General features: G+C 44.3%; 1 protein-coding gene across 2 annotated transcripts; it reads left to right on the plus strand.

The window, feature by feature from the left end:
• The first annotated feature begins 13,621 nt into the window (after nucleotides 1–13,621).
• DHX9 (DExH-box helicase 9) lies at nucleotides 13,622–59,457 on the plus strand. Of its 2 annotated transcripts, XM_088447203.1 has the most exons (28): nucleotides 13,622–13,773; nucleotides 14,952–15,087; nucleotides 25,463–25,603; nucleotides 25,755–25,866; nucleotides 27,497–27,612; nucleotides 27,753–27,901; nucleotides 29,628–29,674; nucleotides 30,704–30,840; nucleotides 30,958–31,047; nucleotides 32,800–32,961; nucleotides 39,982–40,059; nucleotides 40,351–40,542; nucleotides 40,624–40,765; nucleotides 40,870–40,952; nucleotides 41,050–41,206; nucleotides 42,379–42,479; nucleotides 42,952–43,165; nucleotides 48,839–48,933; nucleotides 49,173–49,246; nucleotides 49,456–49,608; nucleotides 49,757–49,917; nucleotides 50,578–50,689; nucleotides 50,768–50,929; nucleotides 51,027–51,154; nucleotides 51,265–51,494; nucleotides 52,104–52,219; nucleotides 52,772–52,972; nucleotides 58,903–59,457. In XM_088447203.1, exons 2-28 carry the CDS (start codon nucleotides 14,977–14,979, stop codon nucleotides 59,252–59,254), a joined length of 3,816 nt encoding a protein of 1,271 aa, XP_088303329.1. In that variant the 5' UTR covers nucleotides 13,622–13,773; nucleotides 14,952–14,976; the 3' UTR covers nucleotides 59,255–59,457. The 2 variants fall into 2 exon arrangements, with proteins under 2 accessions (XP_088303329.1, XP_088303330.1); XM_088447204.1 differs by lacking the exons at nucleotides 13,622–13,773; nucleotides 14,952–15,087; nucleotides 25,463–25,603; ... (1 more) ...; nucleotides 27,497–27,612; nucleotides 27,753–27,901 and adding an exon at nucleotides 29,228–29,285.
• The last annotated feature ends 12,632 nt before the right edge of the window (nucleotides 59,458–72,089 follow it).

Here is a 72,089-nt window from a genome sequence, read left to right on the forward strand (position 1 = left end):
GGGCTGGCCTGTCCAGAGGCAGATGTTGTGGCCTCTGGACTAGGCACAGGGCTAGGCACATTTGGAGGATTGCCTGATGTTGTGCCAGAGGTGGAGGATCCGGATGTTCCGGCAGGAAGGGAGGTCGGCTCCACCATGTGCTGGCGAACGAGCTGCTCCAGGGCATCGGCGATGCGGATGTTGGCCCTGGTATTTTCCGCCAGGGCCTGACCAATGGTCACGTTGGCCGCAGCATTTTGCTCCAGGGCCTCAGCCACCCGTATCAGACTGGCGTCCATCCTCTGCAGAATCTCCGTATGGCAATCCGATTTAAAATTGAGTTCTGTGAGGAGGCCCACTGCCTGCGAGGGGGCACGCCCTGGACTGGCTTCTGCAGGGTCCTCAGCCGGATGTACTGGTTCCTCCCCTGCAGAGTCAGCAGAAATTCTGCGGCCAAGGCTCCCCTCTGGAGCAGACTCATCCGCCTCTGTCTCTGTTAGGAAATTGGAGAAAAGACTCACATTAGAATCTACATATTGGCACAATAGCATTTCTGAGTTGGTGACATCACAAGACTTACCTTGGCCAACATGAGGAGCCGCAAAGTCTGGCATGTCCGTATCCATGTTGGACACGCCAAACACCTCCACAGCCTGCACACACCCCTGTGCCATCTCTTCTAAGTCTGTCAACTCCAATGACACAGGGGTGGGACCCCCACCTGTCCCCCTTGCATGCCTAGCCCTGTCGGCAAGTTTTTGTTTGAGACGATATTTGAAGTCTGCCCATCTGTGGAATGAATTTGGAACCATTATCCTTTTTTTTACAATGGGGTTTGTTTATAGGATGGGAAAGTGTTTACTTACCGCCGTTTGACATCCCGGGCTAGACGGACATAATCACCCACCCTATTGACAGCAACGGCGACCTCCTCCCACATTCTCCACTTCTGGCTTTGGCTCATATTCCTGGCTGCCTGGGGCAGGATGTCAACGCACTTCTGGATCAAAACCTCCATCTCCTTGCTTGTGAAATGTGGCTGCCTTTTTTTTTTGGCAGCTTTGGCGGGTTGACTGGGGCCAGCAGTCTCTTCCATGTCATCCTCCTCACCTATTTGGGTAAATATGCAGATTTAGCCACTTCACAACTTGCACAATATTATGTTTTAAAAGAATCATTGAGACAAAATGCATGAAGGCCTTACCGCCGCAATTTTGACCATTGTTTCCCTGGTTTGAAGCCATGTCTCTGCTTCCAGCATGAAATCATCCAGAAATGCTATGTGATTTCGTGACGTATTTATACATGCGTCCTTAGTTTGCGGCCGCATCATTGATTGTGCGTCCCTATGATTCATCCTTAATTTGTGCGGGAAAATAAACACTATTTATGGCTTGGTGTGTGTGGATTCGAGGTGGGGTTGTTGGAGTGTTGTCGGTTAAGTGGTTTGGATTTGGTTGGTTGCGTTTGGAGGATTTTGCAGAGTTGTTTGTTTGTTTTTGCTACATTTCTTTGGTTTTTCCGTTCGCATTTTTTTCATTTTTTCAACATCCTTTCCTGATTTGGTAAGTTTTGTGCATTCAAATTTGTGGCCAATTGGTGTATTCTTCTGTTTTGTGGTTCGTTAATTTGTTTAACACTCATTTCATCTTTTTTAGTTTTTTTTTGTTTTCGGACCCAAAGAAGTTTTTTGTGGAAATCTTATATATTCGAGTTGGGTAAGTCCATTTTTTGTCTTGCATTTGCGAATTAATTACCGCATTTTTGACTGTTGGTGTAGTGACTTGCATTTGCGAATTAATTACCGCATTTTTGACTGTTGGTGTAGTGACTTGCATTTGCGAATTAATTACCGTATTTTTGACTGTTGGTGTAGTGACTTGCATTTGCGAATTAATTACCGCATTTTTGACTGTTGGTGTAGTGACTTGCATTTGCGAATTAATTACCGCATTTTTGACTGTTGGTGTAGTGACTTGCATTTGCGAATTAATTACCGCATTTTTGACGGCTTATTCATCATATAATCCAGTTTTGCTTTTCCCTTTTTTGGGTCCATTTGAACCCTATTTGACGTACGGTGTGCAATGTAGTTTTCATCGATGGCCAAATGTGTTTTTCCGCTATTTTCTGTGTTGGCTTGCAACAATTTTTAAACAAAAAAAACACCCTCTAAATTTTTGAAGTCTCATTGTTGCCTTTTTTACAGTTTATACGTATCATGACAATACCCCGGCATGTAAGCAGCTATGGATGGTATCAGAAAGCTAAGTTGTTTTTTCTTACTTTTGGGGTGGGTCAAAAGCCTTACATTGTAAACTTTGAATTTCAGGTAGATCTGGGGCGAATTGTTCTGGCCCTGCTCCCGGAAGACGACCAACCTCAAACTCGTCCCAGGCGTAGGCATCGTAGGCATGCAAGGCCCCAGATATTTCGAACACGTGTCACCCTTTTTGGAATGCCCGATGATGAGGTTTTAAGACGCTACCGTCTACCTCCCAAAATCATCATAGACACTCTCTCATTAATAGAAAGTGATCTTGAGCGGCAAATTGACAGTCCAACAGCAATACCACCACTGACGCAATTTATGGCGGTGTTACATTTCTGTGCCTCAGGATCGTTTCAAACAACGGTGGGAATAGTGGCGGGCATCTCCCAATCCTCCTTTTCCCGGATCCTGAGGGCAGTGATGGAGGCACTTTTCAAGCACCTCCATCATTTTATTAAAATGCCTTTGGATATGGGTGCCCTTAGTGTGGCCAAGGCCAATTTTTACCAAATAGCTGGCTTCCCACACATCATAGGGGTTGTGGATGGTACTCACATACCACTTCAGCCTCCAGCACGGCTGGAGGCAATATTTAGAAACAGGAAACACTATCACTCCCTGAATGTAATGGTGGTATGTGATGCCTCCCTCCAGATCCTGTCCCTGAATGCTAAATTACCCGGAAGTGCTCATGACTCCTTCGTCATCCGGCAATCAGGGATATGGCAGAAATTAACCAACCTACAAGCTGGTGATGCGTGGCTTCTGGGTAAGTGGAGACCTTTAGTACATAACAATACACAGTGTTCCTGATGTGGTCTATTTTTGTTCACAGGAGACAGTGGATACCCTTGCATGTCCTGGCTGCTCACTCCTTATTTGGCTCCCACACCAGGGCCACAAAGTGCGTATAATTCCGCACTTACAGCCACCAGGCAAGTGGTGGAGCGCTGTATCGGCCTTTTAAAAGGCCGATTCAGATGCCTCCACCGCTCTGGTGGCGAGCTCATGTATGTGCCGGATATGGTGTCGAAAATTGTGGTCCTGTGTGGGATATTTCACAACATTGCCATAAGGAGTGGTGTCCCAATGCAGCCAGAGGATGCCTTACCTGAGGATGGCCCCCCCGAGGTTGGTCGAAGGTCAGTATGTGGGGGGGCCATACGCGATGATGTGGTGGGCAGATTTTTTAGGTAAGTTTGAACAAAACTCCAGTGTTTATACCTAATGTGTTTGTGTTTTTTGGCGAACATCTAATTTATTTATAATTTTCTCACCATCTTCTGTTTGTTCACATAATCTTTGGCACTCCAACGCTCACTACTTCCTGCTACCCTTACCAAACCTGGATCTGGTCCTTTTGGGCATATATTCTTGAACCCATATCGCAACGCCATGTTTGTGGAATCATGTTGGCATGGTCCTTCGTCAACCAGTTCTTGATTTTGTGTTTTTATTTAATTATTTATTGGTATGTGTTGTATTTGAATTTATCACTGTGTATTTTTTTTGGGAGTGACCACTTTGTTTTCTCTGTTATGTTGTCAATAAATGTTTGAAGAGTGAAATGGTCTTCGTTTTTTGGTACGTTAACAGCAAGTGTAACCAGGTTAACACAAGTTACATTTGACTAAGGGGTAAACCAGTACTGACGCCAGTTGAGCAAAACTGAAATATGTTTTCAGCTTCCCAATCCACACCAAAAGGAAGCCTGGCCCAACCTTGGGATTTGTAAGATTGGCCTAAGCAGCTTGCGCACCAAGTAGGAACCTGGAAAATGTAGAAATCTGAAATTGACACTACACCCAAAAAGGGAAATGACATTGTTACTGTTATGTGTTTCTGGTGTCTGTTTGACATACAAAGACAAAACACAATCTAACTTTTAAAAAAGGGAAATCCTTGCAGGAACTTATCTCAGGCTAAACTATCTTGGTTTTGGTTTTTAAAAATGAGCCACAACGTATATTTGTCTTAATAAATTTAATTGGAAAATAGAACAAAAAAAAAAAAAATCTAATGCCGAAGGAGGCCAGACAGCCGGTCGAGGGCCACCAGAAGGCCGATTACATGGTGGCGCATCTGCCCCACAACATCCGCTACCTCTTGCCGACGCCTCTGTTCCTCTGTGGGTGAGAAAAGTGTGTGGGTTAATACAACAATAGGGACTCCACAGAAAAACATAAAAAAAATACCAAATCACTCCTAAACCCAAAAACAGAAATAAAAAGGGTGGGCTGGCAAAAATACAAGGCCTAGGTACAAATTCCCACAGGTATGATATGTGTATGCTTAAATCACCAGGAAGAGGTAAAGGCAAACCTTCACAATCAACAAAAGTCAAGCCACAAAAACACGAAGAAAGGCACGACACATGATTACATACAAACAGTTTGTGCTTTAAAAAAAAAAATTAAAAAACATACCGGGAAACAAATCGGGAGCTCCGGCCAAACCTCCATGATCCTCCTCGGAGGATCCGTCATTCCCCAAAGAATGGGGCGGAGTTATGCAGGACTCCGGGGAGGGGGTAATTGGAAGAGGGGTGGGTGGAGGAGAGGGGGAAGTGGGACGGAGGGGAAGGAGGCCCGACATTTCCGGGAGAGGGTCTGGGAAGGATGGGGAGGAGTGGGGAATAGGGGAAAGATTTGGGGTGGAGTGTTGGCTGGGGGTTGGGGAGAGTGGGCGGGAACGCCGACGTTGACGGCGGAGTCTTGGCTGTCCCCCTAAAATATGTCAAATAAATTGCGTTTAGTTTATGGACAAATCCGGGCAAACAAACAAAAAAAAAAAAAATAATAAAAAATAAAACCAAAAAAAATAGCAGTAGAATTAAAAATTCAGAAAAAGAGGGGAAACATGCAGACGCAGATATGAGTACCAATAATAAATAGAACAGACAGGAAAACATGCACACGCAGATATGAGTACAAATAATAAATAGAACAGACAGGAAAACATGCACACGCAGATATGAGTACAAATAATAAATAGAACAGACAGGAAAACATGCACACGCAGTTTGCCCCACAAACACAAAAACCACAATACATAACACTTACTTGCCAGGATCTGCATGCGAAAGCATGCCAGCAAGCGGGGCGTTCGCCGTTGCAGGTCGGACCACCTGCGCTCCAGCTGCCCGATGTTGCGGCGTGAGCCGAAGGACCGCAGGCGGGACCGTACCTCCGCATACGCGGAGCGCTTCTGCCGGTTGGTCATGGGTTGAGGCTGGCTGGTGATCCGGCGATCCATGACCTCCGTAAGCACCAGCAGCTCACGCCTGGTGAATGCGGAGGCTCTCATGATGGCAATGGTGTTTTTCTTAAAAATCATTTTTGATAAAGTGTGTAAAAATTTTCTGATTGGCTAATGTATTTTGGAAATTAACAGGAGCAATTTTATTGGTTAGTGTATGAGTCATGTGTTCGACAGGGCCAGAAATCTCTGGAGAGTTAGGATAGGCTTGATGCAGTGACATGCGTAAGCAAATTTAAATAAAGAAATGAACCCAGGGAAATATGCGGGGATCCACAGCAATAGTACAATTGTTTAATTGTGGTTCACATGTTTTTTGAACAATAAAAGCGAATGTTTCATCCGTACGTATTCTGCGGGTAAACACAAACACGGACAAGAGTAAAGTTTCTTGCATTGTGTTGAAAAAAAACAAACAATTAAGCTAATTGATACATTGATTGGCATGATACGATTGATGGAGGTAGGCAGAATAAAGGAGCAGGTAATCGACATCTGACAAGGCCACTTCCTGTTTATACTTGTGCGTGCGTTCCTTTCAAGCCATTTCGGGGATGTACGCTCGCTATTTCGTACGCTCGTTAGTTAGAGGAGGGGTCGTCAGAGTTCAGGGAGGAATTTTAGATGCGAACGAAAATACGAGCGAGCCATTGAATTTAAATATTTTTGTACGTACGCCTAACGTACGTGCGCCCGCTTGCGAGTGGGTCTGAATGAGGGCCAGAATTTTTGGAGGAAATGGATGCCAGGCCTAAGTGCAAATCCTCCCGAACACTTAGGCCTTGTCCTTTACTGGTTTGAGTGGACAGTTATTCACTGTGTGCCCCTTGTCACTGCAGTACATACAGAGGCCAAGAGACCGTCTTCTGCGTCTCTCTACCGACGATAGGAGAGAGGCGCCAATCTGCATAGGTTCCTCTGTGACCGAGGATGGAAGCCAAGCGGGAGAACGAGGCGATCTGACGGGAAGATCTTGTTCACGTTTGCGTTCCCGTAACCGCCGGTCAATCCTTATGGCTTGTTGCATGAGGTCATCCAAGGATTCAGAGGGTGAATGTTGCACAAGGATGTCCTTGATGGCCTCAGAAAGACCAACATGATATTGGCTACGTAAAGCCAGGTCGTTCCAACCGGAGACAGTAGCCCATCTGCGGAACTCTGATGAGTAATCCTCTGCTGCCTTCTGGCCCTGTTTGAGAGCACGCAACTTGGACTGAGCCAAAGCAACACGGTCCGGGTCGTCATACAATAGCCCCAAGGCCGTAAAGAAAGCCTCCACTGACTGGAATGCTGCGTGAGTAGAAGGCAGTCTGAAGGCCCAAGTCTGTGGGTCCCCCTGAAGGAGAGAGATTACTATTTCAACTTGATGCAAAGGTGTCCCTGAAGAGGCCGGACGAAGTTGAAAATAGAGCTTGCAACTTTCACGAAAGTTTAAAAACTGTCGACGATCCCTAGAAAACCGATCTGGCAAATATCTTAGGTTCTAGATGAGGAGCTGCATGCACAGGAGAACGGTTCTCTTCAACTCGTATAGTGAGTTCCTGGACTTTCTGGGTGAGAGTTTGGATCTGGGCTGCAAGCATCTGAGCAAGACTCTGGGCCTGATTCAGAGTCGCTCGCTCTGAATCAGGGGCGGGCTTTTTTTTTTTTTTGGAGCGCCCTCTTGGCCGCTCACAGCGACCATCGGGCTTGCGACGAAACCCTTGTGGTAGGGCCTCGCCCATCACAAGCCCCAGAGAGCTTTCGGCTCTAACAGTCACTCGGCTCTAACAGCCTCCGTTTGGACAGCCACCCCTCCCGGCCCGCCCACCAAACAGGGTGAGCTGTCAGTCAACATCGACAGCTCGCCCCCTTTGGTGCGAGACCTAGCAGTGTCTGGCGCATGGGCACGAAGGAGCCGGCTTGTGTGTATGCGCTGTGGGCCATCATCGACCCGGTTCCGAGCGCTCAGTGCTTGCAACTGGGTCTGAATCAGGCCCTCTGTCCCTGTTCCATGACAGCAGAAGTTATAAGTCCGACACAACACTTTCTGTAACTATATCCTAGTGTATCAACTATTTTTTGGGCCGACTATAATGTTACGAATCCCACTGCCTGCTCCATGTGAGGCCCCTAGAACCCGGCTAGCAATATCTTCTGCCAATAACAACCGCCTGTTGTTCCCTTAGAACTGGGATACGTTCACCGGTACTTAGGCGGCCGCCTGGACTTATGCTCGAGGTAGTAGCGGCTCACATGGAGATACAGGGGAATTCAACAGGTAAAGAATGTACCGTTAGTACTGACACAGTTGATGATTTTAAGGATATCGATGGTAAAGATGTTGTGAGAGTACAGTTTGGTTTTTTGGGCAATAGACTGGGAGTCGATGGTGTGGCAGCTGTGCCGATGGTGCGTCAGTGATGCCAATGGTGCGGCAGTGATGCCGATGGTGCAGTAATAGCCGTAGATAAACAGTTTATGGTTTGATAATGGATTTGAGAGCTGACGGTGCGGCAAGTGTGCCGATGTTGCAGTGATGGTGCCGATGTTGAGGCAGTTGCCGTAGATAAGCAGTCTATGGCTTAATAATGGCTTTGACAGCCGATGGTGCGGCAAGTGTGCCGATGTCGGCAGCGATGGTGTCGATGTTGGGGCAATTGCCGTGGATAAACAGTCTATGGTTTGATGATGGCTTTGAGAGCCGATGGTGTGGCAAGTGTGTCGATGTTGGCAGCAATGGTGCCGATATTGGGGCAATTGCCGTAGGATGAACGTTGGCAGCACGGGAGCTGCTGGATACGACTAGGAAGCCGTTTGGAGATTAGTGGTAGCACGGAAGCTACTTGGAGCTGCTAAGAAGCCGTATGATGAATGATGGCAGCACGGGAGCTGCTAGATGCGGCCAGGAAGCCGTTTGGAGATAGGTGGTAGCACGAAAGCTACTTGGAGCGGTTAGGAAGCCGTGTGGGAGTTCAGTTAACCGGAGAACAGGAACAACCTGACTCTGCAGCCAGGCTGAGGGAATTCACAGACACTCTATAGTCGGTACAGGTGCAATAGATCAGTGAGTATAAATAGGCTGAAGTCCCAATCAGGTTTGCACTTGTGGAAAACACATCACTTCCTGAGGCGGGCCGATCTCCTAGCAACAGGAAAAACTGGAGTAACCCCGTCCTGTCTGGGCATACTGTCAGAAAGTATCACGTTGTGACCGCGACTTGTAACAGTGAGAGAGAGAAAATCGGTAACTGGTGTATGTGAGAATAGATGACTGCTGTGTGAGCGTGCGTGTGTGTGAAAGAGAGAGAATGGGTTACTGCTGTGTGTGTGTATGTGAGAGAGAATGGGTGACTGCTGTGTGTGTGCGATTGAGAGAGAATGGGTGACTGCTGTGTGTAAGAGCGAGAGAGAATGGGTGACTGCTGTGTGTGTGTGTGTGTGTGTGTGTGTGTGTGTGTATGTGAGAGAGAATGGGTGACTGCTGTGTGTGTGCGATTGAGAGAGAATGGGTGATTGCTGTGTGTATGAGCGAGAGAGAGTGGGTGACTGCTGTGTATGTGTGAAAGAGAAAGAGAGAATGGGTGACTGCTGTGTGTGTGTGTGAAAGAGAGAGAGAATGGGTGACTGCTGTGTGTGTGTGCGCGCGCGCGCGCGTGCGAGAGAGAATGGCAGAGCTGGCCCTAGCCTATTTGGTGCCTTAGGCAAAATTTTGACTGGTGCCCCCCTAGCAGATATTCCCACCACCTATCTTATGGCCAGTACACACTAGACGATGTCTAGAGTGTACTGACCTCGTTAACGATGGGACCCGACGGGGTGCCGGCATCGGCAAATGCAAAAAAAACAATTGCCGATGCTGGCAACAACGAAGTGACAGCGGGGGCCATGCTGCATTCGGCACCATAGCCTTTGCTAACGATGTCACCCATCAGACCTGCATGTAGGTCCGAGGAGCGATGTGGTATTGAGTATAGTGTACTCCCATCATCAATCTTCACAGAAGTGGGGTGCACAGCTGCTTACATATACATGCATACAGATCTATATACATGCACATTGCGCACACACACATATACATATATATATATATATATATATATATACATACACACACAAAATAATTGTGTAAGGCTGTCATGTCTCTCCTCAATATGCGACCCCATCGGTTCCAACTGTGAGAGAGACGGGACTGCACAACCTTTGGAGAAAAAGACTGGCCACCAGGGTACGTATAGGAGTGGTGGGGTGAAAGGGGTGTTGAGATGGAGCCATGATGGGGTGGGGGTCAGGACGTGGCTGCGATGTGGTGTGGGGCGGAGAAGGAGGACAGCAGAGAGGGGGTGGGATCAGCTAGAGAAAACGTAGAGCAGAGCAGGGCGGGGAGGTTCTGTCAGAGACTGAGGTGACAGGCAGTTAAACTATATGGTGTGTGTGTATATATGTATATATATATCTCCAAATGTCAGCTGGCACTCTTCATAACAACATGAAAATCTGTGCCCAGGTGCCCTCCGTGTGTATCGTCATACACTGTATATTTATTCCGACAAAGCGGAGTCACTCACAGAACTTAAGTATAAGAAAAAAGACTGCAGACACGCAAATATAATCCAATGTGTCAATTCATATAACCCTGACAGAAATTCTAACATGAATTTTTTATTATACTTAAGTCCTGTGAGTGCCGCCGCCTTGTTGGGAGATATATATACGCACACACACACATACAGGGGTGTAACTAGAAATTTTTAAGTGGCCCCCACCAACTCTCGTGTGTGTGTGTGTGTGTGTGTATATATATATATATATATATATATATATATATATATATAATTGTATATAGAAATACATACAGTGATCAATCAGAACGGAGATATTTGTGAGTCCCGAGTAGTCCTCGCTATAAAAAAATTGGGGTCGTACTCCACTATTTCTGGGTCCCTTTGCATATTATGGGGGGTGAGGGCAGGAAGCTGTTGGGGTCAAGCTGAGGTAGAGGGGAGCAAGAGCAGGCAGTGCTGGGGATAGGGAGGGGGTAAGGGTAGATGCCAGCTGGTGCAGTACTGGGAGCAAGGAGAGTGGTTAGGGGCAGGCAGGGGGTAGGGAGGGGGTAAGGATAGATACCAGCTGGTGCAGTACTGGGGACAAGGAGGGTGTTAGGGGCAGGCAGTGCTGGGAGTAGAGAGGGGGTAAAGGTGAATAGTAGCTGGGCAAAATACTAGGGGCAAGAAGAAGTTAGGGGCAGGCAGTGCTGGGGGTAAGGAGCAGCTGGGGTAGTACTGGGGAGCAAGGAGTGGGTTAGGGCAGGCAGTACTGGGGGTGCACACCCTTCAAGATGAACCAATTTACATTCGCACCTACCTCCTGCCTAGTGCCGGGGACTGCCGCTGGGTGCCGTCGTCGCCATGCCTCTGGGGCTATTCTGCTGCTAGAGCCTGCCTCCCGCCGTGCCTGTCCTAACGCCAGGAGCGGGGACCAGCCTGACGCCGGGAGTGGGGACCAGCCTGACGCCGGGTGCGGGGACCAGCCTTCCGCCTCGGTCGTCCTGCTGCCGGTTGTTGGTGAAGTAGCCCCTTGTCCCTGCAGTGTCGGGTGCTGCCGCTCCTCCAGGCTGATGTCAGACGGCAGTGTCATCATCATGACGTCTTCGTCTGAAGTTTGCACCGTGGCCAGTGAGTGAGGGGACTGTCACTGTCAGGATCCAGGGCAGGAACGGGGAACCTAGCTGCACGACACTGTGGGAGGAGGAGGGAGGACACTCACACGGCCATGGTCCACCTCTTAGCTAGTGTTATCAGGCAGGGGGGGCGCAGCCGGGGTTTAAGTGGGCGGGGCCTTGGGGAGGAGGGCAGTGACAGAGCCCTGGAATGCCCCTAGGCATTCCAGTCGCCCCTAGGCATTTGCTTAGAATGCCTATGCCTAGGGCCGGCTCTGGAGAATGGGTTACTGCTGTGTGTGTCTGAGAGAATGGGTGACTGCTGTGTGTGTGAGAGAGAATGGGTGACTGCTGTGTGTGCAAGAGAGAGAGAGAGAATGGGTGGCTGCTGTGTGTGTGCGAGAGAGAGAGAATGGGTGACTGGTGTGTGTGTGTGCGAGATAGAGAGAGAATGGGTAGCTGCTGTGTGTGTGTGCGTGCGCGTGAGAGAGAGAATGGGTGGCTGCTGTGTGTGTGAGAGAGAGAATGGATGGCTGGTGTGTGTTTGAGAGAGAGAGAATTGGTGACTGCTGTGTGTGCGAGGCAGAGAATGGGTGACTGCTGTGTGTGTGAGAGAGAATGGGTGACTGCTGTGTGCGAGAAAGAGAGAGAATGGGTGACTGCTGTGTGCAAGAGAGAGAATGGGTGACTGCTGTGTGTCGGTGTGTGACAATGTATGACTGCTGTGTGTGCGCATGTGAGACAATAGATGACTGCTGTGGGTATGCAAGACAACATCTGACTGGTGTGTGTGACAAGGGGTGACTTCTATACACCTGCATATTAGCCATATCTATCCTCAGTAATAAAAAAAAAAAGGCGGGTAGCTGCGTAGAGCAAGCGGTGAAACAATGCAGTACGCATGTGCACCGCATCTATTCACTGGAGAGAGGGACTGGGGGCATGCCCAGCAGATCCCGGATTGCTGGGCATGCATCCAGTGTGCCAAACATGGGGTGTGGCTCGTGGGTATGGCTTTTCCCATGAGACCACGGCCCCTTAATTATTTTGGGTGTGCGCTACAATATGCTTAGGGGCGCAAAAAAATATATTCGCTTACCAAAAAATTTGGGCTAGGGCCAGCCCTGCCCTCACTCATACGATCATCTACTCAAAACTCTCCACAAGGGCACTTAACACTTGGTAGCTGACGCCCTACTGCTTTTTTGAGTGTTATGATCGCAGCAATATTTATGAACTATATTCTTATTCTGTATTGTTTTGTACTGTAAGTCGCTGTTTTATGAGTTTGCTCATTTGTTAATGTACTTTGTGAGGTGCTGCGGAACCCTTGTGGCGCCATGTAAATAAAGGATGTAATATATTTAGCTATGTACAGTATATGTGTATTTGATATCTGTATGAGTGTATGTGTCTCTGTATATATGTACCAACACTATGTATGTGTATCTTGTTTTTGTTTCTAGATATTTGTGTATCTAAGTGTGATGCATTGGGAGTGTTCCACGTGGCCACGCCCCCTATCTGGAAGCGCACACAAGTGAAACACCATGTATAAAAAAATTTTTTGGGAGGCGCGGGGCTCAACTGGGAACTTTTGCCCTGGGCTCCACAATGTCTAGAACCAGCCCTGACTGTGTCCCATATATATATATATATATATATATAATATAAATATACTTGGCAGTACAGATGGCGTAATGGTTAGCATGACCTCCTTACAGCACTGAGGTAGTGGGTTGCATTCCCACCATCTCTCTGTGTGGAGTTTGTATATTCTCTTGTTCTTGCGTGGGTTTTCCCCCGGGTACTCCCACACTCCAAAAATATACTGATAGGTTAATTGGCTCCCAACAAAAAATGAACCTAGTGTGTATGGGACGGGTGTGAGCATGTGGTAGTGAAAATACATTGTAAGCTCCACTGCGACACATGATTGTGCTATAAAAATAACTGGTAATAAATAAATAATCCTTTGCATACAATAAATAGAGTGGGAAGAATTGTTCTGTACCAGGATCTAATAATTGCCCCGGTTAATGTGCTTACTTAATATTTAGGGGGAATCTATACAAGCGAAATTCTTTTGTAAAATCACAAATGCTGATTTATTTTCAAATGCACTCATTTCTTTCTGACCAGTCAGCAGAGCAGCGGCGCCCCATTCAAATATGGAGCTTAGAGCGCTCCCTGAGGGAAGCAGCTAGATCCCCTTCTGTAGATTGACCATGACGTCATCAGCCAGTGTCCAACGTCATTCCCTACCATCCAAGTGGGCATAGAGGGGGAATATAACCATGTGGTGAGCGTAGCGAGCCACCGTGCCCGAAGCGTGGCGAGCCCGCGAGGGGTTAACTTTCTTTTTTGGTGGGCTGTGTGGGCAGGAAACTACACTTCCGCCCTCACCACACGTCACTTCCAGGTATAGAATCTGAAGTGGAAATCGCTCTCAGGCTCTCACACCGACACATAACCTCTTCCGGGTCACGTTCCTGAACCGTGATTGGTCCATGTAGTCGCATCAGTCTCTGTTGCTGCTGCTGCTGCTGCGTGTGAGAGCAGCGCGCCATTTTGTCAGCGACCATCTTGCGATCAGTGGTTGCAGAGCTGTGACTGTAATAACCCGGTAGGTGCACTGTTCATGCTATACGTTCTGTGCTGCGCTGCGTAACCGGCGATAACTGGTGCTCCTACGTACACTGAGCATTTCGCTAGTCGCATAGGGGCAGGACAGACGTGGCGTGTCCTCATTGTTCAGTAGCCACTTAGAGGCAGTGTGTCTGCAGGTAGTGAGCCCCGCACCAGGCCATATAGTTATGGGGACTTAGGAGCATGTATTCGTGTTAAGTGATTGTCGCTATACAGTGTACTGGTGGGAAGGGGGATTCCCTGTGTATAGGGCAGTCACCCTGTATATAGCCATTGTACTGAAGGGGATCTTCCCTCTACCATTGTACCAGGTTCCTTGCAGGGCCCTATGATGTGGCTGTACATAAATGTTATACTAGTGTCTTGTATTTCTGTCCTATCTTAGGGGAACCTGTTGCTTAATTTTTGGTCATTTGTCCCTTTTTAAAATTGTATTTAACTGTAATGTAAAGCTTAGGTCATTTGAGTCTTTAATGGAGCCGAGTTATAAGTATTACCTAAGTGCGGAAATGTAGCTAACTTCTCTCTTTCATTTATATTTCCACTTGAATATTACAGCTTTATTTACAGCAAAGTTACTTATACCCCTTTTACACCAGAGCTAAAACTCTGGTTATTGCAGGGTTAACACGTGTAGCTCCTTGGTGTAAAAGGGGAGAGGGTTGGATTCCCAGGTCGAGTGACCCGCAATCCAACCCAGGTAACTTGCAGGGTGCAACACGGGAATGACCCGTGAAACCCTGCAGTGTAAACTGCACGATCTGGGTCATGATGACCTGGATCGTGCCGCATGCCTGCAAATTGCCTGGCTTCAGTGGTGCTTGGAGATGACGTCATCTCCAAGCGTCCTGTTCAAAACCGGGTCTCAGCAGACACGTCTCCGGTGTGAATGGCGTCGGCTCGGGAATATCCTAGGTCGGCGCCGGGGAAAGTCCGGGTCTGACCCAGATTGGAGCCCTGTTCCAACCTCCTGGTCAGACCCAGAATTTCGGTATAAAAGCGGTATTACTGTACATGAAACAGTGAGGTCACGGTATCTGTGTTTCACTAAGACCTTATTAACAAATGAGTGTTTTCCTTTGTGCGTACTTTTTATTTTTATTTTTTTATGAATGTTAATGTCGAGTAAAGAATTGATAAATGATCTGGTTTCAGGTCACCAGACAGCCCTACTACCAACATGACTGACATAAAGAATTTTCTTTATGCTTGGTGTGGAAAGAAGAAAGTAACTCCTATCTATGAGGTCCGTGCAGCCGGGAACAAGAATAGACAGAAGTTTGTGTGTGAGGTAAGGTTTTCTCACCTTGGGTAGTCTGAAACCATTTTCTCTCTGCTGAAGTGCAGAACATTGTAACCATTTAGACATTTGCAAATTATGCACCACATTCTATACATGCAGTTTTATAGTGTTGTCTGAGGGCCTGATTCATTAAGGATGACTATTGAGATCGCAGCTCCGTAATTGTGATCAGGTCTACTGTGAAAATATGCTGAAGAATGCAAGCACAATGCCGTTACATTGCCAGCATAGACACGCCCACTGCCTCACGCTACCGCTATCTCGCATCCGTAATACCTTGCAGTTCTGCGTATACATGGGTAACATAGAGTACCATCGGCCCATCTCACAGAATTACAGCAGCCCTGACCTTACTTAGAAATTGCTAACCTTGTCACACGCAATAAGCACTCAAGCTGCGTATGCCGTCATAATGGCAAATTTATGCACGCCCATGTAATGGCGTTTAAACGGACAGGCACGCCTGCTTTTCTTCAACCACTCCCACGTCACCACCCCCAAACACTGACTACCTGTCACTCACTCTGCGAAAGCTTACCTTGCTCTCTTTAATCGCAGTGTAGCCTTTACGCACGGCGATGCATGCGCAGAATACAATCTCCCAACTGCGTGCGCTATTGCAGTTGCAATCCTTAATGAATCAGGCCCTGTTTGGTCTGTATTGGGATTCCTAATATGTTAACTCATTTCTCAGGTGTAGGGGAACACAAAAAAGTGTGCTTATAAATAGAAGCTGACTAGTGTTACAATAGCTAACAACAAAGGGATACTGCAATATCCAACTAGGGCCCGTATTCAATTTGAAGTCAGCGTTAAGTTACCACCGATGACGTCATTATCGCCTGTTTTGGTTTTCCTCCCTATTCAATTTGAAAGACTTTCCACCTAGGCGTAAAGTCAATGCAATGTAATAGGCGCTAAGGTATCTCCTGTGAATGGCAGGCGGAAAAAAGTGCAGAATTGGGGTTTTGGGGTGCAATGTTTCGGGAACCCCCTGCAGCCTTCAGACAGCCCCCCAAAGGTAATGTGTAAAAAAAAATGTAGGGACACCCTAAAATTTGACGTTAAAAAGGGGGTGAAAAAAAAATGTTGGGGAACAAAGTTAAAAAGTAACGAACTTGACTCTGGGGGCGTCCCCAAGTATGCCCCAGGTGTTTTTATGATTGCAGGTGTTTGCGGCAGGTGGATTTTTCAGGATTTTTCAGGATTTTTTCAACTTCACTTTTTCACCTTTAAATATGCTGACCCCCATTTTCAAGTACCCCAAATTTGCTGGAATAACTTATTTTCTGGAAAAAATACTCCTAAATACTGTTCTGCATCAGGTATAGAAAAACGCTATTTAGCAGCTATTGAGCCCATTTAAAAACACCAAATACCTTCAGCGAGCCCCCATGTCAGAGCATCATTTGGGGGGGGTGAGAGGTTGATTTCCCCCAAAATGACAGTACTTACTGCTAGTTGCAGTATTGCCGGGTGCCGTTCAAGCGTACTTTGAAATTGAATACGGGATAAAGCGTGCTCGCGCGCGATACTTTAACGCCTCCAAAACAGGCGAAGTCGCCGTAAAGTCCGGGCCGCATTAATTTAACGCAGCTCGGCTCGAATTGAATACGGCTCTTGGGGAGATTAAAAAAATAAAAATCTGTGCTAAAATAACACTAAGAGGCCTATGTATTAATAATTGCGGAACTGTTGCAATTATTAATGATCCATTTCATGGTGGATATTTTCATGTTTAATGAAAATATCCCGCTATGTACTAACGGAAACTCGCGGGAACCATTGTCCATTCAAGTTCTTTCCCTCACTTTGTAGAAGTCTTTCATGTTAGTAAAGGCACAATATAGAACAGATGAACAGCGCTGACCACAGAGAACATATAAACGATATTTAATTACATATATAAAAATATAAATAACAGCATAAAACAAAGGCTCTAAGAAAAAGCACACTGTGAATTTCATACCAATTCCATTAATATATATCAGCTGTGAATTCAGTGTGCTTTTTCTTAGAGCATTTGTTTTATGCTGTTATTTATATTTTTATTTATGTAATTATTGTTTATATGTTCTCTGTGGTCAGCGCTGTTCATCTGTTCTCTATTGTGTTTGCTTTTGTGTGAGGCTCTACCCCTCACATTTTGAATAGCAGGAGACCATTGAGTTTTAATTATTAGGAATTTCACCACATGAGGATCATTAGTAACACTAGCGCTTAAACAGTAGTTTTTTCCTTTACTTATGTTAGTGAAAGACTTCTCCGGGGAAAGCTGACACTGCTCATGCACATAGTGTCCATTTCCACCGTAGGCTGCGGGAGAGAGGTCGGAACATCTCTCTCCTGCTCATTAGCCTCCACAAGCTTAAAGCAGTTTACACCATCTGTGGCCAAACATGGGGGTAAGATCCTAGTCCCAATTGATAATACTGGGGACTGCAATCTGCAATGCTAATTAGCCCTTTGTCAGAGATTTCTGTGAAATCTGCATTGTGCTATTAGTACATGGCAACAATTCATAAAATTATACAGAAACTGCAGTTTCTATTATCTTTTATTTATATGGAACGACAAATGTTCTTACGTCTTACAAAGTACATAAACAAATAAGTGAACAACAAACCAATGACTTACAGTACAATGCAGGACAAGGTTTATACACATTGCTACATTAGTAATTAGAACACTCAAAATAAGCAGCGGGGAGTTAGCAATAAAGTGTTAGGTGCCCTTGTGGGGAGTAAGGTGTAGAAGTAAGGAGGGAAGAGGGCCCTGCTCGTGAAAGCTTACATTCTACATGATTTTATGAAAAAAAAGATAAGTCCCTAAAATATATAATGTATCTCCCAGAAGCTGTGTGCATATGAAGTTATTTACTTTCTATGACAATATATAAAAATAAAAAAACAATAAGATCTACACTGCAGTCCATTTCATGGTTAGATACTTGAATCCGAGCGAGTTCCACATAAAAGACGCTAAAGGGGGAATTGAGTTGTTCTTTGGTCAGAGATAATTAATGGGCGCCCAATGGAGCAATTCACTTGATTAGGACTCCCATTAAGTAATGCCCTTGTCGTGCCCAAAAGACTGGATAAAGGCGCTCAAACCATAGAATTTTCGCACATTTCTGCTCTCCTCAGGAAGGTGTAAGCAGAAATGTCAGCGCCGGCGGCTCTCGTACGAGAACAGAGCAGCAATTGAATTGCTCCGTCGGGCACCCTTTTAGTTAAGGTGCCCCCAAAAATCAATAAAATTTCCCCCAAGTATATAACTGATGTGACATTCATGCAAATAGTTCCCAAATAATATAAATTTGGAGGCACGTAGATTTGGTAAATACATGCCAGGCTGTAGATAGTTAAACAATATTTATATGGCGTTGGGTATGAAATCCTGGTGGCTCACAGTATTTATATGGGGGGGGGGGGGGGTGCTCCCCGCGTGGCTAAGTGTCATGGACGTCCAGACTTGCCTCGATCGACCCGGTGTCCTTCAGCATTCCGGCGCCGGGATTAAGATAGGCTTCGGTATTTTAACACCTATCTTAAGTCCCTTGTCGAGCTTCTGCTGTCGGGATATACAATGGGCAGCATTTAGTCCCCCCGTCTATAAACTACATCCCTTATATGGCTGCCTATTTAATAGTACTGCCCATAAATGCTGTTAGTTGGGGTTTCTGGTTCCTATGATGCACAAATAAAGGGAACTACCGTGACATAACCAGGTGTTGGATCTGTTATTAACCCTACATAGGGTCCTTCTACATTTACCATGAGCAGCTCTGTCTTGTAATAGGTGGAAAGAAGTGGCTTGTGATGTCTGGTGATTCCCTTAGCTCAGTGATTTCCAACCGGTGTGCCGTGAACGGTTCCTAAGTGTGCCACGCCAGTCGCCACCCGAAGATGCGCGCCCCCCCCCCCCCCAGCTTAACTATCGCCGCCCGTAGATGCCCCCACAGCTTAACTTTTAACTTTATGTCCGGGCAGCGCTGAGCTCTTCCGGTTGTGACTCAGCTGCTGCCCGGGTCATACCAATGGAGACGCGGCGGTGTGACATCATAGGTCATGCACGCTGTGTCGCTGTCCCGCCTGTACAGTACTGCTCACTGCTGATGACCAGTAAACGTGACAGGCTGCTGCAAGCCTGCACCAACCGCTGCTGAAGGTGTCAGGATCTGCCCAGTAAAAGGGCATCGAGGGACAGGGAGGTCCTGGTAGCGGGGCAATGTATATTATTTTGCTGTCTGTGGGGGCAATGTATATTATTTTGCTGCCTGTGGGGGCCAATGTAATTGTGTTTTATGTGGGGGCAATGTATATTATTTTCTTTCTGAGGGGGATAGTGAGAATTTATTTATTTTTTAATCATTTGTGGGCCAGTGTATTATTTTGCCTTCTGTTGGGGCCAGTGTGATTGTTTTTTTTTTGTTTTGTTTTTTTTAAATATTGGTCAATGTGCTTAATTTTGTTTTCTGGGGAGGCCAATGAATGTGTTTTTCTCCCCGTGGGGACAAATTTGAGTTTTTTCCTCCATGGGGACAGATGGAGTGCCTTGGAGAGTTTAAAATCTTGTTCGGTGTGCCGTGAGTTCAAAGAGGTTGAAAATTACTGCCTTAGCTCCTTTCATGGGGTGATGCTCACACTGTGACGAGCCAGGTGCAAAGCTGGATGTAGTGACTTCGAATGGCAGCCTGTAGTAACTAGCAATGAGAGAGAGCCTCAGTTCCTAATAGGGCTATCCAATGGTTCCCAAACTTTTTTTGAATCGCAGTGCCCTAGTGTATCAGCATTGTTTTCACGGCACCCTTAAGTTTGTTTGTTATTGAGAAATTCAGAAAAAATCTGGTAAAATAGTAATGTGAAGTGAATTGTGCTTATGTCATCCTTAGGCTCAGTTATGTGTTGGTGGACAGGTTTGTGCTTCTGTTTGTTCACATTTGTACATTACATTGACCATAAATAATTTGATTTGGTGCTGGACCACTGATTGAGGCACCCCTGCAAGTGTTCCAAGGCACCCCAGAGTGCCACAGCACACAGTAAGGGAACCACTGGGTGATGCTGAGGAAATCCACCTGCTGTGGGGAGCCAGAATAAATAGCGGTTTGTACCACGTGTTGCAGCTCCTGGTATTCCTCAGTGGCTGTTATATGAAGGCCGGGCATTTAGCAAAAGTTTCTCCAACTGAAGTCACTACTAATAGACCTTGATGCGTTTCTCCCCATTGACCAAGGTTTTCTCAAAAGGCAGTAAAATGTATTTTATCTTTTGGTGTTATTTAAGCATTTTTTTTAGTTTCCTTTATCTGTAAAGGAACACTGTAAACACAGTAGTGTGTGCTAGGATAGTGGGTACTTTAATGGTGGGTACACACTACACGATATGCTCCCTGAGCGATATCGTGTAGTGTGTCCCCGGCAGGCTGTGCTCAATGTCGTTCATGACATTGAGCACAGCCGCTGAACGATATCATTAACGATATCGTTCAGCGCCAGGCTCTCTTCCCCCATTCCCTGACATGCAGCACACTGACAAGGTCGTCAGATTGGGTGGCATGTTCAGGCGATGGACAATGTCGGAAACGACCAGCGGGAGTGCGCATCGCTGGTCGTTTCCGACATAAAAGTGCACGATTTGTGCCCGATTACTGTGCGATTGCACGATTACGATGTCGTAATCGTGCAGTCGCTCAGTAATATCGCCCAGTGTGTACCCACCATAAGTGTTCGAATACCAATTATACTCAAATTTAAGTTTTGTTAATATAGCATTGAGGAAAAACACTTCAGTCTCTGATTTTCCACTGCAACTTTTGTTCATGCTGCAGAACTGTCCATCACCTATATACTCATCACATATCTTGCAGAGTGAATAAGGCAGATCTTTTTAAAATGGCAAGGTATGTTGGCTTACAGAGCCTAAGGCCAGGTACACATCAGAATGTATTCCCGGCGGACATATCTCACCCTGCGTACACTCCTCCATGATGCATTGGTATGTCGGCGAGATGTACAATGACGTGCAGCATGGCCAACCAGAAGATATAGTAAACGACCCGTGGGAGCATGCAATTGCCAGGACACAATGAACGATACGCACAATTTATAGTTCCAATTGCCTGGAAACGACAAATCGTAAAAATGTCATTCTATTGTTTACCCGACCTGTTTTCCCTCCAGTGTAACCTCTGCCATTACAGCTGCTAAAGTATTTAACTTTAACATTGTTTGTATGAAACGATGCAGAGTTGGATATTTGATATTTATGCAGCTAATGCAAGGGTTGTTGGCCATGGGACATCACTATTGGGTCATCTAAAGGTGCTGAACGCATTTATAGTTGGTGTACGGCAGAGGAGAAGTAATTACAGAACAATAAAGCCCAAGTTGATAAACTCTACAACTTTGGTCAGATTTATCAAACCATTAGTTTGTAATGATCTCTACTACTTGGATCTAATTTACCATGGTATTATTTCCAAAATGTGGCTGGTTGTTGCTGTTTATATGTCAAATGAGGAAGAAAACAACTGCCTGTGGAGGGGAGCGATCACTCTGATCGTGCCCCCCCTCCCAGATTTGCGCTGGGGGGTTCACAGTGCCCCCTCCCCAGCACGATGCGGTGCTGCAAGTAGAGTTTTTTGCTTTTTTTTTTCTTCTTCTTCTAAGGGCCACACATTCCCCCGATTAGGCCACTCCAAACTTGCCCGGGACGGCTCTCTACGGCCCTGGCTAAGTATTGTGAAACAGAGAGTGATAGTCACGCAAATAAAATACAATTTAATATGTAAATTAATAAGTTATATAATTTAATTGGAGCATGTTACCAATTGTTTCTTTACTGTTAATTAGTAATGGACTCATTTGTTTCTGAGCTGACTCAAAGTCCATTAGTAATTAGCAATCACACTATATAACTGGTTCTGGTAAACTGCTTTTGGCTGCTCATTTTGGGCTAATCTTATGCTCTCAGCTATCTGGCATTAATTTTGTTTTCATTGTTTTTGATACAGTTCTAAATACAATTTGCCCTAATTCTGCTCAACCAGAGCTGTATATATGCCCGCAGTGGTTACCAAATGATATGTTTATGTACAAATACAACTTTTTAATGGTGCCGAATTAAGGCTATACTAACACCTGATGAGGTACTTGTGTACTTTACGGACTCATTGCAGAGAGAACCCAATGAATATTTTAAATAGTACTTGTGTACTATACGTACACAAGTACCGAAAGTTGTCCCCTCCTAAAGAAGAAAGTTGGCCCCCCGCCGGCTCGCTACGCTCGCCACATATATTTCCCCTCTATGCCCACTTGGATGGTAGGGAATGACGCTGGACACTGGCTGATGACGTCAGGGTCCTCTCCATGAAGGGGATTTCGACATTACCATGATTGATAATAATAAAGAGTGTAGGGCACTTGGGTTCTCTCTGCAATGAGTCGTAAAGTACACAAGTACCCCCTGATCACTCTATATACATATCATTCCTAACACTCAAATATGTCAAATCGAACACCATACACAAAAATAAGTTAATTAAAAATGTATAGGAAATAAAGTGCATACAACTCAAGCAGTTAAATGACAACATGGAGAAAAAGAAAAGAAAAACAGTCATAAATAATGGTGTTCAGACTGATACTAGTCACTCTTGAAATGATGCAGGGAATCGAATGAGAGATAGCAGACAACTTGCAACATTGTATAATTTTTTTTACATTGCTCTGAAACGGGTGCAATAAATATTGGGGCAGATGTAAGAAGCTCTGGAAAGGGAGAAAGTGCAGAGTGATAAACGATCTGCCACTCCGCTCCCAACTGTCATTTTTCAAACAGCCTGTAACATGGCAGTTGGGAGTTGATTGGTTGTTTATCTCTCTCCACTTTATCACCTTCCAGAGCTTCATACATCTGCCCCATTGTATGATGTGACTATACTGCATATACACCGGGTGCTCTATTTAAATGATACAATTTTATATGTAAATGAATGTTCTGTTTTATTTGTGTGGCCAGTGCACCGTATCACTATCTTTCTAAATACTTGCTGTTTATACTGTATGTTGCTAGCTTGATTGTGGATGGGGCTCTTTACTCTCTGCTGCATTTCACACTCTTACTATTAATTTATGAAGTTATTTATATGATGTCAGCCTGTTCCATTGGGGGGAAAAAAAAAATCAAGACCAGGAAAATAACAGACAAAGAGGTAAAAGGGCCCTTCTCGCAAGCTTACAAATCTTGTGGAGTATAGTTCTTCCAATAACATGAGAAAGCACATCTGACACCATATTCCAAAAGTCTGTGCTGGCTCGGTATGATCACCAGATGTAGCACAAAGACTTCAATCTTCTGTCCTCTAAATATCAATGAAGATGTAGAATGGGGAAATATCTTTGCTGGTTGCGATTGAGTGTTAGTACCGTCTGTGCATGCTCTTGTTATTTGCTACACACCCTTGAGTTCTACCCACACATCATTCTAGCGTTTCCTCCATGTCCCATCCATGAGTTTTCTCTTGTACTGGGCCTCCCGTTTCTGCATGTTCACCTGTAACAGTTCAGTATTTTAGATGGGAACATCAAGGTACGGGAACTAAAGTAAACTGAGACCTTCTTATTACAGGATTACACTATTAACTTTAACGCATGAAAGAGTGGAAACAGACATTCTAATGACCTTCGAAGTGTCACGTTTTCTGTAATAAAAGTGCTGCAGTTGGAATGTGGTACTCTGAAGTAATATCATAGAAGAATCCACATAATTTCCCGAGATAAATTCAGGGATTCTAATCCATTTTATCCATCATCCAGTTTAGAATTGCATTTGTGTTCAAACCAGCTGGAAATGCTGAATTGAGAGAAATCAATTATAGTGTGTTAATAAGGTTTGGAAGATGACGATAGTCTGTTGCAGCTGGTGGAAATGATGTCAGTGTGCATAAAGATTTTGTTTTTTCCATTTGATCTTTTTTGATACCAGGAGAAAGTAGTGTTCATTCTAGCATCTTTCACCCTTTTACAACCTGTGCAGTGGGTGTCGCTCTCTGCTCTGGTGCTGCTAGCACACTGGTCTGTTTCTCAGCAGTTTGTTGCATCAGCTTGTGCTTTAAGCACCAGAGCAGAGCGCGTCACCCCAGGCAGGGAAGAGGAACTGCACAGGTTGTGACAGGTGTAGGGTGCTAGAATGAACACGAGCGAGACGCCAGGATAAATTTCTAGTGATAGACCAGATGAGTGATGAGGGTAAATGTATCCATAACACGGAATGGAGCAATGCCTAGATATCTGTGAAATCTGAGTAGAGAGGTAGGGTTGTATTTGTAAAGTAACTTGTAATTGTAAAGTAAAGGGGTTATATCTGCAAAGCAAATGCTGCAGTTTCAACCTTAAAATGTAAAGTGGGTCTAAAGCTGCATACACACGTAAAGATTTTTTGTCCAACCATCCAACTAGTTGATTGGTTGGAATGAAAATCTGGTAAGGTATTGGAGTAAATGACAATCAGCAATTTGCTCCCAAACGCCGGAAAAAGGACAAAAACTGTTTGAACAAATTGTTTAGATCAAACATTTTACAAACTTGTCTGAACGACCATTTTCATCTGTTTTCTGGCATTTAGGAGCAAATTGCTGATCATCAGTTACTCCCATACATTACCAGATTTTCATTCCAACCAATCAACTAGTTGGATGGCTGGACATAGTCTTTACGTGTGTATGCAGCATTAGCAGTGCAAAACATGCTGGGCTATGCACCTAACACCAGTGGCACTTTATATATTGAGGTCGTACCTGCTGAGAAGCGCAAGCTGCCTCTTGTTAAATATACCCCAAGGACTGACTGTCCACTTGAATAAAAGGGCTTTTAACACTTCATCTGAGGAAAGTAGCATTTTAGTAGTTCTCAGAAAAGCTCATTTCTAGCCTGCAGGCCATTAAGTAAACCAGCCTGTTTAGGTTGTAGGATCTGCGGGATTAGAGTGACTCTATAGGAAACGGTCTAACCTTTGCTGGCTGCTTGTGAGCCGTGATAGATTTCCCATCTAGAAGTATTTCTGTGAGATAGGAAGGTAATGATGGAACTGTACTAACTGGGTATAGAGCTGTTTTTTTTTTGTTATGTTTGCGATGTTTAATAACATGCATAACTTCTGCTTGTGTGATGAATTCATCTAGGGACTTGCTATGTTTTGGAGTAAGAAAGATGTTTGTCATAGAGCAGAGAACTAACACTGTGTGCAATTGTAGGATTAAAGTTCCTTGTCTGCCATAGCATTTGTAAAGCATCTTGGGTAATATGGTTGGATAACAGTCAGTCTGTCTTGTTCATGACACTGATTTATTTCAATAGGTTCGAATTGATGGATATAGTTACCTGGGCATGGGGAATTCTACCAACAAAAAAGATGCCCAGAGTAATGCAGCCCGGGACTTTGTGAATTACCTGGTTCGAATGGGTGAAATCAAAAGTGACGAAGTACCATCACTTGCGGTGGGTGACATCTGCTTTATATCATTTAGCAATAACTTCTGGAAGATTGTTATAATCTGTTATGTTTTATGTGACAACCTAGCTATATTCATTGGGTGCAAACTTAGTAGTTACTCTGCTTACATGGACTGACATCTTGGTTTAATTGCAGGCTGGGCAGGCAGATGCTACAGATGGATTTCCACCAATCAAATCAGAAGGATTTGAAGGACCTTCTGGGGGACCATTGCCTCCCCACTTGGCCTTGAAGACAGAAGCTACTGGTAAGTGTCAATTTTGGCAGCATGAAATCGTGCATTTGGCGTGCGTGCGTGGGGGGACGGACAGTAATATTTAGCAAGGAAATATCTGTGAAGTCTAATAGATATATATCTAATGTGTATGTATGTGTGACTGGTTTGCACCCTGTTACCCATCACAATTTAAATTCTTCATTTAAAGCTTTAGTTGTAAAACTGCATGTCCAGTATCCCTCCATAAACTAGATCTCTTTAAGACACTATATTCACAGTTATCTACAATATTGATGTTGGTCCATTCATTACAGCTTACTAGAAGCACTAGTCGCACAGCGATATGTAAGTGTCACATCATATTAAGCAGCACAGTATCCTGATGCATCCAAGTCGCATCGCATTGCAAAACCAACGCCCGGCGCTAGCAGCGTTGCATGGGACCTGGCGCACCAAGATGGGCTGTTTGGCGCAACTGCAGCAAAGATGTGTGAGGACACATCTGTATATATCATACACTAATCGTGTGTAGCATTTTATCTATGAAGGAAAAGTATACTTGGAAAGATTGTAATTATTTTATATAATAGTATTATACACTTAATATAATTTTAATAATATATCTGACCTATTTTGCTGAATCTAATAGATTTTAAACATTAGCGAAGGGTTTATAATCATCCCAGTTAATCGTAAAACAATGAAAATGTAATGTCAATTCCTCCAAAAGAGGAAATCTGTGAACGGAAACGAAGACAAACAAATCATGAATAAACAATAATGGAAAATCCATATACCGAACTAAATAACGAATGAGATGTGATGATCCTAACATCTGATAGTGTCTCAGCATTTAGGCACAGCATGAAAGAATATCAAATGTATAAACCTCCATAGAGCGTATCGCGCATGAAAAATAGAATTATTGGGAATATGAATGAATGAAAAATGGACTGAAATGAATTTGAATTTATATCACAGAGGTGGTAAGAAGTTAACGAGGGTAGTTGGGCCAATTGAAGGGGAACATATCAGTCTGGTCACAAAGGCCTCAAGGACCTGATCAATGATTTAGTTCTATAGATTTTTTGTGGCGCTCTGGATGGGGGAATTCTAAACATCTAGAAGAAGCTCCTGACAGCATACATTTTTGAATCTGTCACCACCCCCTGGAGTTAATGGGTATTTGTGATTTTGTTTTTTCTTGTCTATAATGGAAGGGTGGGAGTTTATTTCAAGATATTGGGGTCTATGTACTAAGTCTTGGAGAGAGAAAGTACAAACCAATCGGTTCTTAACTGTCCTTTTTCAAACAGCCCGTAACGTGAGTTAGGAGCTGTTTGTTTGGTAATTTATCTCCATCCACTTTCTCTCTGTAAGGCTTGATACATAGACCCCCACCCCCCATAGTCTTGATTAGAAAGCTGGTAATATACTGGGGTTCTATTTAAGAGGACTAGACTGACTGACTAGTTCTCCTACACTGCGAGCTCACAGCAGAATACAGCACCTGGGCTTAGGTTTAATGGTAGGAATGGGAGTTTACATCCATCTTCACTGAATTATTGCCCTTTGCTTTAGAGTTCTGGATAGTTTCAGTTGTTCAATCTTAATTCAAAGTACCCCACCAAATGTCTATCCTATAATACTTTTCCTTAAGGCGCACCTGCTGTCGGCAATACAGGGTACGGCCCTCGAAGTGGTGGTGCGAATTGGGAGCGTGGAGCCAATCTGAAGGATTATTATGCTAAAAGGGATGAACAGGAGGCACAGGCGGTATGATTTATTTATTGTAAATACTGAAAATACAAAAATGTGCTTTCCTGTCCTTTTTCCTGTTCATTTAAAGCCACTATACAATTTTGCCATTGGCATGCCTTTTTTTTCCCCCTCCATGTTTTGGTTTGCATGTTTAGACTCTGGAGTCTGAAGAAGTGGACTTGAATGCAGGACTGCATGGGAACTGGACACTTGAAAATGCAAAAGCTCGTCTTCATCAGTTTTTTCAGAAAGAAAAGACGCAAGGAGATTACAAGTACACACAAGTGGGGCCTGACCACAACAGGTTGGTTGGTTAGAGCTTTGCAAATATGTGTAATGTCCTATGAATGTCATGTTTTCTGGTGCCATTTCTCAACAGTGTTTATAATGTGATAATAAAACCGCCAGCCGTTGTCTTTACTGGTACCTAGCTGGCCGCATTGTGCTATGAGGCAGTAATGCTAACCATTGCACCATCCGTGCTGTCCAGACTTGAGGGTTTGACTTCAAAGTTTTAAGTGGATCTAATAGGAAGTGCAAAATATGTCGGGCTTGCACTTGGTATTAGTGTCGCTTTAAATTTTAAGGTAACCGAAGCACACAGATAAAACACATGCACATTCACTAAGAACATAACTCCACACAGATGGGCCCCTGTTAGCAATTGAGGCATCAGTGCTAACTACTGTATCACCCTGCTCCTCTTCAATCATTTGCCTGTGACATGTGTGAATAGTGTTTAACTAAAATTTTACCAAATAAAAAAATATACTTGAAAACTTTGAAAAACTAATCTGGTTTTTCGAGCTATTGATAAGCTGTATAATTAATGTTCACATTAACTGCAGGGAAAACAAGTTTTTGGGCTAAATTAGTTAATTAATTTCTGATTATATTCTGCCGTGAGTAGACTATAAATGGCTGTTTTTTTAGTCTTAACTCATAACTAAATTGTGTTTTTTACGTTTTATGCTCATTATTAGTATTGCTGTTTTTATTGACATGATGCATTGCTTTGAACTGTTGGTTTAGTAAACAAAATGGCTGCCATCCCCATGTGACAGTGACTAGCTATTGAGACTTCTGAGTGGATACATCCTGCTTTCCTTGACCTGGTGTGTTCCTCAGGAGCACAGCATCCAGATATCACCAGTACCATTCTGGTAACAAGGGACGAGTGAAGACTATGAAACTTGCGACTCTTCCACATTTTGGAGTTTGCGCTCCCCCATCAGTACACCCTCCGCCCACATAGGACGTGTGTTTCTCAGTCTGCCGTTGTAACAAAGAGCATTACAGGGAGCAGTCCAGTTACTCCCCGTAAAACTCGTATTCCACATAAATGTGTAATGGGAATGGAACCACTTTATAATATGACTCTTGTGAGCACCCACCTAAATGAAATTTTTTTTTCTCTAAATCTAAAAAAAAATAGGTTCTAGTTAAAAATGTTGATCAGCTTAAAGAAAATAGAACAAACACTTTTTGTGGGTGTTGTGAAGAAATTTGATGACATCAGGAATCTGCTTTTTTTTTTTTCTTTAATCATGGGCTGACACTTAGGCTGTACTAAAGTAATCCCATGTGACGGCAATAACTGATTGCTGATTCCTGGTGTCACTCTCTTCAGGTGAACAAAAGGTCGGCTGAGAAACACACAGGCGCAGTCTGCTAGGGTGAACCCGCAGGTCAGTGCTCCTGGGTTGGAGGACATACTGGTTCTTCGCAGGAAATGCCACTAACCCTATTTTATCGCTCTTGTGTTTGTTTTTTTGTTACATTTGTGGTTGTTTTAATATTTGATTATATTTGCTCAGTAGTGCAATGCAGCTAACACCACTGTAACGTCCCACCCTCCAAAATCTTCCTTGAAATCCTTGTATTAGTGTTTTAAGAAATGTATTTTAGGCAATAAGCCAGTAGTGCCCTGTATGTAAAGGGGAAGGGGGTGGGGGTGGGGTCTGATGAGGGGGGATGGGATGTCAGCTCTATGATGTGTGTAAAATCCTGACATCCATCTGTCTTTGCAGGAGCTTTTTTGCAGAAATGACTTTGCATGTTAAGCAGCTTGGACGAAGTAAGTTATGATTCTTTTCTTTGGTACTTTTTTAACCTGGAGAATAATTGTGAACTCTTCACATGCTGTATACATACAGCATACCGGGAGGGGGACACATCCCCAATTTGTCACTTTTGGGGGGTGTGCCCAGCATGTACGGAGATGCTGGGCGCTCCCCTCACTGAATAGATGTTGTGCGTATATACAAGGCATTCATTCACCTGGTGGTGATCAGGAAACCGTTAAACGGCAACTTTTCCCACTTGCAGAACAATGCGATATATAAATAAATAAATAGTGGGGTTTTGGTTCATGAATTGACCAATGCATTTAAGCTTGCAGCCCCGTCACGGGAGCCCACTTTACCTCAAGTCCCTACTCTATTGCTCAGGATTATAACATGGAACTAGCCATCACATTAGTGTTAAACTCAAGGTATGCTATCAAGGTTTAAAGCTCACAGCAACTTTGCTTTTAAATGTGAGACAGTCACCAAACACACCTGTTGCAAAGCACCTAGGAAAACAGCTGACACAAGTTAGATTAAACAGATTAAAAGGGGTGCAGGAGAAAATGTGATCACAAAATGATTAATTATAAAAATGAATCAAATAAACAAAAAGCACTAATCCACGGCACTCACCATTCCTAGATTTGGGGTGCAACATGGTATGTGACCACATTGTTTATATAAAAATCACAGGGGCTCTGCACTCACCAAGATAACTAACAATAATAATATACATAATAGTGGGGTTTTGGTTCAAGAATTGATAAATGCATTTAAGCTTGCAGTCCCCGTTAGATACAGATTATATGTAATCATCTTATAAGCACTCCTCCTTCCAACATCCTTGTGCATATATCTGGCGGACATAGACTTTCCCATGCACAGCTATTGGAACGGTGACTTCTGCCGACATTAGGGAAATACTATGTTGCATTAACGTCCATATTGACTTCCTTAGGAGCACAGCACAATTTTGAATGCCTCTGTTTGTTACATTTTGGTATCCGCCTCTATCACCAATAACGTTTGCCTTGTAGGGATCAATGCCCGAGAACATGGCTCCAACAAGAAATTGGCCGCACAGTCTTGTGCCCTATCAGTTGTGCGCCAGTTGTATCACTTGGGAGTTATTGAACCATACTCTGGACAAACGAAGAAAAAGGAGGGAGAAGCTGTGAGTTACACATAGCAAATACATGACTTGTGCTGTACAGGGGCAAATCCGTTTGTGGAGGGACAAAGTTATTTGTGACTATTGATTGTTATTTTTGTTTTTTTTTGTGATGAGCAGATTGAACCGTACCAAGTAAATCTTAATCCTGATGTCCAAAAGCAACTACTTGGTGCTCTTGAAGAACTGGGCATTGAGTTACCCTATGCGGTAAGTATGTCTTCTCCCATTCTATAGATTTTTTGCTAGAATCAGTAGGGTTTATTAAACACAGGGCTACAAAACGTAGCTGATCGCTTCAAGAGGTGAAGTCATCAAAGCAAATCTTTCCTCTGTTTCTATAGGTGGGTATCCACTACTAGATATACAAATGAGAGCACGATTACAACATTGCAATCGTGCTCTCTTTTGTATATCTAGTGATGTGCCTGGACTAGTGATGTGCCTAGACTGAACGGTCAGTCCAGGCACATCCATCATCCCCGCTCATGCTGAACCTGACTGGATCGTCAGGTTGACCAGCATGTACGGGCGATGATAGATGTTGGAAGCGACCAGCGTGCACGCGCATCGCTGGTTGCTTCCGACCAAAACATGCCCGATGCATGCGCGATTTGCAAGCTATTGCACGATAACTAATTTATCGTGCAATCGCTTGCTAAAATCGCCTAGTGGATACCCCCCTTTAGCCTTTCGTTTATCTATTGTCGATACTGTGTAAATGAAAGCTTAATGTTTGAGAGTTTGCTAACGTATGCCTCAAAAGTGCGAAGGATGAGTTCCACTTATCCTTACCACTGAAGGAGCTCAAATAGATAGATTACCTGCAAGTTTTCCACAGATAGTTGTTGCCAGTTGTGGAAGATGTCCTCATACTGGTGTGCAATGATCTTATCCATCACTACCTAGTCCAAGCCACAATACACAGGGGATTAGGGGACAGCGTTATAAGTGCTGACAATCTGGAGAACCCTCATTTGAAACATAGGTGTCACCTCTTGCAAATGATGTGGCTCCTTAGAAGTTATTGTCTGCTGTCCTACACTACAGAAAATATTAGGAAGTACATGGATGGGGCCTGAGGGTACAAATGTCCCCAATCCTGGCTTCATAAGAAAGTATTGGTTGTCCTCTCATTCAAACTGTGTGCTTCCTTAGTAGTTTGGTGTTCACCAGACCAGAAAAGAAAAATGCAGAGAGACCAAGAAGGGTGTGGTCTTATTAGAGCCGTAGATGGAACATGATCTAATTACTAAAATCATCATGACCTTATTTTACGGCTCCATAAACCACCTCTTTTGCACAGTTGATCTGGCAAATACCTTATGGTTGGGTACACACTATACAGATATAACTGCAGATGATGGTCGTTCATACACTCTGAACGGCCATCATCTGTCTGGCTGCGGGTCCCGGCGGCCAGGGGGTGTGCGGGGGCGTGTACGGGCGGTCTGCAGACCGCCCGTACACACCTGCAGATGGACAGATATGTCTACAGACATCGGCTGTGTAGCACAGCCAATGCGATATGTTGGTGAACGACGATGTTCACTAACATATCGTGAGTACACACTTGATATGCTAATATTGGCCAATATTTTTCAGTGTGTACCCAGCATTAGTAAGTTACACTTGGATATTTGAAAGCTTGATAGACTTTGTGACCACATGTGTTTTATAGTCAGAAATATTAGAATGTCATTCATATCAGTCCCTGCACTGTTTGAGCTTACAGGCTAAATTTCCCAACGTAGAAATATGCACACATACACAAGGAATGATTTTGTCATATATATTAGTTTGGTTTATCACATATTGTCGGCTTGTCTTAAGAAAAAAAAGAAAGTAATGTAAATATAAAATGGTTAGCAGCGCTATTACTTACAAGACCGTATATTGCTCAACTGTTAATTACAGTGTAAATTAGCTAGTAATCTTCCTTCTACCACTGTTCGTTCACAGCCTCAGGATCCCAGTCAGCCTGTTTCCCTTAATCTAGGAAAGTTGGTAAATTTTGAGCCATCTCAGCGGCAGAGTCATTCTGGAGTGGTACCATGGTCCCCGCCACAGGAGAACTGGAACCCGTGGACTAGCAGCAATATTGATGAGGGTCCTCTGGCATTTGTGAGTATTAATAATTTACCTTCTATGTAAAGGTGCTAATATGTAAAAATATAATAAAGATTTTCTATTTGCAGTACAGTGGTATTTTTATTTATTTCCCAGAAAGTGATGTATTCATTGTATATACTGCATCGTCCTAAGTTCCATTTCCTTTGTCGGTAAAATAAATGTAATTGTTAAATGAATTTAAAATAAGTTATTGTTGTATTATAATCATCTCACACATTGTAACGTTATGTATTGCGTCCAAGATGGCTGCTTCGCCTGTTACTTTAGTTGGTAGACTGAACAATTCCTGGTTCTGATGAGTTTATAAGGATCCTGATTTTGCAGATTTCACATTATCATCTATTCAGGGCATTGGCTATTCTTCCTAGTGTAATGTACGGAGTGTGCTCTAGGTGGCTGCCTCGCCTGGTACTTTTGTGGGTAGAATAAATAATCCTTGGAATTTATGATCCAATATGGCTGCATCAACCCAGTACTATGCTCATTGTTTTCTGTATTTTCTGCAAATCTGAACCTCTGTATTATATTCATGATTTCTCTATCCTCTATGCTGGAGGACACTGGACCATGGGGTTATAGCTGGGACTGCAGGAGCTGGCACTTAAATTAAATCTGTAGTTCTAACCCTAAGATCCTCCCCTCTGCAACCCCATGACTTCAGTGTGTTTTAAGTGCCTGAGGACTCCGGCACGGGTAAGGAGCTGCTCTGCAGCCCATTGTAGTTTTTTTTTTTTTTTATTTGTAATAACTTAAAATTATTTTCTAGTTAGGAGACTGTGCGCTGCCTATTGCAGCCACAGCTCAGCCGGTGGCAGCGGCTGCAGGAGGTGCGCTGACCGGCGCCACCCCCCTTAACATTCCGGTCTCCTTAGAGACCCCTCGGGGACTAAGTGCGCCCTTACCCTTAGAGGGTGCCAAGCGGCCACAAGGTCCGGGATGGCGGTAGCCATCTTGATGGATTTTTTTAAGGAGGCGTCCCATTGGTGAGGTGTGTCCGGACCTCAGGCTCCCCGCGATGGGGCGTTCCAAGTGCTTTCTCCACACGGGGGGAGTAGCACTTGCGGACTGGAAGGAGAGAGTGCAGGGACACACTGCATGGCGTGGGGGGGGGGGGGGGGGGGGGGGGAGAGACTCCCATTCCACTGCACTCCTTCCCCTAACCCCTGCTGCACTCCCCCCTGCTTGTGAGTGTTTGGTGCAGCCTCACTAACTGCGTAGGATGCTGGAAGAAGGAAGAATTCAGCTCTCCTGTGCAATCTGCCTCTGCGGGCTCAGTGTTTAGTGGTGGCCTTTAGATCCTCTCCTCTGAAGCTGCTAGCCTGTCCAGGACAGCTGTATCCAATTTTTTTTTATACGTTTTTTCAGGGTTGAAGGTAACAGTCCCAGTGACCTGATAGTTATCTGGCCAGCCAGCGTCCACTGTGCTCGGGGACTGCGTGGAGGCCATGGCTGATAAACTAAAGGCGGCCAGAGCAAAATGCAATATCATGGCGTTGTTTTTCACATGTGCACAGTGTCAGGCAAAATTGCCATGTGGACTCCGAGGCGCGTGTGCAGTTGTCAGGTGGCACCATGTCCAACCCGGACGCACCAAAGTGGGCACAGTCTATGGGTCGCTCACTCTCCGACTTGGTGCAGCTTATGATGCATCTGGAGGAGGAACAGGCTCGCATGATGGTTGCAACCGCTCCGGCCTTAGAGAGTGCTGGACTGTCAGCAGCGGCTGGGGCAGTTTCCCCACTGCAACCCGAGTGACCTTGGCTTCGTACCATGGAGCGCTCGGTGGCGGGATTCGAGAAGGTGTCCTCTTATTTGGAACGTTTCTTTGAGGATCCTAAGCTGCGTGAAACACAGGAGCATCTTCCTTCTTCCAGGGGGCCGCTATAGTCCGAGGAGGAGGACGGTGAACTTAACAGAAGAGGAGTCTCCCCCTGAAGGGGTGGACCCAGAGACTTCTCTGGGTCACGGCGTGGAAGATCTAATTGCGGCAGTCTCTAGACTGCCTGGACTTGGAGACCCAAGCACAGGTGCAAGAGGACCGTTACTTTTCCTGCTTCCACGGATCTCTCCGACCTAGTGGAAGAGGCGTGGAAGGCCCCGGATGAAAAAATTCTGTCCCTCGCAAGTTTGCGTCCCTTTACCCGCTTTCATCTGACCATGTCGCCAAGTGGGAGCAGCCGCCCAAGGTAGATGCGGCAGTGGCCCCTTTGGCTAAGCACACAGCGCTTTCTGTTCAGGGTGCGGCGTCCTTCAAGGACCCGCTGGCTAAGAAATCGGAGGGTTGTCTTAAGTCCATATTTGTTGGCTCGGGGGTCACTATGCGCCCTTTGCTGGCCTCAGCGTGGGTCGCTCGGGCCATTGAAACCTGGGCCGACAAGCTCAGTACTGGACTTCAGGGTGAATTGTCCAGAAAGGCGTTATTAGATTTGGCGGAACAGCTTTGCAGGGCAGCTGAATGTATGTGAGGCCGTCCAGGACGGCGCTCAGGTGGCATCCAGGGTCCCTGCAATAGCTGTGTCAGCCCGGAGGGCGCTCTGGCTCCATGCCTGGGAGGTTGACGCTGAATCCAGGCGGTCTTTAGCATCTCTCCCATTTGGCGGGGGGGGATTCTGTTTGGGGCTGAGTTGGACACCATTATTGCCCAGGCTACCGGGGGGAAAAGCACTTTCCTGCCCATGGTGGCCCAAAAACAGCGGGGCCCACGTTTTTGGCCTTTTCGCTCCTCCTTTCGAGGAGGGAGTCTTCTGGAGGCCGGTTTTTCCCCAGCAGGTGTTCCGCTGCTTTATGGTACGAAGCCAAGGTGACTCGGGTTACAGTGGGGAAACTGCCCCAGCCGCTGATGATGATCCAGCACTCTAAGGCCGAAGCTGTTGCAGCCAGCACGCGCGCCTGTTCCTCCTGCTGATGCGTCATCGAGTCAGAGAGTGAGCGACAAATAGACTGTGCCTGCCTGACAGCTGCACACGCGCCTCAGAGTCCACATGGCAATTTTGCCTGACACTGGGCACATGTGAAAAACAACGCCATGGTATTGCATTTTTCGCTGACCGCCTAAAGTTTATTCGCCATGGTCTCCACGCAGCCACCGAGCACAGTGGATGCTGGCTGGCCAGAAAACTATCAGGTCACTGGGACTGTTACCTTCAAACCTTAAGAAATGTATAAAAAAAATTGGATGCTTAGCTGTCCTGGACAGGCAGGTTTTCGGGTACTTACTGGCACTTGGGAGCCTAGGCTCCGGAGAAGCCTAGTACCTGACGGGTCTCTGCCCACCCAGTCCAGTCGGGGGTAAGCGGATGTTTGCACCAGTTCAGACACAGGTGGCGTCGACGGGGCATCGTGTCAAGAGGATACTGTTTTTCACCACTGCCTTTCCCCGGGACACGGAGAAGAGAGTGGCCTTGACACAAGCCATCCGTTTTCTGCTTGTGGAAGGAGTGGTGGTTCCAGTGCTAGCACCGGAACAGAAACAGGGATTCTATTCCACCTCTTGTGCGGAAACCCAATGGCACCTATCGCCTGATCTTGAAACTATGGGCCTTGATGACCAGACTGTGGGTGGACCGATTCCGCATGGAATCTTGACTCTCTGTAATACAGGGAAAGTCGGTCAACGAGTTTTTGGCCTCGCTCGATGTCCGGGACGCGTACCTACATCTTCCTATTTGGTCAGAACATCATTCTCTACTCAGGTTTGCAGTTGGCCGGACACACTATACGTTCCAGGCTCTGCCTTTCGGATTGACAACTGCCCCATTCGTCTTCACAAAGACCATGGCGACTGACTAGCCTGTTGCACAAGGACGGGCTAACGGTAGTTCTCTAAAAAGCAGATTGTTTCCCAGTTCCAGGCTCATCTGCACCACATGGTGCAGATACTTTAGCATCATGGCTGGATTCTGAACTTCGAAAAATCTCACTTGACTCCTTGCCAGCGTCTGATGTTCCTGGGAGTAATATTCGACACCTCCATCGAGTCTTCCTGCCCGAGTCCAAAGCCCGGGCCCTCCAAGATTTGGTCACAACTGTGCTGTCGATTTCTCGGCCGTCCATCTCGCTGTGCATGAAGCTATTGGGCACGATGGTCTCCACCTTCGAGACCATCCAGTATGCCCGTTTCCACTCATGGGGAGCTCCAGTGGGAAATTCTCCACAATTGGGCAGGTTGCACAGAGGACTTCTCCTCTCAGCATCTGGTCCTGTCGGACAGCACTAGTTTATCCCTTCAGTGGTGGCGGGTTTCTGATCACCTGCTCCGAGGTCGCTCCTTCAGACTGGGTCATTGTGACCACAGGCGCAAGTCTCCTCGGTTGGGGAGCGATGCCGTTGAACCGTCGTTTTCAGGGTCTTTGGTCGTCATCGGAGACAGTCCTGCCGATCAATGTGCTGGGGCTCCGTGCCATCGATCTGGCTTTGTTGGGAGCCCAGTCGATCCTGGCCGGTCGGACAACGCCACGGCGGTGGTGTATGAATCACCAGGGAGGCACCAAGAGTGCGGCAGCATGTAAAACCGAAATATAAAAGCATATCACACCCCACTGGTGTATCACCGTGATCATATACAACGCAATTACCCTTCTTGAGATGGTGCAGGGAATAGGAAGTCCAGAGCAGCCGAGCTAAGGTCCTCCGTATCCCCGTATAGGAGTGGACACTTCTATCCATAAAAAGAAATAATTCTGGGAAGTGAAAATTCAACATCTCTCCCCCTTGGTTGTGATGTGCTTGAATTTGTTTGTTCACATGTGAGTGAGATACATTGGTTCACCCCTTTTTGTCATTAGACAATACTATACTATGTGCTGTAATTTTCTTCTGTTTTGAGGAAAACACAAACAAAGGCCCTGATTCAGAGTCGGACGCTCTGACCAGAGCGCTCGCTCTGAATCAGGGCCCACCTCCATAATTATGGAGCGTCCTCCTGGACGCTCGTATAGCTGTAGGTCACCACCCACAGCCTATACGAGCGTGCAGGTTGATGGTCGCGATGGTCTTGACCATCGCCACTGCGAGCCGAAGCCTGCGGTTGAGTTTCTCAACCGCAAGGCCCGGAGTGATTTTGGCTCTATCAGAGCCAAAATCACTCCCACTGACATCACTAGTGATGTCAGTGGGGGCCGGCTTCTGACGGTAGGCGTTCCCTTGGTAACGCCCCCGTCTGGGAGGCACGCCCACCAAAGGGGGCGTGCTGTCAATCAACATCGACAGCACGCCCCCTTTGATCAGACCCAACGAGCGAAGGAAAGTCCTTTGCTCGTCGCGTCTCGCGCATGCGCACGACGGAGCTCCCTCCGTCATGCGCAGTGCACACCATCGACCCACTTGCGAGCGGACAGCCGCTCGCGAGTGGGTCTGAATCAGGCCCAAAGTTTCCAAGGAGTGAATAGAAAGGTGTACAGAACTCTTAAGGAAAAGTGAGGAGGCTCATATACACACACATCCCTCCTATCTGTTTAAATATCTATTAGTCCAAAAACAAATCGTCTTTACTTTTTAAAATGGAAGGCGCCACTGTGTGGTATAATTTTATACAACTCATGCCAGCCTCCAGGGCTGGGCCTGTTGTCCTCCAATGCTTGTTTGAGTCTTTGTTACAGTGGTGCTATATGCAGGGTCATTTATTTTAGTGTTAAGGACTCAGTCAGACACAGTGGTGGCACACATCAGGCAGGCAGCATTCTGTTGTGATGAAGGAAACCAGCAATATCATGCATTGGCCAGAACAGTGTGTTCCAGCAATATCTGTACTGTTGTCCCAGGGGTAAATTGGGGAGCCGAGTACTTCAACAGGCATGGCCTGTGTCCCTGAGAGTGGTTTCTCACATATAGCAGAAAGTTGGGATCAGACAGATATCTACATAATTGTATCTCATTTGGCCCACGAAGTAATCCAAGACCAAGGGACCACAGGCATTCCTTGTCAATGCTTTGATGGTCCCACAGCATTTTTCACCTCCTTTATCTGTTTCATCTGATGGCAGTGCTTCCACACATACTCAAAGTAGAAGTGGGCCTTGTGCGGCAGTCATGGTACATCCTGAGGATGATCCCCTAAGAAGGAACGTGTTAAGTTGGTGACCTTTTTTTCACCAGCAATATGTCCAGATCACAAGTTCCAGATATCCAGACGCTTGGTCTCTCTATCTGCTACCGGCTGTGGACAGATCTAAGTGGTGATCACCCCCTTGATGGAACCCTGTGTTTCCCGCTTGAGTCAATAAGGAGGTTAAAAAATTATCTGCTTCCACTGGTTGAGCGCACAAAATTCTACCACCTAGACGCCTTGGCACCAGGTCTCTCAGTGCATAAAGGAGAAAACAGGATTTTTGCACTTACCAGTAAAATTCATTTCTCAGATTCCATGGAGGACACTGAACGCCTTCCCAGTGTTTTTGGTGCATGGTTGCGTTCTGTTTGGGTTACGGTTCTTGGCTGATCTGTTGTGACGTGTTCTGTCACTTGATATTTTTTTTTTTTTCCCCTCTCCTCCATCTCTGCACGGACTTGGTTAAACTTAACGGAGGTCAGGTGGGGTATAGAGGGGGAGGAGCCATGTTCAAATCATTTTTAGGATTAAGGGCTCGATCCAATTGGGTGCGATGGGGCATAGTTGCCAATGCAACTACATAGAAAACCCAGCAGCGCAATTCGCCCCCCTCGTGACCTGATCTCAGACAGGACTCGCACATTTTTACTCACTGCCCCATATAGAGTACGGTGATACCGTAAGTGTAGCATACAGCCACGCTTGCGCTGCAAGTAATTTGCACCTAATTGGATCAAGCCTATTAAGTGTCAGGCCCACACTGCCATCTATACCCCAGCGTTCTCCAGTGACCCCCATGAAATCGGGCAACAGCCACTATTAAGTGTCAATAGATACAGGTGTCGGGAGCAGATGTTTGACACTTAAATGATCATTGCTTTAAGTGTGAAAGACTGCACAAGAGTTATGACCATGTAATGTGTGTTTGTGCTTTTGGGTAATGTCAACTTTTACGTTCTTTTAAGGCAACTCAAGAACAGATCAGTGCAGATTTGAAAAATGAGCTGATGTACCAGCTGGAACATGATAACAGCTTACAGCAGGTAACAGAGTATAATTGTTCTTTAAAAATCACACCAGTAAGTCATACGCATATTGTATGAGTCCATGGAATATACAACGATAATTAGATTGCTTATTGACCTATGAGCTACATTAAATATAGCATGTACTAAGGTGGCATGGTTTAGACTGACCGGAAAACAAATAAAAAAAAAAAAAAATACTATTCGCTTGGAAATGTAAAAGTTGTATTAGTTAGCATACTAGTGTGTCGTGCAACTTTTATTTATATTATTTTTAGTTTAGTACTTGGATTATTTATAACTTTGCAGACTTTGAGGGAACGGGAGTCTTTGCCAGTCAAGAAGTTTGAGGCTGAAATCATGGACGCTATACACAACAACGCAGTGGTAATCATTCGAGGCGCTACTGGATGTGGTAAAACCACTCAGGTCCCACAGTACATTCTGGACGAGTATATCAGGAATGACCGAGCAGCTCAGTGTAACATTGTGGTGACTCAGGTACAGATCTTTATCTTCATTCTGAACGATTTCAAAACTAAACCTTTAATATTGTCATAACACTGGCAATCATGTGTTCAGCCGCGAAGGATCAGCGCAGTGTCTGTGGCTGAGCGCGTCGCCTTTGAGAGGGCAGAAGATGTTGGGAAAAGCTGTGGTTACAGTGTGCGTTTTGAATCTATACTCCCTCGTCCTCATGCTAGCGTTATGTTCTGCACTGTCGGTAAGTAACTCTTTAGGGGAAGCATCACTTTTTTTTTTTTTTCCATTTAAAAATGAACAGCTCCTATGTTGATGAATCGTTTTGATTGAATGTTTATGTGATAGGTGTGCTCCTGAGGAAGCTTGAGTCTGGGATCAGAGGAATCAGTCATGTCATTGTAGATGAAATCCATGAGCGTGACATTAACGTGAGTTGGTGCCTGATTTAATTTGGGGGCTACAATGTACTTGCTGATTATTCTTCTTTTGTTTATTCTCCATTATTATTCTTCTCCCCCTCCCCAGACTGACTTCTTGCTGGTGGTACTGCGTGATGTGATTCAAGCTTTCCCAGACATTAGAGTGATCCTTATGTCTGCCACCATAGACACCAGCATGTTCTGTGAATACTTCTTCAACTGTCCCATCATTGAGGTGTATGGCCGAACATTTCCCGTGCAAGGTGTGGATCTTGTACATATTATAGCTGTTGTTATGTTTTGTTACGGTACCAGTTTAAGTGCCTTAAGCTATTAAAATTATTTTGCTTTTAATGACATGTAATGCAAAATGGGTTACAACTCCACGCAGCTGTTCTATTGGGTAGCAAACCAAAAAGGAAAAAAACGCTAATGTTAAGAGTGCTGCGGATATAAAACCAATAGAGATGCAATTGTACCCGTATAATCACAAAATATGTAATTTATTATGTATTATACACAGATATACAGTACTGTGCAAAAGTTTTAGGCAGGTGTGGAAAAAATACTGCAAAGTAAGAATACTTATTTAATTTTTTATCAATTACAAAAAATGCAAAGTGAATGAACAGAAAAGAAATCTAAATTAAATCAATATTTGGTGTGACCACCCTTTACCTTCAAACTGCATCAATTCTTCTAGGTACACTTGAGTGCACATTACAAACCATGGAGGGACAACACCCCCAAGGATCAACTAATGCGTCTCAAAAGAAACTAGCCAATAATCTGCCTTTTTGAGCCAATCTGGTGAAATGCTGAATAATGTTTCAGAATAGGACTAGTTTTTCTCTTTTCTTACTGAGATTAAGGGCCATATCCAATTAGCCGCGGCTAATTAGCTCGCTCAGGGCTATCCAATTACCAATTAGCCCCGTAGTCGGCCTGACAACGGCACTCCTCGGGGGTTTTTCTTCGGGACGTGTCCCGAAAAGTCCACGATAAGTGACGTTTTTTTTTCGCCCAAAAAAAGGCGAGAACACATAGGTCTGCGAGCTTATTGCGGCTCCTATGTGTTGACGGGCGAACTATCCTATTAATTCGTCGAAAATGTGGAATTCTCTTAGAAAAATACCCATTTTTCGACGATCACAGGGATCAATTAGCGCCTGAACAGAGTTCGGGGCGAATTGGATATGGCCCTAAGAGGTTTTAGAAGTGGATATGTAGCCCATAGCAACCAATCAGATTCTAGCTATTCTCTTCTAGAAGGTACTAGTTAAATGTTAAGTAGAAACTGGTTGCTAGAGGACCGCCCAATGCGTCCCCTGCAGTGTATTCAGCTGCCAATCCTCGCTTTAAACCATTTAAAGCCCTACAAGGGCCTATGTGGTCTTTATAGTAACTTTTTCTAAATTCTTCTCTCCACTGGCAGACTATTACCTTGAAGACTGCATTCAGATGACTCAATTCATCCCTCCTCCAAGAGATAAAAAAAGGAAAGACAAAGATGAAGAGGGAGGAGATGATGATGAGGTGTGTGGTTATTTAGGTTTAATGTAGGTGCTGCTAATTCGTGAAGATTTATTTTTATTTTTTTAATGGTAACGATACATTTCTAACTGATGTCAACTCATTACATTAAACCTGCAAGTCGCCTGTTATGGCAGGTTGCCATCTCTGTACAATGGTCACTACTCCCAAATGACGACTATGGTGTTTACTATTTGCAGATCATTACTTGGTCTTCCAAAGCAGTGCAAGCGTTCCCCACCTCAGTCCCTCTGCAAGTCTGCTCTGGTAGTTGTAAATGGGCACAGGCTTTCCTAGTGCACCTTCCACACAGTGTATTGTAGATAAGGTGAAAAGTATTTTTATGGTGTAATGATTAAGGAAAGCTAAAAAGTCTAATAAAATGACCCATCCAGTCGTCGTCATGCTGTCTAACTCTATCTGAAAACTTGCACTACATATTAATCACATGTTAACCTTTTGCATATGTCTGCAGACTAATTGTAATCTCATATGTACTGATGATTACGGCCCAGAGACTAAGCGCTCAATGTCGCAGCTGAGTGAGAAAGAGACTCCCATCGAACTCATAGAAGCACTCTTAAAATATATTGAAACACTGAACTCGCCTGGAGCCGTGCTGGTGTTTTTACCTGGCTGGAACCTCATTTACACCATGCAGAAGCATCTTGAGATGAACCCTCATTTTGGTAATTGTATTAATTTTCTTGTCCTACGCATCCATCCACTGGGCTTGCACATTCAAAACTTCCATTTTAGAGGAACATTATGATGAAAAATATATTTTTAAAAAGTATTATTCCAGGTCTTTGCTGTCTGCTCTAACCTACATTATTGAATAGGTTTCCATAATTTGGCCATTAAGAGCATTGTTCCATTGAAGTCTGTTGATGTTGAAGGGACTTTTTGTACTTGCTTTAAATCTTTTTTTCTTGATGTGCATTACGGAGGCAGGTAGTGGAACCAAACCATATAAAACCATCACATGTGGTGGCTAGCATCTCCCAAATGATTTATAGAAAATAATTTAATTTATATACAACAATCCCCTTTTTCTCTGGTGGATTATGGGAAAAGGACTTACTGCAAATTCAAAAATGCTAATTTTCTCCATTGGGCATGCTTGAGTCATGGCGACTTTCCATAGTAGTCACTAAGGGAGGGAATGTTTTGACATTGCCATGCACAATACATTCTGCCCAAAGCAATTATCTTTGGACTCAAAACCTTGTAGAGCTTTGTGAATGTGTCCACTGAAGACGTGGTGGCTTTCTGCCACAGCTGCTTTGCCGAGGCCCCACTGCACGCCAACCTTAAGGCACTGACTTCTTTACCTACTACAACGTATTCCTTACAAATCGGAGAGATGGTTGCAGCCCAACATTTCTTTTGAGCATTATAGAGGACTAGGAGGATAATTTGTCTTTTGCAGTCCTATCCAGATCCAATGGTAGTTGGTTGGGGGCAAACTGGGAATATATTCTCCCCTGTATCTGGAGAGGAAGTCATGGCCCTTATCCAGTCCTCCCCCCCCCCCCCCCCCTTCCACCTCCCCCCTTGACCCTATCCCTTCACGTCTCCTCCACTACCTCTCTCCCTGTGCCTGTTCCCATCTTGCCCACCTCCTCAATCTTTCCCTCTCATCTGGCACTGTCCCTTCTGCATTCAAACATGCCCTTGTCTCCCCCATTCTTAAAAAACCTACTCTTGATCCTAACACTCTTGCCAACTACCGACCCATCTCTCTCCTCCTTTTGCATCCAAACTCCTTGAGCGTATTGTTTACAACCGCCTTACCAGCTTTCTTTCCTCCCATTCCCTCCTTGACCCTTTTCAGTCTGGCTCCGTTCTCTCCACTCCACAGAAACTGCCCTCACTAAAGTCAGCAACGACCTCCTTGCTGCCAAATCCAAAGGCCGCTACTCTCTACTCATTCTCCTTGACCTGTCTGCTGCTTTTGACACTGTGGACCACCCTCTCCTGCTGCAAATCCTTCACTCCCTTGGTCTACGTGACACTGCCGTCTCTTGGCTATCCTCCTACCTTTCTGATCGATCCTTCTCTGTCTCCTCTCGTGGCCTATCTTCCCCCCCACATCCTCTCACAGTAGGTGTTCCCCAAGATTCTGTTCTTGGACCACTCCTTTTCTCCCTCTATACATACTCTCTAGGTGAACTCATCAACTCTTTTGACCTTCATTATCTCTATGCTGACGACACTCAGATCTACCTTTCCTCCCCTGACATCTCTCCCTCTCTCCTCACTCGTATCTCCAACTGTCTTTCTGCTATATCTTCCTGGATGTCCCAGCGATTTATTAAACTTAATATGTCTTAAGACTGAGATGATCCTCTTCTCACCCTCCCACATAACCTCACCTCCCACTATTTCTTTATCAATTGACGGCACAACTATCTCCTCCGGCCCCAAAGTTCGCTGTCTTGGAGTTATCCTGGACTCCTCCCTCTCCTTTAAACTACATATCCAGAACCTCTCACAGTCCTGTCATTTCCATCTTAAAAATATTTCCAGGATCAGACCCTTTCTCACCCAGGATGCTACTAAGACGTTAATACACTCACTGGTCATCTCAAGATTGGATTACTGTAACCTCCTATCTGGCCTCCCCAAATCCCATCTCGCTCCTCTCCAGTCTATCCTTAATGCTGCTGCATGGCTTATCTTCCTCTCCAAACGCTCTACATCTGCCTCCCCTCTCCTACAAGCCCTCCACTGGCTCCCCTTCCCCTTCAGAGCCCAATTCAAGGTTCTCACACTCACTTACAAAGCCCTCACACACTCCTCTTCCATTTACATCTCTGACCTCATCTCCCTTCACTTTCCTGTCCGCCCTCTTCGTTCAACAAATGCACACCTCCTCTCATGCCCACTGATTACTTCCTCCCACTCCCGCCTCCAAGACTTTGCCTGTGCCGCTCCCCACCTCTGGAACTCTCTCCCTCTCCCCATCAGACTCTCCACCTCTCTACAATCCTTCAAAGGGGCTCTCAAGACCCACTACTTCATCAATGCTTTCCAGCTCTCATCCTAACTTGCTACTACATGCTCCTTCCTCCCTGTCTTCCCCATCTGTATCATGCCCATCTGTCTGCCCCTCCCCTGTAAGCTCTTGCGAGCAGGGCCCTCTACCCTCTTGTGCTTCTCCTTACTATATGCTCATCTACTTCTTACTCACCACTAGGACACCTAAGACTTGGTGCCGATGCTTTGCTGCTTATGTGGGTGCTATGGCCACCTATGTATCAATGTATATTATCCATGTCCTTGTCCTTCATTGTATTGTATTTTACTGTAAGTCACTTTTTGGTTTTGTACCTTGTAAGGAGCTGCGGAACACTTGTGGCGCCATATAAATAACGATAATAATAATATAGTAGGGTAGTAAAGTTAACCCAATTTGGGACAATGCCTGACAATTTGCAAATATTGCAATCTTGTTTCAATTAACATTGTTGGTGTTACAAAATATTCACAAGCTATCAAACGGCATATTTGTCTCTGTACAGGGTGTTTCACTCGCTATTGGCCCCAAAGCTTTTTTTTATAACTTTCAAAGTAATTGACTTAATTTAGTGAAATGTGACATGGACATGCCTTGGTCTATGAGAAACATGAGGAAGTCATAGCAAGTGCTGAAAGTGTTCACCAGTTCACGCATGTGCGAAGTGAAGGCCAGCTGTTCACCACCCTAGTCAGCAGCACAGTCCAAAATTCAGATAGGGAAGCCACACCAACTGCCAGCGCTGATGCCAAGTGGGGTAGTTCCCCTGTTTGACTTTTGGACTGCGCTGCAGCCCCACATTTGGAACGTAAATTACTTTAATAGGTATAGGAAAAACTTGTGGTCAATAGCAAGTGAAACACTCTGTATGATAAACACTGAATGCAGTTCAAGGGAAAATTTATGTGCAATATGTGTCCTGTTCACCAACACAGAACACAGTGATACACACTGTAACTAGTGGTCACTCTAGCTCTGGCGGCAGGCAGGGCGCCGGAGCCCGAAAAGGGGGCGTGTCTATAAGACACGCCACCTTTTCCGCCACTTTTGGGACGTTCCCGGCACTTACGGACACTGCGGGCAGCCCCCAAGCGCTGCTGACAGGGAGAATAGATGCCGGGCGCATGCGCCCAGCATCTATACACCGGCAGTGACCGGGTCACAGCACATTTCCCCTCTCTCGGGACACTGCGATCCACAGGTGAAGAGGGCAGGGCGCAGCGGCCCGCTAAAACAGCTTAGCGGGAACGCTAGTAACAATAACGAATAGCATCTACAATGGTCCTTCTTTAGTTGGAGCATTCATTTATACAATTTACCAAATAATGGAATGATGCAATCTTATCATAATGAGAGGTTCTTAAGAGCCGTATACCTGGGAAAGGGCAACAAGTCAACCCCTAACTTGACCACATATAAATACTGTGATTCAATATCTTATGTCTGTGTTACCAGACATATTGTTTATGGATGCACGCTGCTTCCAACACTAAACTTAATTAAGCTGTCTGTCAGATGTTTTACACTGAAGCGTAATAAACCCTAAATAATTAACTGAGGCTAGACAATACTTTCGTTTTATGTGCTTATGGGGCATTAGTAAATAACTGTTTTTACGGATTTAGCAGCCAAAACTTAATTATTCCTAAACTAGCACACGGGCAAGGTCATGCTTTAACTAGCTAAAGTAACACACTGAGGTTACATGATTATTAATGCTATGTATTGGACAATGTACAGCTCACTTTTTAAAACTTTATTTTGCTGGTTTTAAATTGACAGCCCCATGGTATATTAAGGATAGTACTAAAAGTTAAGTTTGTGATTGATGTAAAGTTAGAGTGCATTCCCCATATGGCCACATCTTTCTATACAGATCCAGATCATGCGAGTCTAAAGGGATTAAATCATCTTGTACCCCAGAAATTCATTCTAGACTTGTTTACAAATACTATATACTGATTTTAAGTGAGATTTTTGTACTACCTTTGATAGAAATGAGAGATTTATATGCAAGACAGTCTATTCTTCATGAGGAATAATAGAAGAGGATTTACAAAATTCCATTTGACTCTATAGGATTATACATTATATCACTATGCTTGTCTCTGTAATGGAGAAAAACACTTGAGATTCATAAGTTGCTCCTAAGCCCGTGTGTGTTTGTGTAGTGCTGTATGTAAACTACAATACATCTAAGTAAACCAATTTTAAACTTCTGTTTTCTTTGAAGTTTAAAAACTGTCATTAAGTAGACAAGTCAGGGGGAACAAAAACCAAGTTATTAAATAAACACACTTAGTAGTATCACACTTAAGTATTGGGATACTTCAAGAGCATTACAAAAGTGACTTATCTAGTAATAAAATTGGCTGAACGACCCTTTTCTTATAGTAAAGTTACATTTGGGTGGGAATGTCGATCAGAGGATTATGTACCAGTGTGCTGTAAGGGTTAGCTAGACAAAAAAAATGAATTGAATGACATTCTTGTCAGCCAAGCGGCACTTCAGACCTCCACTACTGTAGATGGATCCCATTTCTGTGGGGTAACATCATTACCCCAGCACCGACTGAATCTCTATACGATGTGGGGAAATTTACGCACTTAATTTTAAATTTGTACAATTTCAGAAACTTCTCCACCTCTATATCCACTTCCCTATCAGTAACCCCAGGGAGTCCCCTAGATTAGGAGTGAAAAGCTCAAAAAAAAAAAAAAAAAAGCATGTAACCTGTGCGGTCCTAAGCAGAACTGGGCAGAAGTGCCCAAACTCCTTGGGTAGTTAGTTTATAGTGGAGTTCCTGGTTTGGAATGGATATATAAAGGAAGGCGTTTCTGGATTTGCTCCGATTTAAGTTAAGTGTTTAACTTCTGGACAAGACTCTGTACCCCAAGGTTGTAGGATACCTTAATAGAGTCGAAACAAAACAGAAATAATAAGTGAAACGGAATTTCAATGCAAATTATAGCCTACTGAGGAAAACTGCTGACTGTTGTACTATTACATTTAAAAAAACAACTACTGTAATCTGCTTAAAGCAATGACTATACCAGAGGTTCCTAAAGTCCGCCATTACAGTCCACGTTTTAGGGATATCCAAGCTTGAGTCCAGATTGTTAAATCAAATGGATTGAGGAACTAATGAAGTCACCTGTGCTCAAGCATGGGTAGCCCTAAAACGTGGACAGTAATGGCGGACTTTGGGAACCTCTGTACTATACATATTACTGTTTACACAACAGACAAGTGCAACACGTGAATTTATAAAGTACATCTCTTTACAAATCCAAACATAAGGGGTTGTTTTTATTTTTTTCCCTCTGTCTGATTTTTTAGGCAGCCACAGTTATCGAATTTTGCCACTTCATTCCCAAATACCACGAGAGGAGCAAAGAAAGGTGTTTGATCCAGCTCCTGATGGGGTAATCAAGGTAACAATTACATTTTTATTATATTATTAATGAAAGTAGTTGGTTCTGATAGAACAGCAGCGTTCAGTGTTTGTCAGGCTGTATAACTTGTTATGGAATCTGCTACATAAGAGCAAATGACTGCATGCACAGACTGTAACCATGAAAGCACCTGCTGCTGATAACTGGACATTGTTGATGGCACAAATAGGGCTTTAACCTGTGGTGTGGGCTAATTTTTATTTTCCCCTCCCCCTCAGGTTATTCTATCCACCAATATTGCTGAAACCAGTATCACTATAAACGATGTTGTTTATGTCATAGATTCCTGCAAGTAAGTCATTGACTTTTATGTTGATACCCATATCGCTCTGCGTATTGTCCATGTTTTATCATGTTTAGTATATGGAAAAATATACCACATTTATAGTCTCGATATATCAGTGTACATGTTCACTAGAGCATTTTCTGCACAAGTTACTCATTACATGTTTGTTACTTGTGTTAAATCAGCAATTTTGAACATTTGTTGTATAATAACAGGCAGAAAGTGAAACTGTTTACATCGCACAACAACATGACCAATTATGCCACAGTCTGGGCTTCCAAAACCAATCTGGAGCAGAGGAAAGGAAGAGCAGGGCGCGTGCAGGCCGGCTTCTGTTTCCACTTGTGCAGCAGGGCACGCTATGAGCGGTGAGGCAGTGCATTTGTCCTGTATGATATTGTAGGAGGGTGGCATAAAAGTTGTATATTTTTACTTCCGTGTCCATGGAATTAATGTAATGAATGCAATGATGCGGCAGTGCCCAAATACATCCAATCTGAGTAATGTATTTTCTAGCTTGGAGACTCACCTTACACCAGAAATATTCCGGACTCCCCTGCACGAGGTTTCCCTGAGCATTAAACTTCTACGACTAGGAGGCATTGGTCAGTTCCTGTCAAAGGCTATAGAGCCTCCTCCACTGGATGCTGTGATAGAAGCGGAACACACACTAAGGGGTATGTTGTATTAAGTATCATAGTTTATCATTCAGGGCATTAATAGTAATGTAACAAGAACTACATGCTTGTCAGTTTAGGGGATGACCCCTAGGAAGTGGAGACAGTTGTTTTCACTTGAATCTAGCGTATGGGGGGACTGGAGGGCTTAATTGGGAAAGTGACCTCTATTGGAAGAGTCTACTGGCTCTTGAATGGTGTTCTTTATTAGAAGCAGTATTGTATATTATCTGGCCATCATTGCTTCGTTTGTTCCGTTGCTTTCCCTAATTGCCCTTTCAAGAATATCAACTCACCCTCATGTTGTTGGGGCATTTACAAATGGTTTCTATACTTTTTATTTGAAGGCTATTTATGCCCAGGGCCACAACTAAGGTAGGGGGCGCTGTTTGGGCCTGTCAATTTTCTGTTTATTATCACTCTCACTTGTAGCATCCTCTTCTTTTATCACCAGCAGCTCCTGGCCCTTCCCCCCCCATGAGGCCATGGCCCTTTTTTGGGTGCATGTCCTATGTCCCTATTTGAAAATATGGGGGAGGGGGGCGCACCAATGCTCTTTCTGGCACTGGGCACCAAATAGTCTAGTTACGGCACTATGCCAGCATGTGAGGTGTTACTACAAAATACAAATAGTTTGTTATACGGCAATCTCATTATTAGAGCTGGATGCACTGGACTCCAATGATGAGCTGACTCCTCTAGGAAGAATTCTGGCAAAACTGCCCATAGAGCCGCGACTGGGAAAGATGATGATCATGGGCTGTATATTCTAGTGAGTACATGAAAAGTCTGCGTACAATGAAATCATTTTGTTTCCGAAGTGCAGAATGAAATAGTTGTCTTGTTTCAGTGTCGGTGATGCCGTTTGCACGATATCTGCAGCCACTTGTTTCCCAGAGCCCTTCATCAGCGAAGGCCGGAGATTGGGATACGTGCACAGAAACTTCTCTGGCAACAGATTTTCTGATCACGTGGCGCTGTTATCGGTGTTTCAGGCCTGGGACGATGCAAGGTATTCTCATCATGTGTATAATTAGTGAGAAAAGCTCGATATGGAGCCTGTGCCATCAACAACTTTCTCTTTAATTTTTTTTTTTTTCTTTCTTTAGAATGGGAGGCGAAGATGCAGAAACTAGGTTTTGTGAGCACAAGCGTCTCAACATGCCGACTCTGCGTATGACGTGGGAAGCAAAAGTACAGCTCAAAGACATCTTGGTAAACGCTGGGTTCCCTGAAGGTAAGGGTCTGAGAATTTTGCTTGACACACAGTATTACTATTTGCATTATTAATACTCTGCACCTATATCAAGAGATTTGTCATATTTTTTATGTTTCTTGCACCAACAGAATGTTTAATGAATCAAGTTTTCAACAACACTGGTCCAGATAATAACCTGGATGTGGTGATTTCACTGTTGGCATTTGGCGTTTACCCCAACGTTTGCTACCACAAGGAAAAACGAAAAATCCTCACCACGGAGGGTAGAAATGCGCTAATCCACAAATCATCTGTCAATTGTCCCTTCAGTAGCCAAGACATGAAGTATCCATCCCCATTCTTTGTCTTCAGTGAAAAGGTAAATTGGCTAGCAATAAGCTATATGGCCATACAACCTCAGAGCAGTGTACAGATGTGTCTAGTTGACAATTTATACCAATGCCAGTGTATTTTAAACACGCTTGCTCCTATTTGCATCTTGTATTGGTTTGAAATGGGAAGGGACTGGATGGACCATGTCTAAAGCTACAGATATGTTGACTGTTACTTTTGTCTGGTAAAGTTTTGGAAGGACCTCCTTGCCTTTTTCTTATTGACCAATCTTGGTCAATACATACTGATTACCAAAAGATTTGGAGGAAAGTGTAACCAAATACTCCAGTCTTGTATTTTTTTTTTAATTATTATTCTCCCTAAAACTGCTTTTCAGTGTTATATCAATAGGTATGTAGTGTGTCACAGGTATGTAGTGTGTCAGTCTAGTGCTTAACTGCTAGACAGACATGTAAGGAGAGTATATTGTATATGATATTTTTACATTGCAAGTGATATATGTGGAAGATTAATTTTCTGATGTGACCTGTGAAATTAAGCAAAATAATACATTGTGGGATGGAGATAGAGATATATTTAATTTTTTTTTTTTTTTAATGTACTTGTTTTGTTAAATCATATTCTTAATTTTCAGATCCGTACCAGGGCAATCTCTGCTAAAGGTATGACCATGGTGAGTCCTTTGCAGCTGCTACTATTCGCCTCCAAGAAAGTCATGTCGGATGGAGAGATGATACTTCTGGATGATTGGTATGTGTATTTACGTGTAAATTATGTGCTGTTTGGTATAGACTTGAGCATATTATTCAGGCCAGCTGTCCTGGCTTTAACAGTAATCTTTCGTACACTAAAGCTGAGCAATCCAGCAACAGCTGTCCTGCATTCTTCAGAGTTGTTACTGGAGTGTTGTCAATTCTGCGGAATGCCAAAGTGTGTGGTTATGTATACATGTGTGCACACATGCGTGTATGTATTGTGTATATGTACACATTCCAGCATATTTAATAAGTGTAGTTACAGCAATTTGTAGACTGAAGAAAGTCATCTATATTAAACATGTATTGGGGCTAGCACTCGGGGGAAGTTTTTTGGCGTCACAATGTGTTTGTTGGGATATAACGGCACAAGGGGACACTTGCTACATTAAACTGCTTGGTTCATACAAATATTTAAAAAAATAAAAAAGAGCTCTGTGAATAGTTATTGGCAGTGTCTATGGAAATCAATGGACTACAATTTTAGTTTGGACTGTGCTGCACTTACGCACTGAATGGATTCTCACAACTGTGATCTGTTCTGCAGGATTAAATTGCTGATGCCTCATGAGGATGCCGCCTGCATTACTGCATTGAGATCTGCAATGGAAGCGCTAGTCGTAGAAGTCACTAAAGAACCAGAGATTTTAACTGAAGTGGGTCCTGTGAATGAGAAGATGCTGAACATGATTCGTCTGATATCCAAACCATCCACAGCTGGAATTAATCTTATGATGGGAAATTCCAGGTAAGAGGATATTCTCATCGGACATTATTTATGAAGAATTTTTGTTCATAATGCTAATTCTCAAAATCAAGAACCTGGAGCACATAGCAGTTACACACTATATGTAATTCTAGGTATTGAGTTGTAAAAAAAGAAGAAAAAAAAAAAAGCTCAGAAGGCGAGAGCTTTTCATATTCTGCTGAGGCTCTTCTGTCCATGCATGTAGTCAGTTTAATTTGGCATCCACTGGTCTACACACAGCAGTTGTCCTTCTGAAAGGATATTGTAGAAAGGAGAGGCTGGTGTTTTCTGAGTTGTCAGAAGAAAAAAATATGCACGCATGTTAAGGTAAATAAGAGTTATGCGTAAAACCACGTATTTATAGTGTGTCAGTGTCACTGTCCCAAAAACTGGAAATTAGGCTTCAAGAAGGTGTGCAGTGCCTTTTTATAGTGGTGTTGAGGCTAGAAGCCTTTTATTTACAAGAGCAGTCCCACTGCCGGCTGTCTAGAAATTAATTTTATTTTAATCCCATAATGCAGTTTCCCCAAACTCTGCCATTTTACAGTGCGTGTTTTAAGAATATCCATGCTTGTGCACAGATGGCTTAATTAGTACCTCAGTCAATTTGATTTAACCATCTGCACTCAAGCATGGATATCCTTAAAACATGGCCTGTAATGGCAGAGTTTGGGAAACTGTTACATCACTACCTTAAATCTGACCTATTTACATGTTTTATATTCACAAATTTACTTGCTAACCTTTTACTATCCTAATCTATTGCCACCACACTTAACTGTATATCATTCTATCGTAAAAAAAAAAAATTGCAAGGTTAATATGGTAAACAACGAAATTACTGTAACACTGAACTTCAGTAAAAATGTAGCAATTATATGCACCAAAGGGGGGGATGAATGGGATGTAGTTAAGTCACAATGCTAGCTAGGGATTTATGACAGGCGTGGAGATACCGACGCCTGTCATAATCCCGACGCCGAAATCCAGGACGACGCAGGACCGAACGAGGTAAGTCCGGGTGCCCGTCCTCTTAGTGGGAGGATGGGAGGGATAAAAAAAAAAATCAGATTTTTTATGCAACACTGATGCAGAGTAATCCTTACACAGTAAACTTTTCTCCCAGGATGCACTTGGGTCTCCCTCTATACCCCGCCCCTGGGCCAGAGGCACCTCAGTTTTGTTGGGTGCCCAGCTGAAGTCTGGTCACTGGTACTAATTATTTTTAAACTAGTTTTGTTTTCAAGTGCGGACCGTCCAGGGGTCTCGGACTTCGTCCTTCCGGACCTATCAGACCCCAGGTAAGGTTAGAACAGTCAACCACAAAGAAAACTACCAAGCCCAAGAAACAGGCTTGGAGTGCGAGATGCCCGGCTGCTAAGCCTGACGACAAGCCCTCAACCTGACGGGGTTGGCCTCCCCCTGGGGGATTCCAGGGTGGGAGGCTGACTTCTTCAGTTCGCCCAATGCTGGTGTCAGACTACCAAGGACACCTGGGTGAGAGAAGTGGTCTCTCAGGGGTATGCCTTCTCCTTCCGCAGAAGGCCTCCCCATCAGTTCTTTTGCCCAGGCCCCATGTCCAACAAGTACGAGGCTTTGGCTATTCAGGAGGCAGTACAGTCCTTGCTTCAGGCAGTGGTCATTGTACCGGTCCCGTTATCCCAGGGGGGTGAAGGGTTATTACTCAGAGTACCTCTGTTCAGGATGGAAACCATACGCTCGATCATACTGGCTATGGAACCCTCCAGGGCCCTCCATTTGAACCCCTGGACTCTGTGGATTGCAAATTGCTTACTGCTAAGACAGATTTTTTTTTTTTCTGGCTATTGAGTCTGCCATTAGTGTCATATTTGGGGGCTCTCTCTGGTCGTTCCCCATTTCTGGTTTTTCACTACAGGACAGTACTTCGGACTCTCCCTGGTTTCCTTCCTAAGGTGGTCTCTAGTTTCCACATTGAGGAAATTGTTGTGCCGGCTTTAATTCCCCAGACCTCTCGGCAGGTGAGGCCTCAATGGATGTGGTGTGTGCCCTCAGGATTTATGTGGACCGTACCGGACTCCTTGTTTGTCCTTTATGGTTTCCACAAGAAGGGTTGGCCAGCCAGTAAACAAACTTTGGCTAGATGGCTTCGCATGACTATCTGAGGCTTACACTCATGAGAGCCTTCCAGTGCCGCCCTCTGTTACTGCTCATTCTACTTGGTCTGTGGGTCCTTCGTGGGCAGCTCGCCGTGGCGCTTTGGCTGTTCAGCTTGTAAGGCGGCCACGTGGTCTTCTGTCCAGACTTTTTTGAGGTATTATGCTTTTGATACCTTTGCCTCCCAGGCTGCTTTTTTCAGGCGGCGGATTCTCTTCTCTGCACAGGAGCATCCCCACCCTTGAAGGTACTGCTTTGGGACATCCCCAAGGTCACCCTATGGACCCTGAAGTAGAAAATGAGAGATGGTAAGAACTTACACTTTATTTCTCTTTCTACGAAGTCCATAGGGTCCACAGGGCACCCACCCTGACACACCTGTGCTTCAGATAGGGACTTCGCTGTGGTCGAATGTGTGATTCTTGTGTGTACCAGACTTTCTTCTCTCTTTCTTTTTTTTTTTTTTTTTTTTTTTTATCCTCCGGCCTTTGGCTTGCTAAGAGGGATGGGGTATAGAGGGAGACCCAAGTGCATCCTTTGAGAAAAATTTACTGCGTAAGGTGTCTGGATGACTCTGCATCACCTATACCCCACCAAGGTCACCCTGTGGACCCTATGAACTTCGTAGAAAGAGCGATAACAAAGGTAAGTTCTTACCATCTCATTTTTTGCTGGCAGGGCTGGATTTGGGCCTCCACTTTGCTTCACTAAAGGTGCAGGTTTCAGCTCTTTCGGTCCTCTTTCTGAGGCAGATTGCGTTGTTGCCTGATGATTGGAAGCTTTTTCAGGGTGTATACCACATACAACCCCTGTTTGTACCATGGGTAGCTCCTTGGAATTTATCCTTGGTTCTTAGGGCCCTTCAGTCTTTGCCTTTTGAGCACTTGGATACTGTAGACATTTGTTGGCTTACCTGGAAGACTGTCTTCCGCCTTGCCGTAGCCTCTGCTCAACGGGTGTCTACTTGAGCGCATTGTTTTGTTGCTCTCAGTTTCTAATCTTTCACCAGGACAGAGCTGTCCTTCGAACACGACTAGGCTACCTTCCTAAGGTTGTTTCTAGGTTCCACATCAGTCAAGAGATTGTGGTTCCTTCTTTCCAGGTTCCGGATTCCTCACCGGAGGAGGCATCTTTGGATTTCGTGCGAGCTCTCCGGAATTACGTGGACAGGACAAAGGACTTGCATAGGAGAGATTCTCTTTGTCCTGTATGTTTTTTGTTAATGGGGCTGGCTGGCTACTAAGCAGTTGCTGTTCAGATGGATCAGTTTGACAATTCGCCACACTTATGCAGCGGCTGATATTCCAGCAGCGGCTGTGGTGAGGACTCATTCAACCCGGTCGGTGGGAACTTTGTGGGCAGTGCGAAGTGGTGCTTCTGTGGAGCAGCTGTGTAAAGCTGCCATGTGGTCCTATGCCAATATGTTTCTAAAGTTCTATTCTTTTGACACCTTCGCCTTCCCTGGTGCGGCTTTTGGGCGAATCGTTTTCAGCGCAGCCCAGGAGCGTCCCCTCCCTTAGGGGAATAAGTTTGGGACATCCCAGTGTAAAGCCTGTGTTTCCTATGGAGGAGGAAGAAAAGGAGATTTATGTGCTTACCTGTTAAATCATTTTCTTCGATTCCATAGGGGACACAGGGCACCCACCCTGCCGGGACTTTGCTCTGCTTCCAGTTCTCCTGTTCACATTTCTTTTGTGTATAGACAGGAGTGCGTGCCGGTCTTCCTTCTCCTCCTTCTCGACCCTTGCTTTAGGCTTGTTAACTAAACTGTGGTGCCTGTAGAAGGGGACAAGGTATAGGGGGAGTCTGTGTTGTGCTCAACAAGTTTAACTGTGTGGTGCACAGACTCCAACCCACCATCCTATAACCAGCGTAAAGCTTGTGTCCCCTATGGAATCGAAAAAAAGGATTTAACAGCTAAGCACATATGTCCCATTTTGAAAAAAGGAGATTTAAGGCATGTCTGAAAAAGGGCAAGGGACATTGCAAATCTGATTTTGTCTAATACATTTGGTTTTTACCACTGTTATCCAGATTTTACCAAATAGTGTGAATCCAATGGCTGCAGTATAAGTCACCAGCTCTAGGGGAACGCTGGTGTAGGTGCACTTGCAGCAGGATTTGTCCATCAGAACAGCCGTGCTCAGTGTAGCTTACCAGCTAAAGGTATAGAAAGGGTGTTGCTTGTACTGTAAATGCAGCAAATATCAGTGGCGGGTTCGAGTCCCGGGTATGACAGTATTTTAAAATGTGTGTTAAATAAAGGATGATGTGACTGAAGGTGCTTGGGAAGGTGGCCACATGGAGGGGGAGTTAGTCACAGAGGAGACAGGTATGGCCGGCCAGGTGATGTCGAGGATCAAAGAAGCGGAAGCTACAAGTGAACGTGATTATAAACAGAAAATTGAACAGCACGGCCGAGCAGCACCTCCTGTCCTCTGGTGCCCTGTACCGTGGCGCATGTTGCACCATCCTAATTACGGCCCTGCCAGCGCTCATCCTAATCCATTTCTTTGCTCTTCCTCACTGTGTACCCCATCTGTTTCAGCATGGTCTGTCTGACTCTCCCTTTTAGATTGTAAGCTCTTACGAGCAGGGCCTTTTTCCCTCATGTGCTTCTCTTTTCCCTTACACTATTTTATACTTCCTACAACGGCACCTAACCTTTCGTTGCTGTTGCCCTGTTGCTTATTTGAGTGTTATGATCGCGGATGCAGCAATGTTTGTAAACAATTTCCTTGTCCAGCATTGTTTTGTACTGTAATGGTGCGTACACACGGTCAGATATTCTGGTCAATATAAATGATAATTATATCGTTTCTCGTTCGATCGTTTATATCGACCGAATTATTAGCCGGTTTCAACGGCCAATGCGCGGGCACGGATGGTCGATATCACCCAGGTTAGCCTGTTAATGATCGCGGGTCACTATAGTAAAGTCGTTTGGGGGATGTTGCATGTGCTGGATGTTCAATAACTATCATCTAGCACATGCTGGTCAATCAGACAAATAGGGTGTATAGGCGCTGATTGCGGTGGTACGCCAGATGTTACATGTTGAAGACATAGATCCAGTGGCTACTAGGCTGTCTATCGTCAATAAAAGACAAAGACAGGCTGCCACTTTTCCAGTGTCAGAGGAATTGGATGAGATCCTAACCTCGGCGTGGAAAAAAAGTTCCAATTATCACAGAAACTTTTATTCTATTATCCATTTCCCTCAGAAAGCAGGAAATTATGCGAGACGACTCCTGCATCGGATCCCTGAGTGTTTCTTCTTTCTAAGAAGACTGTACTCCCCGTGCTAGGAGCAGTTTCCCTAAAAGAATCTTCAGACAGCAAGTTAGAAAACACCTTGAACTCTATATATACAGTTGCATGTGGTGTCCCTTCGTCCCGCGCTTGTCAGCTGTTAGGTCAACAAGGCTGTAGAAGCATGGGCTACACAGCTTTCAGAGGGCCTTAAGACTGGGGTCCAAATGGAGGAGCTGATTCAGTTGGCAAAACAAATTGCAGAATCAGCCACTTTCCTTGGGCAAGCTCCAAATCCTCCCAGTTTTAAGTACTGTGTCCCTGCTTTATTTAACATACATTTTCAAGAATGCAGTATTAAAGTTTATTTTGTATGTTAAAGACATTTTAGCTCATCATTTTTACCATATTCAGTAAATAAGATTTATGAAATCATTCAAGAGCATTGCTACATATCTAAATTGATAATTCTATCTAACTTACGAGAAGTATTGTAGTAATAACTATAGTAGTAAATATTCACAAAATGCTTTTTCCACTAGATTTGGAGATGGGCCTCGTCCACCTAAAATGGCCCGCTTTGATAGTGGTTTCCAAGGTAATCGAGGTGGTGGCTTCCGTGGAGGTTCTGGCTCAGGAGGAGGTTATGGAGGTTCTGGCTATCGAGGGTCTAGAGGTGGTGGCTTCAGGGATGGAAATCAAGGAGGTGGCTTCAGAGGAGGCTACAGGGGCAGGAACCAAGGTGGCGGCTTCAGAGGCGGGTATCAAGGTGGCGGCTTCAGAGGCGGAAATCAAGGTGGCGGCTTCAGAGGCGGAAATCAAGGTGGCGGCTTCAGAGGCGGAAATCAAGGTGGCGGTTTTGGAGGAAACTACCAAAGTGGAGGGGGATTCTGAGGACTTTTTTTTTTTTCTTTCCTCCCCTCTTTTTGTTCCACTCTATTTGCATGTTGTTGCTTTGACAACTGGTAAATACATCCTTTGTAAAAATATTGTTTAAGTTCCGTTTATGTATTATTTGATTGTAGGCAATAAACCTAAAAAGTAGGTGTCTTTCTAATAAAACCTGAATTTTATAAAATTGTGACTTTTAGCCTAATTACCAGTTTGTTTGTTTATTTTATAAATCAAGTGTATTTTTGTTTCCATAAACTGTTTTGTTGAAACAAAAAATAAAAAACAATAGAAAACAAACACTAATGCTGCCCATCCATTTAATGATGCAGGGGACGACGGCACGATAACGATGCCGTCTCCCGCAAGGTGAACTGCATGCTCTGAATGTACAGATGTTCAGTGTATGCAGATCAATCATCCCCGAACATGGCAACCTGACGGCGGTCGTCAGGTAGACCGTCATGTTCGGGCGATGATTGATGTTAAAAACGACCAGCGCGCGCATCGCTGGTCGTTTTTAACCTTTTGCTGCCCAATTTGCGGGTGATTACCAAGCGATGGAGCAATAACGACCATCGTTATCGCTCCATCGCTAGGTATAATTGCCTAGTGGATGGGCAGCATAAGAGTAGAAGCTAAATAAAATGAAGTGTCCTGTAATCTATTCAAGCAATGCAGTTTAGCAATCTATACAAAAAACATTATGGAGCAGAAATGCAAAAAGGGCAATTGAGTGCTAAAAACTAGGCTTTAGGAAAGACTGGTCAAACCTGGGGGGACCTGCACATGTAGCTGCTTCCTCAGCCGGTAGAAAAACATACCAGGGTGCCCATATGGTATGAAACTTGTATGCTCCATGGTGGTAGTAACCAGCACTTTCCACTTATTCACATCAGGGGCTGCACTTGCCATGCAAGACCTGGCAATAATAACAAACAAGAGTCGCCAAATCAAATACATATTTGCATGTAACTTTGGAAAAATTGTCCCTCTAATGTAAGTGCAAAGAGACAGGATGTGAGGAATCAATGCATGGTGCCTTATTGACAAATGGGGTGCATGGCCCCTTGGGGTCTGCACCACACCCGAACTCATCGGGCCATGCCACATGTTGCCAGTCCTCCAGGGTCCAACTAGCTACATCACGAGCCCAGGTTAGGCGATGTGTACGGTGTCGTAGTGTGAACAGGGGCCCGCTGGTGGGTCTTCTGATCCCTTAGAAGCTAAAGAACGCTGCACTGACCTGCTGGGTATGCCTCTGGTACCTCCTGCATTAAATGTGGATGTGATTTGAGCCAGTGTCGCCCACGGACAATTCTGGCTAGCCGCTGCTGGTCACAATCATTAAGCACCTGTGGTAGGCCACTGCGCTGTCCATGGTGGTTGGTAATGCTTTCCATGAGGTATATTCCCGTACACACACGACACCGTAGATTGAGGGATGTTAAATGTTCGCACAACTTTGAATGTTTCATCTGTAGGGTACCCACTATAATGCCCACTTCATACTCCAATAAGTCATGTCACCAGTGTTCAAACTGACTTACAAGATGTCAGATCACAACTGATGTAGGTCTGGGCAATTCCAAGATGTGACACCACCTATCATTACCTTTACATACTGCTATGCCATTACTTTTTTCACTTCAGTGTATATTGGTTTTATAAACATCTTGAAGAGGTTAGCCTTACCGGTTACCCTCAATGTGAGTTTCAGATGTGTGCTTACTTTTAAATAGATCATATACAGGGTCCAGACTGAGTCTCACATAGTCAGAGGCAGTACCAGTGACCCATATGACCAAATACTTAGGCTCCATACTAGTGGATGGGAATAGAAGTCAAAGTGAGGAACAGACCCGCAAAATATCTATTTTATAAACACATGTAAAAATGTATTGCAGATTAAAACCTAAAATTATTTTGCTTAAAACTATCAAAATAATTAATTGACTTTCCTGTGTATTCATAAAATGGTGTAAACACTGCAGTTTCTGCATCATTTTATGAATTGGAGCTATGTACTAATAGCACAATGCAGGAGATTTCACAGCAATCTCCAAGAGTTCTATTTAGCACTGCAGATCACAGTCTCCATTATCATCGATGGGGACAACATGCTCAGCTCTATGTATTAAACTCTGAAGACTGTAAACTACTGGGCAAACTCCATATAGTGTAAACTGCTTTAAGCTTATAAAAGCTTACAAGAAGGAGAGCGATCGCAGTCCCTGGCCGGCGGCAGACGCTGACACTGTATGTATTGTCAGCTTCCACAAACGTGAGACTTCCACAAAATGGCAGGGATATAACTCACAGGGACATATACAAAGTGAGGAAATTACTAAGTGTGAAAAAATTTTAAAGGACAGTTAAAACAAAAAAAAACCCTATCCTGCATGAATAATCACTGAATATGGACTTATCTGTTCCTTTTCATCTCCGGTATGTGAATTTCCTTGCTGAGCACTAGAAGTACCAGTCTATGCATTAACCACCATGCATTCTCAGCTATATAGGAAATGTATGTGCGTTTCCTTGCCGTCCTGCAAACTACAACTCCTAATATATATTTGCACTGATGCAAAATCAGCTGTGTATTTAAAAGTATGTGTGTAATATTAGTACATGCTTGTAACCGGTATTGCTTTTTTTTTTTTTTTTTTTTTTGGAAGATGTTGTTCAGTGAAGTATCATTTATGGCCTAGTGTTTACTTAACAGAGGGTAATTCTACTCCTTTGAATCAGACCTACTATATCTTTGCATTCCGTTTAGGGGGCAGTTGTCGGAGTTTGGAAATATACTAATTGGGGAACTAAGTAAAAAAATAAATAAATAAAGTTGAACAACATCTGAGACCAGGTAATTCCAAAATGCATCTTAAACCTTCTCATTTTCTAACCATGTCTAGAAAAAAAATGCCCAAACAAAACTCTTAAGGGGCACATCCACCTGGCGATATTAATGAGCGATTGAACAATAACGACATCGTTATCGCTCGCTCCTTAATCGTGCACGATAATGTCGGAAACGACCAGCGATGCACTCTCCTGCTGGTTGTGTCCGACATCAATCATCACCTGAACATGACTGTTAATTTTCCAACAACGACCGATTGACAATGTTCAGGGATGAGGGAGGGTGTCTACGCTGAACGATACATCACACAGTGTAGGCATTGTACAGTTTAATGATATTGTTTAGTCATTCCCTAGTCGCCTAGTGGATGTGCTCCTTATGAGCTGTGTGTGCAAATGCTAGGAGCATAGCTGATAAAATGTCTGGACTAATTACAATAGTGACATGGGATGAGCTAGATATTGTAGCACTTAGTCATGGTGTAATGAAAATCGTGACTGGGATATAGCTAAACCAGGCTATACTCTATTTAGAAATGACAGAATGGGGAGGATTGGAGGGGGAATAGCTATGTGAAAAACAGCATAAATGTTACTATAGTACAAAATATTGAAGGAAAAAACAAAAACTGAGGCCCTTTGGGTGACTATAGAAACGGTGGACAAGTCTGTAATTCGTACTGGGATGAGCTATAGACCACCTGGACAGGTACCTATTGCAGGACATTACTAGAATGGCTTTAAAAGGAGAGGTCATAACTATGTGAGACTTTAATTTACGTGATGTAAACTGGGAGGTGTCTGCTGCAAGTTCCTCTAGAAGTGGCAACTTTCTATATTTCCTTTTGGCAGCATCTCTTATACAATTGGTGAGGGAGCCCACTTGCAAAAATGCTATTCTGGACTTGATACAAATTGTGACAGAATATCTGATTGTAAATGTGGGTGAGAACCTAGGATCCAGTGATCACCAAGCAGTCTGGTTTAATACAGTGGTTCTCAAACTCTGTCCTCAGGACCGCACACAGGTGTGAACGGCGCTGACTCGGGAATATCCTGGATCGGCGCCGGCTAAATGCCGGATCTGATCCGAATTGGAACCCTGTTCCAACCTCCTGGTCAGGCCCGGAATTTAGGTGGAAAAGCTGTATTAGTGAGTCAGTGGCAGATTGGAGGAACTTGGAAAGAGTGCAGGAAATGTGGGGAAAATAAATTCAGGCTACAGACCTTTGTATTAAAAGGGTTCAGAAAAGCACCAGGAATAGGAAGCCAGTACGATTTACAAAACCGGTATCCACTAGTGTGAAAGCAAAAAAAAAAAAAAGATGGCTCTTAGGAAATATAAGCAGACTCAAAATAATAACGAAAGAGATGCATCTTTCCAGAAGGAAGGATTCTAAGAAGGTGATTAGTCGTACAAAGGCAGTAGCTGAGGAGAAAATGGCCCAGTCAGTAGATAAAGGGGCATAACTTTTTTTTTTTTTTTAAGTATATAAGTGAAAGGAGGAAGTCAAATGGAGGAATAATAAGACTTAAGGCAGAGTGAGTACATGATGGAGGGAGACAAAGAAATAGCAGATCATCTAATTATTTTTGTTCAGTTTTCACTACAGGAGGAGAGGGGAAGGGGCCACAGTTAAGTTGCATTCATAAAAATGAGGTACATGAAAGTATATTTACAGGAGAGGGTCCTAACAGAACTCTCAAAACTGAAAGTGGATAAATCAATGGGGCCGGATGGGATACATCCAAGGATACTAAAAGGGATCCTGGTAACACCATTAACAATTATTTAACCAGTCGCTAGTATCAGGAGTGATTCCAGAGGACTGGAAAAGAGCAAATGTAATACCACTGTACAAAAGAGGAAGCAAGTAACTACAGAGCATTAAGCCTTACATCAGTAGAGGGAAAAATAATGGAAACACTATAAAAGAAACAGTTGTGGAATATCTCAAATCCAACAAATTGCAGGATCCCAAAGAGCATATATTTACTCAGGGGAGATCATCCCAAACAAATCTTATTGACTTTTTTTTTTTTTTTTTTTTTTTTTTTTTTTTTTGGACTGGGTGACCAAAGTAATAGATCAAGGGGGGCTGTAGATGTAGCTTATCTAGACTTTAGTAAGGCTTTTGACGGTCCCACATCACTGAATGATAAACAAACTGGAAAGCTTGGGATTCGATTATGACTTTTGAAAGGATAAGATCTCGATTGCAGGATGGGAAACAGAGTTGTAGTAAATGGAGTGTATTCACGGGAGTGAAAGGTTACCAGTGCAGTACGACAGGGATTTGTGCTTGGGCCAGTGCTTTTTAATAACTATGTTGGTTATGACCCGTATTCAATTTGAGGTGAAAAGTCCGAGGTCGGACATTTCGCCATCATTGCCGTTTTTTCTGGGATAAAGTATCGGACGTGTGCCCGCTTTATCCGAGTATTCAACTAGGACCCGGCGGAAAGGTAAATATCAAAGTGCAGGGAATTATTGGAAAATCATCTTGGCCACCCCCCTTAAAGATGGTCTGACATGGGGGATCACTATGGGTACCCCCGATTTGGCCTTCTGAAGGTAGTCGGGGTTTTTAAATAGCCGCGGCAGGTGCATAAATGCGCCTTTCCTTAAGTGGTGAAGAATAGCGCTTGGGCAGTTCCCCCGTCCCCCCCACAAAACAAAACTAAAAAATATGCTTGCACCCATTTTCGTGTACCCCAAATTTTCAAGTCCCTAAAGTTATTTGTAAAAATTCAGCAAAAATGCACCTGCCGCAACCACCCGCAATGAAGAAAACACCTGCTGCATACTTGGGGACCCTCCCGGAGTCTAATTTTGTGGGCGAAAAAAAAATGGGGGACACAATTAAAAACTAGCAAAATAAAGTACATTTTTTGTGGTGTCCTAAGGTATTTTTTCTTTACACATTAAATTGAGGGGACATTCTAAAGGGTGCAGGCTATTTTTTTTAAGCCTGCACCCCTAAACCCCAATTCTGCACTTTTTTTTGCCATGTATTACATGGTGGAAACTTATCCTTGTTTTTTAACAGACTTTTTGCACCTGCGAAAAGTCTTTGTAATTGAATATGGGAATAAGTGAAACAGGCAAAAATTATGTAATCTGTGATAAATTATCGCCGATAACGGGTTTTCGCAGCCTAATTGAATACGGCCCTATATTGCAAATGTTATTGAAGGGAAACTATGCCTTTTTGCAGATGACACAAAAGTATGCAACAGGGTAGACACACCAGGAGGGGTAAAACAAATGACGGAGGATCTACAGTAGGTAGACTAGAGGAATGGGCAAGAACGTGGCAACTACAGTTTAATATAAAAAAAATGCAAAATCATGCACTTGGGTCTCAATAACCCAAAGGCTAAATATAGTATCAAGGACACTATGAGGTCTATTTACTAAGCAGTGTTAGGAGACAGAGTGAAAAGTGATAAGGTGCCAGCCAATCAGCTCCCAACTGTCATCTCACAGGCTGTGTTTGAAAAATGACAGTTGGGAGCTGATTGGCTGGCACCTTATCACTTTTCACTCTGTCTCCTAACACTGCTTAGTAAATAGACCCCTATATTGGAAAATACAGAGGAGGAAAGGGATTTAGGAGTTACCATTTCAGATGACTTAAAGGCAGGCAAGCATTGAGGAAGGCAAGTCAGATGCTTGGTTGCATAAGAAGAGGAATCCGTAGCAGGAAAAAAGTAATAATGCTTTGGTACAGCCTCATGTAGAATACTGTGTTTCATTCTGGAGGCCACATCTCCAGAAAGATATAAATACAGTAGAGACGGTACAAAGAAGGGCAACTAAAATGGTGCATGGCCTACATCACAGAACTTGCCCAGAAAGATCTTAATATGTACAGTTTGGAGCAGAGAAGGGAAAGGGGGGACATTATAGATACTTTCAAATACATCAAGAGTTTTAACATGGTGTCGGAGGGAAGCATTCTTCAAAGGAACAGAAGTACGAGAACACGAGGACATGCACTGACATTGGAGGGAGGTAGGCTCAGAGGAAATTTCAGGAAAAATTACTTCACAGAAAGGGTAGTGGATAAGTGGAATAGCCTTCCATCAGATGTGGTTGGAGCTAAGACGGTGAAACAATGTAAACACGCTTGGGATAGGCATAAGAATATCTTTAAGAGAGACCTAATGAGCAAATCGGGTTGAAGTTGCCAAAAGAATAAATAAAAAGGGGCAGACTAGATGGGTCAAGTGGTTCTTATCTACTGTCAATGTCTAGGTTTCTATGTTTATCGCAACCGTTGTCCCTGCGAGTTCCACTTTGTACATAGTGGGGATACCGCGATTATTAATATGTTGGCACCTAAAACCATAACAAATTGCACAAGGTGACTAAGCACTGTGATTAATAATTTACATGAATGGAAATTGTTACCAGGTGTTCTCATCCTTAAGAGTAACAGAGGAAAATAAAAAGGCGATCACAATCTTTAGTCTCCTTACAGGCACAGGCCTGGTTCAGAGATGTGCGCCAATGCAATCGCAGCTGTGATTTCACACATGTTTCAGAGCATAGGGACGCCCACTGCTGCCTTCTCACATACGTCCGATGTCGCACACAAGTGTAAACATCGGTAACATCGACATTAATCGGGCAGCCACGCAGCATATGCGGCAAGTCTGACCTGACTCCCAGAGAGCTCTCCTGCTGCGAAGGAGATCGCAATGGCTAATTTCTGAACGCCCACGAAGCGGCATTTCACCTGTCAGACATGCTTACCCGCATGCACAATGGCAAACAACTCGGCTTCCAGTTTAGGATCTGACCATGAATATAACATTCTAAAGCTACTATATGATAAGAACATTCTTAAGTGTTGAAGTAACCTGTGTAATATCCTAATGCAGAGCAAACAATTGAGGAAGAGGTTTATCCATACTGACCAGACTCGGCCCCTCGTGGCCCTAAGCCTAAATTTAGTCATATATATATATCTATCACATACACACAAATCAGAATGCATTTTGTTCTGTTCACATTGATTTTCTGCAATCTGTAAAATACATTTGTGGAAACTTCCGTTTGAAAAGTTCAATAATGTCAAGATTTGCTTGTGGGCTTTGCTTATATAGCTTAGTGTTTCTTCTCTGGTTCATTCTGTTGTGCTTCTATGGTTTTTACATCTATCCTTTTTTCACACTACATACATGCACAGCCAGACATGATCAGCAAACATTCACACTTCCCCCATGTCTAACAACAAAGCAGCTGCAATAACAGTGATGAGAAGGTTAGGAAGTAACGGGAAATTAATGACATTTTAATTGGTGATCTCTGAGCGAAGCTCTCACATTTCATTCTGCAAATTATTTCAAGATCACTGAACTTTCCAAAACAATGTGCTGAATTATTAATCTACTCCAAGCGGGGGAATTACCAGCAGTACCTGTGCCATGTGTCAAAGCTTTTTTGCAGGGTGAGGTTTGGTGGCCATACGTATCTGCTCACCACTCTGGTGGTCCCTGCTCTGCTGTTCTCAGCATGTATATCACCATTGAACCAATTGGGGCTTTCATTGCGCATGTACCAGCCCCTACACCAGGGGTCTTCAACCTTGGCCCTCCAGCTGCTGTGGAACTACACATCCCAGCATGCACTGCCATAGTTTTAGCATGCTGTTATATCAAAAAGGTGGCAGTGCATGCTGGGATGTGTAGTTCCACAGCAGCTGGAGGGCCACGGTTGAAGACCCCTGGCCTATACAAAATGTAAAAGACCACTCGCTGCCCAGACAGGACCTAAAATACGGGCAAGAAGGAAAAAAAAAAAACTACCAAAAGGTGCAGAGGCGTCACTAGGGTAGGTGTCACCAGGTGCTGTAACGCACGGTGACACCCCCCCCCCCCCTCTTCCTCCACCAACAAAAAATTGGGACCAAAGTGCAGGGCAGCCATCAGAAATTGTGGGGACCAGGACTGGCAATATAGGCAGGGCCCCCCACTCACTGTGTTTCTGCAACTCCAGTTCCGCAGCGTCTCCCCGGCCAACACCCCTTCTGTCTCTAGGCAGCACTCACATACAGCCCTAACAGACCACAGACACTTACCTTCTCCTATGTTTTCTGGCTGCTCCTCTTCACGCTGTGGCTGGATCCTGTCAGAGGTGCAGCGTGCGTGATATCATGACGTCTTTAGCGCCTAAGCTCAAATAAAAAAAAACTTTATTGTATCAGGTAGCAGCAATCCCCCACCCACACTTCTCTCTCAGCGATCCCCCCCACATTCCCCTCTCTCTCAGCAATCTTCCCACGTTCTACTTTGTGCCCTTTTTGTGTCACTGATTCCCCCCCACATACACAGACACATTCCCCTCTTTCTGTGATTTTCACACACATTTCTCTGTCAGTAAGCCCCCTTCCCCACACACACACACATTCCCCTCAGTCAGTAAGCCCCCTTCTCCACACACACACATTCCCCTCAGTCAATAAGCCCCCCTCCCCACACTCATTCCTCTGTCAGTGAGCCCCCTTCTCCACACACACACACTTCCCTCCATGAGTAAGCCCACTTCCACACACACATTCCCCCCTCCATGAGTGAGCCCCCCTCCCCACACACACACATTCTCTTTCTGTCAATGAGCTCCCCTCCCCAGACATTCCCCCCAGTTGAGCTCCCCCACACATTCCTGTCAGTAAGCCCCCATCCCCCCACATTCCCCTCTGTGAGTGAGCCCCCACAGACATTCCCCTCTCTGTCATTCTGTGCCCATCCCCCCCTTACCTCTAGTGTGCCTTTGCTGAAGCCTGTTTCAAGTGTAATGACTGAGGAGTCAGAGGCAGAGCAGCGGAGAAGCACGGAGCTCTGCTCAGGCATGTAATGTCCTTGGCTGCTCTGAGCTCCTTGTAAGGTGGCTGGTCTGGGGGAGGGGCCAGCCACCAGGAAGTACAGCTACATTCAGTGTGGCAGCGAGGGATCTAGCTGCTTCCGTGGCAGTAAGCTGCTGCCCGACTCTGCGGATCCCCACTGACGGCATGCACTGGGATCCCGGCCACCACTGGCCCATTACTCCGCGCCGCGGGCCCCCCTCTCTGTCCAGTAGCGGGGAGCAGACTGTGGGATGCGGGCAGCTGCATTAGTGTGGTGGCGGCGGCGGCAACGCATGCAGGGGGGGTGCAGGCAGGAGTGTGCGGCTTTTGGTGTCACCCCCTTGGAGGGTGACACCCGGTGCGGCGCGCATACCCCTTGTAACGCCACTGAAAAGGTGTATGGTGGACGACATCCCCCAATGGGGTCCAGTGATGTTGCCATGGCAAGGGGTCTGGTAGGAAAGTCACCTTAAGTTAAAACTATCTGCAGTAACAAACACAAATTTAAGTTTTAAAGCTTTCAAATGTCTATAGCCAACAAGGGGCCTGATTCAGCATGGATCGCAATTGCAACCGCGTATGTATATTGCCAGATGGTGAGTACTGTGCTTGTGTATGCAGTGCGCACGCGCAGGTTAGCATTGCAATCACGCACGCAGATAGAAAGCCATCGCAGAGTGAGTGACGGGACGCCAGCGTTTGGGGTTAGTGACGGGAGAGTGGTCGGAAAAATGCAGGCATGCCTGTCCTTTTGAACGCCATTTCCTGGACGTGCATAAATTAGCCAATGTGACGGCATACTTTGCTTGAGTACTCACTGTGTGATGAGACTTGCAATTTCTGAGACAGGTCAAAGCTGAGGTAATTGTAATTCTGCGTGACGAGGTCTTACAGATGTGAGAAAGCAGTAGTGGGCATCTCTATGCTGGCTGAGCGATTGCAAACATTAGCATATTTTTCGAGCAGAACTGTCGCGATCACAATAGCGAAAATGCTGAATCAGGCCCAAAATACAATTTTGTCTTAACGTGTGTAAAATGTTGAAACTTGCACATTTTCTATAGAACTTGAATTAAGTGCAAAAGTTGTATCTAATTTGTGAGACACCACTCACAGTATATGCCATAAGTAAAAGGTCCTTCCTTCTGAAGAAATTCTCTAATGAGAAAGAAACGCGTCAGGATTTGTCCCTGAAGTTAAGCCTGCAATCCTGACCTGCAACCATCCCTGTGGAGACCTGTGTGGAGTGTGCAGAGTTCCGTGCTTGACCAAAGATCCTGCACTTTTACAGCCTCAGGCGGAGTTCTGTCTGTGATCACTGGAGCTCCGGAGTGGAATTGCTCACTCTAAACACCTCCGTGGAGCTCCATCCGGCCGCTACATATATTTCCACAACAATCCCGTCTCACATACCAATGGAGAAGTGGGACCCGGCCATCAGGTGAGTTTATTTGTTCACTCTCCTCCAAATTGGAGTTTATAAGCAGGCTATAAAAGGACACGATTACTTGTCCCTACTACCTACCAGTATATAGCCTACATGGGGAGACGCCATACTAATTGACCCGGCCAGATCTCCATTAAACACTGGGACTATATGTGGATCTATAGCTGCGTTGACATCTAAATACACAGGGGTCTGGACTGTTAAATAAGGATTGGTTACAAGTTGGCTATTTGCACATTCACAGAAAGGATACAACAATTTTTTCATAGGCATATGCAACCTTTTTATTCCATTTTTAAACAAACGGATACATAAACATACTACAATTGTTTGAGAAAAGAGCACACAGCTGGTGCCTATTAATGAGATCTCTATGACTCACATGAGTATGTTTAGATAACTGTTACATTTGTGCAGATCTACCGCTATTGAGCTGTTTCTGTATTATTATTTGTTCAAATTTAATTTGCTAGATATCATCTTGTGAGATATATTTGTACATTTAGTATAATACATTTTCTTTGTATTTATCTGGATTGTGTGTCTTTTGGGACCGGGTGAGACATTGTGGCGCTATCCTTTATCTATACACTAATTTCTATTCGGAATAAGGGTATTGGAAGACCCCTAGGAGAGCTGCCTGTCGTGATTTGACTGCCGAGAGATGGGCGCCATACATATATCCTCAAAAGGTTCTTTCAGTAGTTAAAAAACAAAGTGAATTTATTGACGATCATAAAAAAACAAATAAATATGATTTTACAGCTGCTATCACAAGGGGAGGGGGATGGAAGGGTGTGTGTGTGTATATATATATATATATATATATATATATACACAGAGAGAGAGAGAGAAGGGGTCCTAGTGCTGTGCTAGTACTATGTAAAAGAATGATGTAACGCTGCAGTACAATTGATAGTTATGGCTAGATTTACTAATGTGCTGTTTGTCAAAGCTGCCGATGGATTTAAAGCAGCAACAGAAATAAATGCTAAACCAGCTAGGTTTTGCACTTATTTCAGTTGCTGTTTTAAATCCATCAGTCAACGCTTCCTTTGACAAACTGCGCTATAGTAAATCTAGCCCCTACATTGGCGTTTCCTTCTGAACCCCTGAGCTGAGAATACACCCACACGGCCAGTGCTTGCTATACCAGCTGTAAAATTAAGATTTCAGTACTGTATAAAACCTGAAAATAAGGGGCGCTAGGGAAAATATAGTGTGCAAGCTAATATAACCTGTATTGGTGCTACCCTTACAATAGGTCGGGATACTTATATATTGGAACAGGATATATCGAAATAAGGGCTCTCACAATTAAATACAGCTGCTTTTTTGAACAAAATGTAACACATTGTAATGCACAATTTAAAAAAAAAATTATCTAATATTTAAAACATCATCTGGTCACAAAGATCCACTTGTTGTTTAATAAATAAAATTATATATAACCATAAGAATTTAACAGACAATAATATCCTATAATTAGTATATGTAGAGAGGTGTTACTAGACAAGCGGAGGAGCTGAACGTTAGTAATTCTGTAACGGCAAAGCAGTTTATAAAATGTTAAATAGCAGCTGATTGAGCTGGATGTGGTGTATATTGCAGACTGTGTTCCTGGATACTGGTGTGTCTTTGCCCACATATAGATGGTGAGGCGTGGGTCGTGGGA

The sequence above is a fragment of the Taudactylus pleione genome, unplaced genomic scaffold, assembly GCF_031769625.1.
Source record: "Taudactylus pleione unplaced genomic scaffold, aTauple2 ptg000423l, whole genome shotgun sequence".
Classification (NCBI taxonomy): Eukaryota; Metazoa; Chordata; class Amphibia; order Anura; family Myobatrachidae; genus Taudactylus; species Taudactylus pleione.

Excerpts from the sequence above, each read along its gene's own strand:
- DHX9 (XM_088447203.1), top strand. The coding sequence starts at position 14,977 with ATGACTGACATAAAGAATTTTCTTTATGCTTGGTGTGGAAAGAAGAAA. Across the intron at positions 49,247-49,455 it reads TATGTCATAGATTCCTGCAA|GCAGAAAGTGAAACTGTTTA; the intron begins GTAAGTCATTGA and ends GTATAATAACAG. Across the intron at positions 52,220-52,771 it reads ATGATACTTCTGGATGATTG|GATTAAATTGCTGATGCCTC; the intron begins GTATGTGTATTT and ends TCTGTTCTGCAG.